The sequence below is a fragment of the Phoxinus phoxinus genome, assembly GCF_949152265.1.
Source record: "Phoxinus phoxinus genome assembly, chromosome: 13".
In the NCBI taxonomy this organism is placed as follows: domain Eukaryota; kingdom Metazoa; phylum Chordata; class Actinopteri; order Cypriniformes; family Leuciscidae; genus Phoxinus; species Phoxinus phoxinus.
This window is the reverse complement of record NC_136888.1, coordinates 24,589,787-24,661,592: the sequence shown is the minus strand read 5'-3', so window position 1 is coordinate 24,661,592 and position 71,806 is coordinate 24,589,787. Positions and strand designations below refer to the sequence as shown.

Sequence of the window (71,806 nt, the reverse complement as noted above, 5' to 3'; positions counted from 1 at the left end):
TCATTAATAATAAAACTATATAGCATGTACAAAATACAATAGTATATTGCACAATTTCCAAGTTGTGGCTCAACATGACAGACCAATTGACTGCAATATTGCAATATTTAAAAAATAAATATTATTTAATTTTGTACTGTTATGTAAAATTCTTTCTAATATGTTTTTTGTCCACTGTAAAACAATATTTTAGATACTATTAGTAAAAATGTTTGTTGCTCTTTTATGTTTTACTTCTTATTTACAACAGTTGCTTCTATCAACAATACATTATGTCTCCTTATATACTTCTATTAAAAAGTTTGGGGACAGCAAATTAATACTTTTATTCAGCAATGGTGCATTCAATATATTTTTTCATTGTTACAAAAGATTTATATTTAAAATAAATGCTGTTCTTTTTAACTTTCCATTCATCAAAGTTTATCGTGAGAAAATGTAGCAGTTTTCATACAAACAATTTGAGCAGCACAACTATTTTAATTATAGGAAATGTTTCTTTAGCAATAAATCAGCATATTTTAATGATTTCTGAAGGATCGTGTGATGCTGAAAATTCAGCTTTGCCATCACAGGGATAAATTGCATGTTAAAATATAATAACATAAAATTGTAAATTGTAATAATATTTCACAACATTACTGTTTTTACTGTATTTTTGATCAAATAACTGCAGCCTTGGAAAGTGATTTCTTTCAAAAACACACAAATTCTTACCAACCTCAAACTTTTGAATGGTGTAGTCTTTATATTATATAAGCCATGTAATGTCAGGAAATGCTAATCCAAGTTCCTTTTCAAAAGGATATTTATCTGGGCAATGAATACTGATACTAAAATGATGTGTGTGTGATGGATTGATAGCCCAGTGTGGTCAGGAATATGAGTGAGTCAGTAGGCACAATGCCGCGGTCCTTTGAGGATTTCTGGAAGGATGACTGACTCTTTATGATCAGCCCTTCCAGAACATCACTATTTGAAGTCTCATCATTTATATGATTATGGAGCAGCGACAATAGACTGAACCCCTGACCCTCATTTTAGACAGCGTTGCATTATTCGCACCATAAGGCCTTTCAAAACTACTTCACTCTTCAGCGGTGCAAAATTGATTTCCCCTCATACTATTCATGCATTTCCATGTTGCATTACCCTACGTCAAGCTCCCGCTTCCATACACACGCACTGTTTTACATAAGCCATTACTGTACGGTGTCACTTGTGTTTATTTCCAACACATGTCTGTGTTACATTGATATTTTGACACATACTTAGCGAGGGGAGAGGGGGCTCAGATTGGGACACATCCTTTTCAGCTCCACCTGAACTGTTCTGTGCCCCACTGCCAATCTAATGAAGCTGTTATGGTGTGGAGACTGACAGGTTAATTATCTTTTATGAAAGTGGGACAAATTGAACTGTGTCTTTCCATCAGTTTTTGATAGATCAGAAGGCTGCTGGAGGTCCTGAGGCAGTACTCGAGTGAATCTCAAAGCTAATCCACTCGATTCTTCCTCCCCTGCTCCAAAAGACAGGCGAGAAATTCATACACACACGCTCTGTTGCTGGACTGCAAGAATTAGCTCAGTGATTTACTCACCCTCATGTTGTTAAAAAAACTTTGTGACGAAGCAAAATACATTTTAAATTATGCTTTTGAGCTTCAAAAGGGATGCAAAAGCACCTTAAAAGTATCATAAAATAGATTGTGAATGAATTAATAGTGCACTATAAAGTTTTCTGAAGCCATACAATATATTTGTGTGAAGGACAAACTGAAATTGAATTTAAATTCACTTATAGTCTTCCCCTCTTGTGAGCTGTTAATCTTTGAGTGAACAAATCATTGAGTCAATAATGAGTCTCAGTGAGTTGAACTTCTGAACCAAATCATTCTGATTCATAAATGTTTTATTCAGACCAGTTTAGTGAATGCAATAAAACGATTCATTGACATGATCTGATTCAAAAGAATGATTCATTAAAGGATTAGTTCACCTCAAAATTAAGATATAATGTACTCACCCCAATGCCATCTAAGATGTTCATGTCTTTCTTTCTTCAGTTGAAAAGAAATTTAGGTTTTTGAGGAAAACATTCCAGGATTTTTCTACACAGAATGGACTTCAATGGCAACCAAATATTCAAATGTTCAAAGAAGGATCAAATGTCTGTCTCAATGCAGCTTCAAATGCTCGACACGATCCCAGTCGAGAAATAAGAGTCTTATCTAGTGAAACGATCGGTAATTTTCTAAAAAACAAAAAAACATTTATATACTTTTTAAGACCCTTATTTCTCGACTGGGATCGTGTCGAGCATTTGAAGCTGCATTGAGACGGACATTTGATCCTTCTTTTAACATTTGGTTGCCATTGAAGTCCATTCTGTATAGAAAAAGCCTGGAATGTTTTCCTCAAAAACCTACATTTCTTTTCCACTGAAGAACGAAAGACATGGACATCTTGGATGGCATTGGGGCGAGTAAATTATCAGCAAATTATTTTTTTTGAAAGTGAACTAATCCTTTAATGAGTCAGACACTGGTACATTTCATATGAACTCCCACAGAACTAAAGGGCAGATGATGTCAAGATATTTTGTCTTCAATAATTCTTTTTCTCAGGCAATTATTTTGAAGATTTGGAATATAATAATTTTATGACTTTTTTTGTTGTCATTTTGAAGTTTGAAAGCATTATATTGAAAGAGTAAGAAATTTCTTTCAAAAATTGGCATTCAACTGAAGAGAAGAATTGATTTACAAAAGATTTGATTTAGAGAAATGTTGATTGTAATGTTGATACAATAAGTATTGATGAGTATACTTAAATTACAATATCAAATGAATATTTTAATATTCATTTAGAATATTTATTTGCTAAATGAACAATTTTCCTTATCAAATCTGTCAACCTTACTCAAATCAGCTACAGTGAGGCAGCGCACTTGGTCTTTGAACAGAACCACTTCTTTTAAACATTGTCAATTCCTGCATTAGGTATGATTTCTTTTGCCCCCTCTCCTCTTTGCCATCTCATCCAACAGATCTGACCCCTGCATCTCACTTGGATACCCCCTCCTTTCCTCATTTCTCTCTCCCAGCTCCCTCTCTTACACAGGCTGTGCCTTGACACCCATATGTTACCTGACAGGCCTGGCCCAGTAAATGATGGCTATATCTAAATATTGATGAGAAGGAGATGCAGACAGTGGCTGTGTTTGTAAATGGAGTGTTGTTTAGACGGGGAGGCTGGGGAGTTTGGAGCTATAGCTGGCAGATGTCAAACAGTGGAGGGAAAGAGAGACACGCTCACAAGACAACTTGACAACTCTCTCAGTGGCAGGCCAGTAGATGGGCACTGTGGAAGTGGCCTTTTACCCCTTCGCTGTGTGACACCTGACAGTGGAGTCCTATCTCATCTCTCTGCACGAACAGCCCGGAGACATCACTTACGTTCATGTCCAAAATAAGGTGGGAAATAGGAATATGTTAATTAATCAGCGGTCAAGGGTCAAATAGATGAAGACACAGCCCATGCCTCAGGGCTCGCAGTATGAATTTATAGAGTGCTGGTCAAACCTTTTCAAGACAAGGTCATCAAGTGGGAATCTGAGCGGTACAATTATACAACAAAGACAGCAATTTGTGTAGGAATAAGACAACGCTATCTCAATTTGTATGAATTTGTCTAAACCCCAGTGACTGGTAGGGGCGGGTTCCCAATTCATACGAATTGGGCAACTCACGATTTAGCAAATTTCGTATGAGTGAGGTCGTATGAATTTGTACGAATTAGCCACCTCATTAAATATGAATTGCCGTTAGATCGGGTTGACTTACAAAAAGTTATTTGTGAGTACCAATGGACAGTGATCAGATAATATATATTCAGTAATATTCTGGTTTACTGATATTTAACATTGATTTCATATACATATATACAGTGTATATATATATGTATATGTGTGTGTATTCAACTTTGAATTGAATGAACTTTTATACACATTTTTAAAATTATTATCTACTAATATTGTCTAAATGAATTACATTTAATTAAATTGATTGAATTCATTATTAAAGGGTTAGTTCACCCTCATGTTGTTCCAACCCCCTAATACTTTCGTTCATCTTCGGAACACTACTGTACGTTCATCTGAGTTCACGTAGTGTAACAGCGCAGCACTTCTGTGTTGTATGTCACACGCATCACATGACCAGTGTCAGCCAATAGTGAGCTTACGTGTGACGTACAACCCAGAAGTGCTGCGCTGTTACACTATGTGAATTCACTCAGAGGCCCACACAGAAGAAAATTAAAAGTTGAATAAAGTCGTTATTTATTTATTTTTGCGCATAAAAAGTATTCTCGTCGCTTGATAAACTTATGGTTGAGCCACTGTAGTCACTACAATGTCTTTAATAACTTTCTGCGCTGGCAAGTTTAATTTACAATAGAAGCCTATGGAGGAGTGACCCAGCTCTCAGATTTAATCAAAAATATCTTAATTTGTGTTCCGAAAATGAACGAAAGTCTTACGGGGTTGGAACAACATGAGGGTGAGTAATTACTCACAGAATTTTCATTTTTAGGTGAACTAACCCTTTAACATAATTGAAGACATCTATTAAAGTTGTAATATTGCCAGAAGCATTCTTAGTTATGCTTTCAGTTTCCAATGCTGAGTTAAGCAGTTTGCAAGTACTGGACATTTATTCATAGCTATATGCATAAAGAAATTTATCTTAATACACTGTAACATTGCACAGCTGCTTGAGCTTTCTCAAACAAATTGCGCCAGGTCACAGTCCAGAAGGCAGCAGCCATACGCTTGTGCGTTCTGTACATGTGTGTGTGAGAAAGTGTGATTGACTGGAAGGCCTATCTCTCCTCACAAGGGGGCCGGCAAAGAAGCACTGCACCTCAAGCTCATCGGACGCCTGTAGGCAGTGCAGGCATTAGCACCGTCGCCCAGGTGACCGATAGCGTCGCGCTAACTGAATGAGCCGCGCTTTTTACCTCTCGGACCATCTGGTCCCGCTGTCGGAGCGGCCTCCCCGCCTTCTCCCCGGTGGGCTTCTGTCTGAAAAGAGGAAGCAGGACGAGGGTCTGATGAGCGAGGCCTTGGGGCCCTCCATCACTCCTCGCCACCAGGAAGGCACCAGCTGTCTGCACTCATTTGCATTCTCTCTTTGCTTCCCCCCCAAAAATAATGAAATTAGCCACAAGTTTCCTGAGGTGATGCAAGACACGGACTTAGGCAGGACGTGTCTGTGTTTGTGTAGATGCGGGTGTGTGCTTCAGGAACTAGTGAAGAGAAGGTCATAGAGCCTCTGATGCTAAAGACACACACAGAGAGAGAGAGAGAGTATACATGCCAGTGTGGTCTAATTTAAGAGCTTATTAAGCTGTCTTTTGACTGGAACTTCTAGATGAACACTCAAAATTCACTGTAAAAAAATCTAGATACAGTTTACACGTTGTACTTTATCTTAAGAAATGTTTGCATTTGTAAACAGTAACAGCTGGTCTATCTAACCATCTAATTACAACTTTGTACAAATTGTAACCAACAACTTTTGGTAACAGTTACAGTGACAGTTACTATTTATAGTAATAGTAAATTATGCACAAGAAACAAAGTAAGGTTACACTTATTTTAATGTGTCTTTGTTACACTGTAATTATACATTTAAGTAATATTAAGTAATAGTATATGGTAGGGTTTGGTTTGATTTAGGGTTAGTTGCATGTAATTATGCATAATGTATAGTTATTATATAGTAACTGCATGTATTATGGAGGAACAATGACACTGTAAAATAAACTGTTAACCTAAACCTTAATAAAATAAATGTAGTTAATATGACCAGTACTTATTTGTGTAATTACACTAACAATGTCACCTTAAAATAAATTTAACCAACCTATTTTTAGGGGGCACCAATGGCAGTCCTGGGAGAGATAAACACGACCAAAGGAAAAACAGCAACAACATTTGTGTAAAAACACACAGGATATCTGACATAAAATGAATTAGTCTAGTGGTAGTTTTTGTTTAGCATGCAAATACTTCATGGTTTATTTTTTTTATATACTGTATATATATATATATATATATATATATATATATATATATATATATTAAAGGTACACTGTGTAGTTAAAGTATTTTATTAGCTAAAATCAATGTCTTTATTCATAGATATGTCCTCAATGGTGTACAATTACCTCTGCCACTGATCTGACTTATCCTCGTAAGTGAAGAATTTCGTATCTTTATTTACATGAGACGGGCAAGTCCAAGGAGGCTTCCATGTCGTTCCGCCATCTTGAAAAACTATAATAGCAGAGAGGGACAAAAAGCACTAGCCTACCTCAACGTGTTTTCACAACGCGTTTTCGCTCAGAGCCAGTGTCACGTGACTGAAACCAGCAGAAGCGGACAAGGAGATCAGTGAGGCGCTTGTCACTGTCCCGGCAAATTTGAAAGGCTGCACTGCACGGTACTTCATAATGTAGGATAGTCCACAGTGATGCCAAGCCACAGGAGAAGGAATTCTCATCTCCAAAAAAAGCAAAAACAATTTTTTTAAAGGAAACGTGATCGGCAAATTAAAAAAACAAATGTTAATTTCAGGATAGCTTTTCCCAGGTGGAAAGAGCTAATGAAGGAGAAAGACTTTGAAAGGGACGCTGAAGTTGCCTGCTTTCTTCTCGACAGGTAAGTCAATGTTACTGTCTAAATTACAAGCTTTTTTTTATTGCTTGGTTGTGTAATTCATTAGGCAGCATAACAGTAGAACATGTATAGTTAAACTCGATGAAGTCATAGCTTCTTGGTCAATAATGGCTACCGTAGTTGCAACATACATTTGAAATTTGAGAGCACCATTCGTTTGAATGCAAAATACAATTTCACCGCAAGATGGGAGAAATTCCCACACAGTGTACCCTTAATGGATAACAAAAATATATAAAAACGTTATTACAACAGTTAGTTGCCGTTTCAAGTTAGTTGCTGTTCCAAGACTGCTTGTATAGTCTTGCCCATTTTTTAGTAGGACTCTTTCTGAAGGTAACATCGTTACACCAGTAGATGGCGATAATTTACTCTATTTCAGTACTTTATTTCATTGATCAACACTGATTCAAGTGACTGTCTTTATGAGTGAGTTATTGAATTATTTATTTAACCAGTTTGTTCAACAACGCAGATTCACAAAAAAGGAATATGCCTTTTAGAGCAAGTCATTGAATCATTCACTCAGACAATTAGTTCACCAACACGGATTCATTCAGGAATGAAACACCATAGCTGTTGCTGTTCTGCTAAAAACGTAGGGGTCACCATCATGATGCCTCAGGTCTTCTTGACTGGTTGTACATGAGCAAAGCTTGTTTGTTATTGCTCAAGATGATGTTTAATTTTTGCAGGCAGACTAACTTGACCAGTGTAACAATGCAGAAAATCAGCTTGAAAGTAATCAAGACATACCAGCAATACAATGGTTTTAACTAGCCATGTGTAGTGGTCACTGGCTGTTTTTCTCAGCAGAGAAAAGCTAATATAAAGTACATTTCCACTACCATGACATCCAAATGATATTTTCAGATTCGTACAGTAGGAGAAAAGGCTGGGTCGTTTTCTGTTAGGGTGGTTCTCAGTGTTGGAGCGTGTGGAGTCCCTGCGGGAGCGTCTCTCTCTACCTCTCCATAGTCCTGCTGTCTGCTCAGGTTAGTCTCTGACAGCTGGGCTGATTGATTCTCTGAGCGGAGCCAGGCAGGAGCACAGCCCTCACGGTGAGCTGTACCTGTCCACCCTGCCAGAGCCCGGGGTCACCGTCAGGGCCTGGGGTCAGTCGGTGTGGGCCACAGCTGACACGTCCCTCCATTGCCCATTAGCATCATCTTTATTTCTTGTTATGTCAGGGCAACCACCTCAGCCAACTCATGTATCCTGACCATTAGTAATCCGCCGCTGTCATGCCTGGATAACAGTGGCAGGCAGACCTCCATAGATGGTCAGTTTCTCAAGTCTGGTGCTTTGTGTGCGATCATATGGGTTTCAAAAGTCTTTCTTTCTTTGTTTTTCTCTCCCTATCTCTTCTTAAAGGCATGTCAGCACATACTATCTATCAATAATGCCTTGTCACTCAGATGGCTGACAATTGCCAGAGGTACAAACCTGTCAATACGTCTGTTTAAGACAGACACCTGTCTCTTTGTGATGCAGTGGGCAGAACAAATGCTTGTCGATACCTCTTCTGATCGGTATTCATCATCGCCTTGGCTGTTGGATTCCATTTGTATCCCGATTTGGTGTGTGGAGATTCCTATGTGTTTGGACTTCAAAGTGCAGACAAAGGGGCTTTTTGTATGTGTCCTAAAGAGACAGAAATGTACCAGTTATGCCAACCGGATCTCACGGCAATTCGTACGAATTTTACGAGGTGGCTAATTCGTACCAATTCATACGACCTCACTCGTACGAATTTGTACGTTTTTTGCTAAATCGTACATATTTTACGAGTTGCCAAAATCGTATGAATTCATACGAATGACCTACCCCTGACCCCGCCCCTAAACCTACCAATCACGTGGGTTTAGACAAATCGTACAAATTCGTACGAGTGAGGTCGTACAAATTCGTACGAATTGGCCACCTTTTAATCACTCGTACAAATTCGTACGAATTGGTCGTGAGATAGCGTTGGCTATGCCTGATAACATCACTGATGACAACATTATGTAGTTAATCTTAGTCAGTGTATTTTGGAGAACTATCATATTCAGCTCAAAGCTATGGTGCGCTAGCACATGCCATCTGTGAAACCAGCATTTTCACGCCACTTGGCCCAAGGGGTGTCATGGATCTCTTATTTTAAAGGCAGACCTGATTAACTTGGTACCGATTGAAAAATAAAAACAAAACAAAAAACTTTCACTAAATAGTAAATGCTAGTTCACACGGCTGCTACAAAAAAATAAAAATAAAAATAATAATAATATATATATATATATATATATATATATTTTTGTAATTCTTTTTTATAATAAATGATAAAATAAATTAAAGGCAGTATAGAACAAATGTATATACTTTTATTATATATTATATACTTTTAAAAAATACTTTTATTAAGGGACATATGAGAGGTATCAGTCGTTATTTTAAGGAGACATTTTTCTTTCTTTTCTGGTTTATTTAGTTGTTTATGTATATGCATTATGTAATTATATTATATGTTCATTTGTATGTAAACATTTATTGTGCTATTCTATTTTTCGCCTTTTCACCATTTAATTCTGTAACAATCTGATGCTTGTATACTGTGCTTGAGATGCTTTTCTTAATAAAAAATAAAAACGAAAAAGAAAGAAAAAAAAGAATGCAAGTCTGGTTCAAACTCTTATCACACACACACTCTAAAGTGTTTCTAACTGCTAGGCCACAGTTCCGACTACAAATCGTCATTAACCCAAAGATTCAACATTTCCATAACACAAATCAAGCTTAACCACGCTCTCGAGCTCCAATTGACCCAGCCAAACATCTGATCTAAGTTAAAACAGCACACAATCAAAACACGGATTGACAGCAGACCACAAACATCTGTTGCTGCTTGCAGCTGATGTTTTGAAAGATATAAATCAATAGGACGATCAGTAAATCACACTCGGAACTGTCACAATATTATGCATGAGTCTGAGGGAAGTCAGAGGGGCCGAGGCTTTCGTTGAAGCAGCATGAAATGCCTGCTCGTATCTGCATGCGAAATGTAATTATGGAATCACCCAAGTGAGCTGGGCCACACATCTGCCACAGCATCTGGCGGGGCTCTCATCTCGAGTCGCCCGCTCCGTTCCGTACAATTCAAATTCCATGCCTACAAGCACATTAACGCAGATTACAAAGCGCTCAATCTCTACTTAAGGTTCATTCTCCGCTCAGGGGACAATAGAGGAGATTTGTGTCTTTTAATTTTGCAGATTGCCGTGCGTTACTCTCAAATGAGACGCATTTGCATGAAAGGCTGCGAACAGTTTGCCAGGTTTCGAAAGATGGATGAAAGCCGATGTGTTACTGTAGGCGGCAACGCAGATTTTGGCATTTACCCGTGAATTGAAGCAGACAAAATTTCTTCTGAATCACAAATGCATGAAAGCTTGGTTAATTGCCGATCATTAGTTTAAACTTCAGGTTAATAAGATCACCAGTTTTGTAGGAGAGAAAAACATTAGACATCTTCCTCTACATCTGCTAATCAGAACTTTTTATCTCGAAGAATCAAATGCAAAAATAAAATAAAAGTTCACGTCACATTGCACCCCCCCCCCCCCCCCCCCACAAAAAAAGTTATACTTTGTATACTAAAAAGTGTATTTAAATCAGCATAAATTAAATTCAGTACAACAAATACTACCATGATGTATAAATACATTTAAACTTTTCAAATTAAGCAATATTTATTAATAATAATAATAAATTGTCATTTTTATTGTTATTCAAATTCAAATAACAATGAACTTTAATGATTATTATAATACAATTTTAAATGGTTTTATTTAAATTATTTCACAAGGTAATACAAAATGTGCCTTTTTTGCTTTAATGATAACTGATGGGAAAATGTGCTTAAATGTTATAAAAAAAATAATGTCATGAGGCAAAAACAAAACCTTAACCATCTTAAAATAGACTTAGTTAAAGTATAATCTCTTGCTTTCTTTTGATTTTGGGGCAAAAATGCAATAGACAGAGATTCACCTTTAATGCATCTCATGCACTCAACTTCTGAAACCTACACTTGAGTTTCATGCTTGACTTTATCTTAAAATTGTATCCCATTTGCATGTGGTGTAATCTCAGGCTAATTACAAAGAAAAAGTAGGAGAGGCAGAGAGAGAGAGAGAGTTGGTCGGGGTGGAAAGACAGGTAGGAGGCGAGCCAGTGCGGGCAGTGAGCCTGCAACTCTGACACGTCCTGCTGTGGCTCAGCAGTGAACTAAGACAGCCCATCACTTCACTGTCAGCACTCTGACCCCCCCTCTCTCTCTCTCGCACACACAAGCCATTGGCTGAGTCGGAGTAGAAGGACCCCCCACCCTCCATGCCTGGACCCCCTCTCTTCTCTGTGAGTGATGGCCTGAATGAGGACTCTGACCCTAAACCCTGGACCGACCCAGAGTCTCACCAGCCTCACATAGTCATTCTCTCAAAGCCAGAAAGAATGAATGATAGCTCATGTTCTTTAGAACGAACTGCAGACAGTTTTACAGCACACGGTCATGATGAATATCACAAGTAATATATAAACAAGACATTTTTTTGGTTAAAGGATTTGTTCACTTTAAAAGTATGTTTATTAAGCCATCGAATCACACATGGCACTTATGGTGCAGGTTTGCCATTTGAAAAATTTTGTTCTATTTTTTGAAATATAAAAAGTAAACAAAAACTAATCAGAAATAGTAATCTGACAAAACATTTTCTGCAACCTAAACTAACCTTGCCTTGCCACAAATGATCAGATATTTTTGGAATAAGTCGGGATGTAAAAACACATCTTTTCTTCTGTTTTGTGGCGTACATCTGAGTGAAGCGGATTATCGAAAAAGAAAAAAATGTAGGGCGGCGATTTGGTTTTATCCATTTGTTTGATTGGTCAAATTATACGTCACCAGATAGAAGTCTGTCATTACCCACATTCTGATTAAAAATTATGACAAATAAATAAAAATGCATGGGCGAACTGAATTTTTAGAGTTTTGGACCTTGTCACCCCTTACAAAAAATAAGTATACTTTAAGTTTAAGTTTTTTTAAGTATATCTAATACTGTAGTCTAGATTCATGCATACGGTGGCTGCTCATCTTGGCAGGTCACTTCTAAAAAAGAGATTTTTAATCACAGTGTTTTTACCTAGTTATATAAAGGACAATAAATAAGTAAAGTTCAAGTATATTTTTAATTATACTTTATGTAGTTGTATACTAATATCAATGTTCTAGTAGTATACTTCTAAGTGTACTATTTCAATACAAGGGACTAAATTAGCTTTTTAGTAGTGTAACAGTAGTAAATGTTGAGTACACTAGTTCACAACTGTTTTTCATTTGTACAGCACATATAGTACAAGTAAACATACTGTACTGTACGTATACTGATAGTTTAGTTAAATACATGTAGCACATTTTTTTAGTTAATGAAAGTACACTTATAAGTTTACTCTCGGTAAACTCTAGTTTTATATGTATACTTGTAAGTTTAACTGAACAACATACATAGTTTACATTTTTCTTTATATTAATTTTGCACTTTAGATATACTGCTATGTTCCTATTTAGGTATTAATTTTTATACTTGAAATTTACCTTTAATGATACTTTAACTCTTTCCACGCCAGCGTTTAAAAAAAAAGTTGCCAGCCACCGCCAGCATTTTTGATTATTTGAAAAAAAATGATGTTGAAAAAAGAAGAAGTAGTTTACTAAAAAACAAAAACACATTTCATATCTATTTCATCCTTCTAGCCAGGGAAAAAGCTTTCCCAAAGACAGGGTTATGAAGAAAAGGCTTTTTCATATTTTCCCTGTCTCTACTCATTAGCAAGCTTTACCGCTCTTCTTCATTCTCTCCCTCCTCAGTGGCGTATACTCTCTCTTGCATATGGCTTCACTCTGTGAAGAGGACGTCCCGCCGTCAGCGTGCCTCATTCTCTTTGGTGCATGTTGGCTGGGCTCCACGGTGGAGTTGAAGCCAAGACATGTCTAGATAGCCCATCAAAAAACACTCTATGTGAGCCCACGCTCAGAGATCTGGTGCTTCTGTGAACTTCATTACTGAAAGTCTCATTATCTAATAAAAGAATGCCAAATTAGATGTATTTACAGGTCAAGAAAATAAAGAAGAATGCCTTTGAAACTCTGTTTTTAGCCAATTGCTACATCATAATCTGAGTGAAAGCTTTTCCAAAAGCCATCACCAAGGCCAACTTTTGAGTCCTTCTCCGAGCGTGATAGCTCTGGGATGTTTTTTCATGCCCACATGTCCGGGAGCTATAAGCAGGGTGTTGCTTTTCCACCGAGGGGTCAAACTTAGTGTTAAAACAGGGAGTGATCAGATCAGCCAACTAGGGCCTTTTCTAATCGCCCTGATGGAAAAGCGTCGTTTTTTCGGAAGCAGGAGTCAGCAGCAGGGTGAGTTATTGTGAAGTGATGGACTACCTCGGACCAGGAGCAATCAAAGAGATAGCCCTTGCATCTCCAAATTACTGCTGCCCATGTCTCAGATTCATCAACAGGGTGCTGGTGGCGATGCCGGCCAGGAGGCTTTGTACAGTTGTAGCCCCCCCACCCCCCACACACAATAGAACGAAGCACTCAGAATTATTTGTGGAAATGAAACCTCTGTAGCAGACGACTGGATCAGTGCCTTCACCTTTTCCCACTCACTGAAATTAAATGACATTTATTTTCTGTGGCAACAATGCATGGGAAATGTTTCAAAACGGCTGATTCCGGGAGCGATGCGATGAGGCGGCTGCCTGCTCGGCCCGCGCGCGTTGATTGATGGAAGTGATGTAAGAATCCGCGTGTGACATCGGTAAGTGCGTAAACTAATGGAGGAATTTCATTAGTCTCTTTTCCAGAATCAAAATCGTTGCTGTTAAAGAATTTTTTTTCATCAACACAGCGGATATTAAGTGCAAAAAGCAATTGTGCGTAATACAAATAGCATGTAATTATGGTAAGAGGACGAGACGGTTTTTACTCTAAACGCGGCACCAAATGTTTTCTTCACCCCATCTCACCTTCGTACTTTCTGAACCAGACAAACAAATGATGCATAATTGGATATTTCATTTAATGTATTTATTGATTCTGTCTGTTTTCCACTCGGCTATCTCATACAATATTACCAGCGTTGGAGTACAGTCGTCCAAACTTGTCAAAGACGTGGCAGGTGGTGAAGACGGTCTTGAAGGGCTGAAATGATAAGCACATTGATTGGATGTCAGCAGTTTGAAAAAAAAAAGAAAAGTTTTACACTCAACAGAGATGGTGCAATTATTAGTTTTTCCATTTAACACACACACACACACAGACACACACACACACACACAGACACACACACACAGACACACCTTGAATGAGTACTCAGTTATGTTGAAGAATCAACTTAATCTCAAATGTGTCTCCGAAAATTCTTTCGGAATAACTTTTGGGGTCAGTAAGATTACTATACTTTTACTCAGAAAGGATACATTAAATTGATCAAACGTGACAGTAAAGACATTTATAATGCTACAAAAGGTTTCCATTTCAAATAAATGTTGTTCTTTTGAATGTTCTATTCATCAAAGAAAAAACAAATCAAGTATGGTTTCCACAAAAATGTTTCTTGGCCTACAAATCAGCATTTTAGAATGCATTCTGAAGGATCATGTGACACTGAAGACTGGAGCAATGATGCTGAAAATTCAGCTTCGCCATCACAGAAATAAATTACATTTTAGAAATATAAAATAAGACCAAAAACAGCTCATTTAAATTGTAATAGTATTTGACAATATTACTATTTTTATGGTATTTTTAATCAAAGAAATGCAGCCTTGGTGAGCATAAGAGACTTCTTTCAAAAACAAAATCTTACTACCTGTAAGTCAAAAAATTTTAATGGTAGTGTAAATAACAAATACATGTATATATTAGAGATATTAAAATAAGAGAAACAACTATAATTTTATAAGGATAGAATAGCTGAGAAAATTAGGTGAATTCATGTTAGGTGAGTTCATATTGAAATAAGACTTTTGATGGATTGTCTTTACAAATCTTAGCAGCACTATTTGAGACATAATTGAAAGATCTATTCTGAAATTCTAGAGTAGACATGTCAGATTAAGCTCTTTTACCCAGAAGAAAAATGTGGAAATTAGTCTCAATTTGTTCTCAATTGAATCTTTTTGCCATCTATGAGAAAAAAGTGAGATATTCAAGATATCCCATATGTGATTTTTTCTTTCTTATAGGCTCATTTAAGATTTAAAATGTGAGTTTTTAGCTCGAGACGTGGCCTGGCGAGTAGCGCTCATGCTCCAACGAAGAGCATATGTGAGTAAATCGCATCCAAATCATCCATGTATCCATTCACTTTCCAAACCATTTGTCCAATGTAGGGTCGCAGGGATGCTAGAGTCTGGACGGATGGCCAGTCCATCACAAGTACGCAAGTCATTTTATTTCCAAAAACATTAGCGCTAAGTTAGTGAATTCTGTTTTAAAGTTTTACAGTGTAAAAGTTTATTCAGTTCATCAACTGTGCACTAACTGTTACTACAAGTATTTTACAATGACTAACAATCATATTAGCTTTAGCATCTCCACTCAGATCTAAAATTAGGGGGTTAATAAAAAGAAACACGATCAAAATCTCTCTTCCCTGATGCCTGGATGACCACGCTAACCTCACAGTAGTTGCTGTGACTCGCAATGGTTCTTCATCACTGCTATAACACATTCTCCAAGTCATCCAGTTAATGATGAATACATGAGCCACAACAAATCCTGCCCTCTTTTTCACAGCACTGCACAAAAGATCTGCGTCAGATATTTTTAGTTGGACTGGATTCAGCTTTTGGCCTAGTTGCTGCAGCAGCTACACAGCCTGTCTCGGAGCATCTCTCAGAGCAAATTGGCTCTCAGTGACCCCCCCTAGAGGCTGACCTGGTCTAAAACACGCAACCTGAATCTCCACAGCCGCTTAATGCAAGAGCCTGTGAGAAGCACTGCTGTGTTGGAATGAAAATAACAGACTGGAGTAAGAACGGGAAGAGGAAAGGGAGATTGGAAGGAAGGAAGGCGATTTAATTATATATTTAGTTTTTTTATGACTAAAAAAAGCCGAAGTTGAGCAAGGACAAACTAATGTCATAGACTGGGGCGCTGACTGTTTCCCTCTGGCAGGCATGCATGTGATCCTTCTGTCAGTCAGCGTACGCCACCATGACAATCATCCGTGTGTCTTGGCCTCGGGAAACGCTGCAGCTAGCTGTCCTTGTAAACAGCACTCCACACTAACTCGAACAACTGCACAAGAAACGCAAAAGGACATCATCTCCAAAGTGGAAAATGGAGTAATTCACATCGGTCACTACACAACAAAAATCAAACTTCAGAAATGAGATTATTGCAAAAACTTTGATTTCTGTCCCACAACAAGGCTCAGTTTGTAGACGCATAATTAATGACCAATGACTGATGTTTGTTGGTGTAGGTAGCGGCGTACGAGCTGAACTACAACGGCTTTAAGGTTAAAACATGGTGATAATAAGGATCTTACAGTTATTTTAACGTTGATTAAAAAGTATTGAGCGTTTCAGAGTTCTAGTATCTATTTATAAACCAACCTATTTCTTTTAACGTGAACAAATGTCCTTAATTGGAATCAGCGAGACACATTTCTAAAGTGCCCTCAGTCCTTCTGAATATATAAAATGAATCTCTCCTCTAGCTGATGTTCTTATTTGTCACGTCAACCTGTTCTCTTAAAATAGCTGTAACCCATGTTCTTTGTTATCTTTCACCTCAGAGTGTGTTTCATTTAACAGCTACATAACAGCAGTGGAACAACAGCGGACTTCAGAGAAGCACTCAGGGCACTTAGACACTTTTTAGCCCATGGAACCCATATTTTAACCAAGCATTTGTTGCCTCTCTCGCCAACATTACCCAATAAAAACAGACAAGGGATAAAAAAATATGAGATTGATTTATTTGCTGCAATGTTCTTCGGAATGAAGCTTTTCTATTTTTTCCCCTCACAACTGAAACCAATTAGCACAGCTAGCACTTGTAGTGCAGAAGGTAGGTCAGCCTGGAGTAATAAAAAAGTATTGACTTTTCTCTGACTGTAAGCAGGCTGAAAGGGGTGCCGCGGCCTTGTCGTACATGAAAAGAGCTCCATTAATTTCACTTATTTCAAGAAGGGCCCCTGTCAAGTCCTAATGCGTCCAATGCACTTTTCGCATTCATACACACTGACATCTTAGCTGGGCCTCAGCCGAAATGAGTTTACATTATTTTAGCTAGTGAGAAGTTGACGGCGTAATTCCCACTGCACAGCTCTGTACAGGCCAGTAGGGAAATGGCAGAGGACTCTTTCATACGTGGCTACTCTTGATCAGGCCCGGCGCCACGAGGGGGCAAAAAGGGGCATTGCCCCTCAGATCTGATTTGTGCCCCCTCAGTTACAATTTGTCCCCCCTCCCCCCTCGAAACCCTTTGATGCGTACGATCACACCGGTGTGATTAGAACATTCAGTGCATCACATGATCAACTGCTAAATTCAAATGTGCTTTTGCGCTTCGGCTGGCGCTGAGCCAGAGATGGACACGTTCAGTGGTTTTCATATATCTCAACTATATGTTTTCAATCAGTATTTTAGGTTTCAGACATTTAAATAGTATTTAAGTTGAATCCTAGCAAAAAAACCTAAAACAAAACATTTATAGTTTGCTAAATACACATGATGTCTATGAAAGCGGCAATAATAATCCTTTCAATTATAAATTGACATTGTATTTTATTCATATCAGATTTTATTCTTCTACTAATTCACCAGCCACTTATTTTTATGTATTTTGGGAGAAATGGATGAATTTATGAGATAAATTCTCAGTCTGAATTGTGGTGCAAACTAACGTGATGGCAATGGTCCTCTCAAAATTTATGAAGGCCCCCCTCCCCCCCAGTTCATGTGTCCTGGTGCCGGCTCTGCTCTGAGGGGAGCTGCATGTACCCTTTGCATTTCTGACTGCTCAAATGCACATAATAGTATTTGTTGTTGCATGTGGACTGAGTAAAATGTTTTGTTTTTTGTTAACAAGTAAAATGCTATTAAATTTTTTAATACGAGTTTGAGTTATATACAAAAAAAAAGTTGCACTAGGATTTTAAAAGCGCTTGTGTTCTCAAAAGCACATTTGGTCTACTACGGTTATACGCTAAAAATAGTCTAAAACACCAATCAAAAACTTAATCAGTCTAAGGTAAAACAAAATCACTATTCTAATCAGCCAAATTTGACAGTGCATAATCATTTCACTTTAATCAAATGCTTGATGAAATATGCATTTCTTAAACCAACGACCAATTTTATTTTATACTGGAAAAAGTCTATCTAGCTTTAAAGACTAATTACTCCCTCATGAAAAAACAGAATACCACATGCATTAAAAAACACACACAAAAAAAACAAATGATCAGGCAATGACGACGTTGGATGAAAATTAGTATTAAAAAATTGATTTGTAGTTTAACATGGTTTCAGGCAATAAGTACATGTGCAAATATTTATCTCCCTCTGTAAAAAAAAAAAAAAATAATAATAAAAAAAAAATATATATATATATAGAATATATTTTCCATATAGAATATGATTTTTTGACAATTTAGTTGAATAAATGAATATATATATATATATATAATTTTTATTAATTTTTTTATTGGATTTAACTTTAACATCTTCCAGAGTGGATGTAAGGACTAATTAAGGCATGCAAAAAATTTGATCAGTGAAACTCCAATTTTATTTAGTGGATAATCACTGTGCTTTATCATCAGAATGCATTATCTAAATACCCAATGCCATTTTTAGAATGCTGTAGAATATGACAATTAAGTCAGAGAAAATCATAAATTTGATATAATCAAGCTATTTCAGGTGACATGACCCCAATATGGCTCTCAATCAGCTAACACACACAGACAATTTCAGTAAGATTAACTGACAATACCAGAATGATGCATTTTTTTGCGCAGTTACGCAATGTTGTGTGGCTAAAGTAATCCTTCTGTGTCTATTGAAGAGACCAAGTGCATGCCATGTAAATGAGATTCCTGCTTAGTTATTACCTGCAACAGTCTCATATAATTGGCACGTGAACACAAATCCCTGTCCTTGGAAGCTTACGTACAGTAATTCTGATTTCATTAATTCAATCACACTGTGAAGAGAAAAATAACTTCCATTCATGCTATGCAAAAAATCCAATAGCTTTCAAGTAGCTGCACGAGCCACAGCACAGATGAAATTCAGAAGGGTCTGTTTTTATTGTCAGAATGACAGAGGAAACCAGTTCATATTTGAATAAACATGCATAAAGAAAAGCACAGATGGAGGAGACGGTTTAAAGGAAATGGGGTTTAGAAAAATACATGGTACTGTGGAGTAATTTCATCTTACTCTGCCCTACAAAACAATGTTTTTTTTGCACTGTGCATTTTAGATACTTTAAGTTTAAGTGTAAAAATTACACAAAAATGAGAGCCAGAGGTGTGTTTAGTGTTTTAGTGATTTAGTTTGTTTTGTCTGGAAGCAAATCAGGCAGTGCTTCCACAAACTAAATATATATTTATTTTAAATAAAAATACTAATAAATATAACAAAATATGAAATCATTACAATGCACATTTCGTAACTTTTAGAGTCATCCAAAATTGACTGTTAAATTTGCTGCTGACGGATGGTATGAATTTTCTAAATGTTAAAGTCAAAGGCCATTTCAAATCAGTTTGCAACACATTATATTTATTTACTATTTATATGAATGACGATAAAAAAGGAAATGCTGACATAATATAAGAAGGTGTAAAGTTAATTGATACATATGTAAGAAAAAAGTGAGAGGCATGTCAGGCGAATTGTTTATTACGTGGCAAATGAAGGGGCCGAGGGATTTTATATCCCTATAAAATGGATATAGTGAATCACCCAGAGGCTCTTGGTCACTAATGTAGTCCGGTCTGGGATATGAGCATGTGTGTGTGTGTGTGTGTGTGTGTGTGTGTGTGTGTGTGCACGCACGCACGTGTGTGTGTGCATAATAGAAACACTCACATGCCATTTTCTATCCTGGAGTCAAAGTAGGTTGTCCTACTTTTATATCACTTATTTATTGCTCATTATGAATATCATTCGCATTTAAACACACCTCATATATCACACATATCATGGTGATGCATTATTCTGCCAGTGATTAACAAGAGCAGCCACTAACAAAGCATCATTTTAGGCTAAATATTCCAGTTGCCTACAACAATAATAAAAAAAAAAAAAAACTGCTCCAGTTGTGCTTAGAGGCGATATTCAAGGGGGGACAATGGAGATGGGGGTCTAGCAGAGGAAAAAGCAATTACTGAAGCAACATTAGAATAGAAGAGAGAGAAAATAAATGTATGCCTGTGTTGGTGTTCAGGCGCTAAGATATATCAGTTTGAAAACATGATTGATGAAAGTCTAATGTAAGGCGATGGAGTGGCTTTTGCACCGAGGCAATGCCACCGCCAGCACTTTATTAGCCACCGTAATTAGCCCTGGTGGTTCAATTTGTTAGAATTGGTGGTGATGATGCAAAAATCAGATCGCAGGGCTGGCTATAGTCAGGGGCCAGCGTACACCCTGATGAAGGGTCATTCTTGTCAAGGGGCTATTAACTAATGCACTAATTACAGAGGAGAGGGAACGGCGCGGAAACACCCGTGCCTCTCTGTCTGTCCGCATCACTTCTGATCCACAACTACTGGGCTGACAACACACCGCTGTGGACCGTCACTTCATATCCTAAAGAGCTCAAATCATTGTAATGCCGCCTTTCACTGATTCCTTTTAAGGGTGTTTTTTCAATTTTCTTTGCACATTGTAGACTATCATAAATTAAACTCTCTTAAAAATGGAAACACTTTTTTTGTTGTTGCTCGGACTAGTGTGTTTTATCATACCAGTGTATGTACTGTACATGCATCACAGTCATTTTTTTCCCTGAACCATCACGAATAAATGTATTTTCCTCCTCAAACTGCCATTAGTTTTTTAAGTGGAAATGACATTTTTAAGAATATTAAGGAATAAAATAGCTCACTCCCTTAAATAGCTATATTTTATCCCGAATAAAATTAAATAGTATTTTCGTACTTTCATTGCAAAATAAAAATGTGATGCAGTGCCTTGATTTTTATCACAATCACGTCAAAATCTTATAATTAATTTCAAACATGCTAAGCACACTTAACTTTTGATAAAAACTATTAAAAATATATTATTTTAAAACTTTATTATAACAAACTAGAGGTGACAAGTGAGGAACAGTCATAATATGACTGTATACTGTCATAATATACATAATATACTAATATATATGATTTCACACAATAACATTTTTAAAGTTTTACATTTATTTCAATCTTTTTTGATTTTCATAGCTTAAAATTCCAATATATTTATTAGCTAGATTTTCATATTTTAAGATTGAAAGTCTAGGTCTGGGACAAGTCTAAATCAATACTACTACTACTAATAATAATAATAATAAACAATGTAAAAGAAGAAGAAGAATAAAAGTAAAGAAATCTGTTGAGAAGTGCCTGTAAGTTGAAGAAACAGCCTTAAATGGAGGAGAAAAAAGACAAAAGGACAGACAATGCAAAGGTTTAACGTCTCTAACCATAACCAGTTAAGTTCACTTAGTTCAGGAAAACTTTTCTTTTTAATGGACTTCATTGTTCAAAGGGAAAAAAAATTAGACCTCAAAAGGGTTTTATAAAAAGGACCTAGATTCAAATATCAGAGGTAAAGTTCATTAGTTATGTATCTGAGCATGTCTGAAGCCTCTGTAATTCTTCCTGCATCACTTCCTTTTATCTCCACAATTGAGATAAATCACCAAGCACTGCTTTCAGGTTAAGACATGTTAATCTGGGAAATAACACATCTCAAGGTGTGGGTCCTATGAGGGGTGGGATGAACAAATGAATGGAGAAGAAAGGAAAAAGAGAATGGGTATAATTAAATCAGAGATGCACTTGGAAATTACCATATCCATCATTATCTTCATGCGAGTCAATGCAAGGGAAAAAAAGCGAGGGGCTTAGGAGATTTATTAAAAAAAATGGTTTGTCTGCAACGTATTTCTCATTGGTAACCGTCAAAGGTAGGCAAACGTGGAACATTTATCAAGCCACAGACAAATGACACTGGGTTACTAGTTAGACAGTGTAATAAGTGCCATCTAATTTTCTCTTTAGAATCAATTTATGTTTCCAAGCTTGGGACCGTCATCAAGGGACAAAGCTTTTCCTGTGAGAAACTAGAGTTTAAATTTTCTTTTTCACATAACGTACACTGATTTTTTTTAAGCCTTTAAGATTTATGCATTTCAATTAATAGTAAAATTCCATCAAATTGAATTGAATGATCCTTACATATTTTAATTGAAAAATCTTTACATATTATATAAGGATTATTATATATAACGAATGTACCTAAGCAAAACTACTTTATTCAGGCCTTTTACAGATTATGTTTTAATGGGGAAATATCTGAATATGAACAGTGTCATAATCGTATGTTTATTTTTTTTAAATGTTAAAATATTTTACATAAAAATCTAAAATCAAATAAAAACGTAATCATTAATATTGACTCAATGGGAGACAGTATTTTGTTATACAAGACAGAGATACATATTCCAATTGCGGTTTGCATAAATCTAATATCCGAATCAAACCCATCGAGAGTACCGTCATCTTAACATACATAATTCTCACGGGAACATCAGTGCCTCTGGCGCCAGGGTCTCGGTGTGACCCGGGTTAAATGGAGGGCATCTTTTGGAGTACATTACTCTCTTAGAAGTCTAATGCATTTTGATTAATCAAAAATAGCTCTGCAGTCGCACTCTTCAGAGAAGGACGTAAATAAATAAATAAATAAGCAAACAAAATAATTAGAAAAAGCAAAACGTACCCAGTACCCCCCAGTGATAGAGGAATGGATGGGCTCCTTGATGATGAGGTGGGAGAGAATGAGCGAGTTCTTCCAGATAACTTATCAAAGTAGTGTTGAGGGGGAAAGAATAATCCATTCAAAGCAGAAATGCAGTGCGTATGTTGCATGAGCTTGTTGCATTAATTACAGACACTGAGGCAGCTTTGCGAAGGGTTAATGAGTCTGGCATGTGCCAACAGATCAAACGCAAGAATGCCATGAACAAAATTGTAGTTGGTTACTTCTGCAAGCCTGTTCATGCTCAAGTAAAAAAAGAAAAAGGTAATGGGAACTTTAATTCTTGTAATTGTGAGTTTTTAATCTGACAACATACTCTATAAAATAATCACAAGAAATGTTTGTCTCCAAATATTAAGATATCTTATAATATAAGATTTTATATTTTACCATGCGTCTTTCTATTTCACAATATTAAGAAATAAAGTCAAATACTGTATATTTAGTGCATTTGCCATTCAAAAGGGGATTTTTAATGCTTTTGAATGAAGTCTCCTTTGCTCATTAAGCCTTTATTTATTTGATGAGAAATACAATAAAAACAGTACTAGTGTGACATATTACAATTTAAAATAACGGTTTCTTATTTTATATATATATATATATATATTTTTTTTTAAATGTGTTCCTGATGCAAAGCTGATTTTTCAGCATCATTACTCCAGTCTTCAGTGTCAAAAGATCCTTCCGAAATCATTCTAATGCTTCTGATTTGGTGCTCAATAATTTGTTATCTTAATATCAATGTTGAAAACAGTTCTGTGATTTAATATTTTCCTTAATATTACTTTTTTCAGGATCTTGATGAATAGAAAAAGTTCCAAAGAACAGCATCAACTTAAATAGAAATCTTTTGTAACATTATAAATGTATTTACAGTCACTTTTGATCAATTGAATGTGTCCTTTCTGAATAAAAAACATCTTACTGATCCCAAACTTTTGAACAGTGTGGTCTACGTGTTAGTGTGGTAAAGCTCTTCTTGATGGGGAATCACCCCTGAGGCTGAGGGTTTGCCTCCTGTTCAGCTATGGATCAGTGATAATCCTTAAAATGGTGTCCTCTGCCACATCAATTATGCTGATCATAGGCAGGCTCGTTATGCTGAGTCTTCATTACTGTCACCAGCCTAAGACCATCACGGTATAAATCAAGACATACTGGGCCACTTTCCAAAAGTATCAGAGAGAAGCATGTACCACGTCTTTTAACCTGTGACGTATTACGGAATGGCTTGGATGTAGTTAAACTAGACCAGTGTCTGATGTATTCTGGGAATGACCTGATGAATTCTGTACCCTGTAAAAAAATAAAATAAAAATCCAAAATTTTATGCCATAGAGATAACAATTAAAACACAGAGCGGAACCGAGGCGCCACATCTAGTATCAACCAAGCATACATGAGCGGTGTCAGCAGTAGGGGCTCTTATTTATTTCATTCCGGAGGAAGTATTTCTGGGCAATTGCGCTGGATGCAGAGGGTAGTGCCTGCTGGTAAGAGCCAATAAAGAACTCTCATCCATGAACGGCCTTCAGCAGAGACACAGTCAATTACCTAATGTGAGGACTTTGAGGGGGGGAGAAAGCCTTTTCTCCTCATTTACTTGTGGGTATTTATTAAATTGCTGTCAAATTTGACAAATTTGCGACGCTCAACATGGAGGTTGTTTTGGTGGGGGTGCGTGGGTTCACCCCCCCATCACCATCACAGATCCCATATCCCTTTTTCAGAGAAATGCCAGCACACAATGCGTCTTGGCAGTTCTACATGTGCATGCTAGCGAAACGTGTACCTTTTTCCCCTGGAGGTACTCCTCGTGCTCCTCTCGGAAGTGCTTGGTCCCATATGCCACCTGCTCAAACGGGGTGGAGGTGTGCATCAGGCCCTCGCACCGCTTATTTTGGCTGGTTTTTAAAAATGGAAGGAAACTGTGTGGCAAAAAACACAAAGACATAGGAATTAAAATACTCAATTAGCTAATATACTATGAATATTATTTATTTGATCAAAATACATATGAAATATTATGCAAGTTTTCTTTTGAACTAGACTTTAAAATCTAATTTAATCCTCCGATGACAAAGCTGAATTTTCAGCATCATTACTCTAGTCTTCAGTTTCACATGCTCCTGCAAAAATCTTTATTTTGCTGATTTGGTGCTCACAAAACATTTCTTATTATAATCAATGTTGAAAACAGTTATGAGGCTTGATACGTTTGTGGAAACCATGCTACAATTTTTCTTTGATAAACCATTCATTTGAAATATAAATCTTTTTTAACATCGTAAAATATTGATCAAAATATTTATCAATTTGATTCAATTTAGTGTGTCCTTGTTGGGATAAAAGTATTAATTTATAAAAAATAAATAAATAAATAAATAAATAAATAAATAATTGCACTGACCCCAAACTGTTGACAGTAGTGTATATAAATAGGAAAAAAAATGGGAACATATTTTTCAACACCAGCTTGTTGTATAGAGCATAACCTCAGTGTCGGCCCCATTACTGGTCTCTGGTCTTGGCTAACGCGACTGCTAAGAGCTAACACTCTGCTATTTTCACAGCACAGCACATGTTACTTATACATCATCACATTGCCTCATCCCTCCCTCGCAGGCACTTTTCATTCTAGTCCAGATCATTTCCAAACCCAAATCGCTTCTTAATCGTTGTGATGTCTTGTGGTTGTTTCTGCACATGCTGCGAGTTTGCTGGGCACACGTTCAGTGCAAATAGCAGTTACTTAGGAAAAATGCCAGATGTTAATTACAGCGAGGTTGATTTTGTAAATTGTACCCAAGACACTTTGCCTGGAGGAAGATTTATCCAGTGCGGTACAAGAGGTGTCTGCGCGAGGCTGGGTAAACGTCCGCTGGGCATTGGCTTGGCTTGTCACAAAACAAACAAACAACCAACAACCTTGGCACTTTCTGTGAACACAATCTGCAAAGAAAGGTTTTTTTATTCCCAATGCTTGGCGTGTTCGTTCCCTTTTATGATGATGAAACCAGAAGTGCAGGTGAACCCCTGTCCTCTTTAATGAAATCAAAACAGACAAATGTGGAAAATGTAACCATAATCGCTCCACCTGGAAAAGTTAAAAGTTTGCAATCCATTGAAAAACTGCCACATATTCAGAGTAAAAAACAAAAAAACAAATGGGATTTTCTAAACACGCATAAGATCAAAGACAGTCTCATATTTTTTAACAAATGCTATCTTAAACACCTGTTTAGGAAAAAATATATATAAATGAATACCATCTGCGCCAACTATAGTGAAACTTTCTAGCAGTTTGAGTTTGTTTGACACTCTCTTTAGTTATCTCCTCAAAGAACCATCCTGAACAAGATCATTATTTATTAGAGGACTTCCCCTGTCATGTAAGTACCACATAAGCAATAATGCTTGGTAAAGCTTTGATGGTGCAAGGTAAAAAAGGGGGTGACATCATCAAACACCACGCTGGCCCTTTAAATAATGGCCCAATCTCCCACAGACATCCTTATCCACTAGAGACACTAGCCTCCCTACAAGACAGATTACAGTGCAACCCATGCTAATGTGCACATGGGACGGACATCACAGAGCAAAAATTAATGTGGCCCCAATGTCCCAGAATACACAACGCTTCTGCTGCTTGCCGGCTGTTTCACTTACTGCTTTCATTGCCACTGAATTGCATTTTAATAGGGTAGTTTTTATTCATTGAAAGCCATTAAGGAAAGTTTGACTTCTCGCAGGGGATCTTTTGGCAGTGCAGACCAATGCCCAGTGACAACACCCTAGGAGGCCACCGAAACAGGAAAAGGGGGAGTGCAAGAGGAAGTGAAATGAAAGAACAGAGAAGAAGCAGGGGGAGAGAAAAATATGTATAGATGTATGTATTCAGTCTTCCTCTTGCACATTTGTAAACCAAACTGCAGGCTAACACTTTTTAAACAGAATCAAATAAAAGATTAAATGAATGAATGAAATAACGATATTTCATTCCAATAATTTATTTAACTTTATTAAAAAAAAATATTTACATTTATTTAAAAAAAGTTAATTTTTGTTTGTGCAACCTAATGTAGTATTTAGATTAAGTTTATTTACCACATGAAGCATATTATTAGTTTACCTGACAAAATATTTTAGTGTAATTCTCAACGGTCCTATTTTAAATATTTTTTTAAATATCAATAAACGCTTCATAGTCCAAGTACCGGTACTTAAATTCACTGTCAAACTAATTTAGTCCACTATGGAGCTATTTTTTTTCTCTAAATCATGGTAATCCATCCCAGCATTATCTGCATTGGAGGCTGAGGAGACATCACTAGGACTGAAATTAAGCTGGCGGTGAAAAAAAAAAAGGAGCAGCAACATTTTGGTGGCTCTTTGAAACATTTCAGAGGAAATTAGTGAAACGAGAGTAGGATCCTGGATCAAAAAGACTCTAATCATGCTTCGCCATGCCCTGCAGACACCACATGTATAATACGATTTACACAGTAACCACCTCTCCTATTACAGCCTGTTTGGGGTATTCTGTGTTAATGGGGTTAGCTAATTTACTGTTTAAAGTCGGAGCAAGAAGAAAAAAAAATTAAACATGATTAAAAAACATTGCACATTGAGCTTGTAATTAAAATAAAACGGAAGGGTTTTAAAACAGAGATGGCACTGAAGTAACGTAAAAAAATAATACAGTATTTATTATGGTAATCTGCTTCAATAATTATATAACAGAGAAGACTAATAATGCTAATTATGTATCAGCAGGGATGAAACGGTATAGGGCTATTATTAGTTGCTGTTGTTTGTTAACTTACCCCACTTGAGATTGTACCATCTGCTTCAAACTTTGAGAATAAAGTGTGGGGCTTCTTTAGTGTGATTAATGTGCATCTACACAATGTCACATATAGAGTTCGAGTACTCAACAGTTTGCACTATTACACTTGGAAACTTAATTTTATGTTTATATTAACATCTACAGTGGCCTCAAAAGTATTTGGACACTTAAGTTCACCCAAAAATCTAAATGAACCCTAATCCTACTTGATAATGCAGTGCAAATTTACTGTACAAAGATAAGATATACAGTGGCTCTAGAAAATATTTGGACACTTAAGCATGCAATGCTATTCATATGCTTTTATGTGTTACTTAAAGGTATAGCTCACCAAATTTTTTTTTAATTATTAATTGACCTTCATGCTGTTCCAAACCTGTATGTTCCTTGTGAGGAACACAAAAGATGATATTTTGGAGAATGTTTTTTGAAGAATGTTTTTGTCCATATAATGAACGTCAGCATTGTTTAGGACACCACTGACTTTTTTTTTGTCCCTCTAAAAAATAAAACAATGTTTGTTTTTTGTGTTTTGTGTTTTTTTTTAGTAAATGATGACAGAATTTTAATTTTCCCCTTCAAGCAACACTTACAAGTGTCAGAATACTTTTTGAATCTTATTGAGACCTTGTACAGTTAATTTACACTTCGTTATCAAGTCCTGCTACAGAATATGTTCCATTGGTATAAATCAATACATACAAGCATTTCACACAATCTCTAGTGCAGCTTCTAGGGATGTGTACATGCTAGCACTTGTGTGTGTGTAACTTACGTCTGGTCGATGACGCGAGTCCTCCACTCCTGGCGTTTGAGCTCCTCTCTGGCCTCCTCCAGGGCAGTGATGGATGTGGCCACGCGCAGGCTTGGCTCCAGGGGCCGCTGCCGCTGCTGCTGCACTTCCAGAGCTGGGCGAAAGGGCCCCTGACAGGTACGGGGGATAAGGTAAATGTTTTATTGCCCAAACCCGCCCGCCTCATTATTGATGAGGCCCCTGTGGACGGCCAGATGGACCCTCGAAAGCCCCAGTCTTTTCATCTAAGACATGAACACACCTGACCAGAGCTGATAATGATACGTTGACCATACAGTGAAGGCCCTGAAGAGGCCAAGGTGGTAGAGATTTCAAGTAAACACACTAGATTTCACTACCACATACACATGCTAACAGAATAGCCATGTCAAAATTGTCTTTTTATTAAGAAAATAAATGATACCCCAGTAGTTTATTTTCAGGGATAGTATTACTCTTATGAGGGTATTTTTTTTCTAGAGTTTGTTGTTCATTTATCTCTAACAATTTAATTGAATCAGTTAAAATTATTCAACTGAAATGCAATAAATTCTCAATCTGGACAATTATGGCTTTTATTCATAAAATTAAAATCAACATGAAATACAAATGTATGTGTAAATAATGCATATGCCATCGTACCACAATAATCAGAATATATTTTAACTGATCTATATGTCTATATGTTCTCAATTGATTACATGATGAAATCTAAAGTTTTGGTGCTGTCAAGGGTGTATTGTTTTTTTTTGCAGCTACAATATATATATATACACATGCTCTAAGTTTGGTCTAAGTTTGACTTGGCCTCTTAACCTCTTAACCGTGTCACCAAACCACTTTAACCACTATTATTGATACATTCAACAATGCTAATAAAAAGTACCACTATGGACCTTATGCGCCAGAGAAACAAGGGCGCAGCCATCTTTAGAATATTGTCTTTGAACTTCCGTTTTGCGTCGCTCTGTGTATTTCAACGGGATCACTGTCCAGGATTAACTAGCTTTTAAAGTGGATTTACTTAATGTAAAGTTAACGAAAGTTATCATGAGGATTGTAATGTTTGAAGCAGATGTCTTAACAAATGTCAGTAGACCGGGAATATTTTAAAACCATTCATTCATAAATACGCAAGATCGCTGTGAAAATACAGACCGGAAGTCAAAAGACAACGAGCGCAGCTCTAGAAAAGGGACGGGGCTACATAAGGTCTATACCTTGTAGTATAAAGTAAAAACCATGGCATATGATTATGGTAAGCAAAATTAATAGAATTACCATGGTATGGCATTGATTTTGGACCGGTATGATATTGTATCACAAACATAATTTATTTTGAACACACAAAACTGACACGTTGATACACAAGTTCTCAGATGTGTTCAGTGTCCCAAATAGAAAGTTATGCTAGAATACACTTTTTGACCTGGCGCAAAAACACTTGTGGCTCCACATGCATAACTTATTGTTTTGGTTGCTGTTAGTTTAAATGTGACCTTCAGACATTGCTGCTTTTAATTCATGCTGGCGCAACATTCCATGCCCTTGATACTATCAAGACCAGATCAGCACCTGGCACTGACCAATCCCCTTACTTCCCCTAACAATACACATAATCAATCTATCACTCGCAGATGCTTATCACACAGGGAGAGATGCCTAGGGAGGGGGCTCCACCTCAGTCCACAAATAATTGGGAGAGAGAGAGAGAGAGACTGAGAGAGAGAGAGAGAGAGAGAGAGAGAGAGATGGCATGAGGGAAGGGGAGGGGAGGAGAGGTTTGAGGGTGGGTGCTTATTCTGGGGTCTTTGTAAGGGCAAAATGTAGATAAATAATGCATCTTCGTCTATTGCACATTGTGTGAAAGATGTGGCAGTTTTTTTTTAATGAATTCAGACTAACTGGGCCCAGCTGGAGTGAAAAGCCAGCCCAGGGAGAAGAACTCGGGCTCTAATAAAAAGAAATGACTCACGCTTCATTTCTGCTCACTTATGTTTTACATTAATAGAAACCAATAATAAGAACCAGTTACCATAAAAGTCATGGACCGTAAATAACACAAATGGCAAATACGTATCATCAAATCTCCCTCACAGCTGGACAAGATGACATGGTAGATTTGGAAGTACTTAAAGATATTCTTTATCGGGGCACCTTTACATGTTGCGGTATTCCCTTGCTGAGAGTCCCTTAATGGGATCCATGGAATAAAGGGGCTTGGTTTGACAGGTGTGCTTATCACCGGTTATCTGGCTGTATAAATGCTTTGGCGGTATCCAGGCGAGTAGGGAGGCACGTTTAATGATATTATTCCATTTTTACAGCAAGTTTTTCTAAATGATCACACAGTGGCAATAAATCCTGGCTTTAATCATAGTTATCTCAGGATCTCTTTTGTTAATTGTCACCACACTCTGTGATCTTTTTGAGGCCATTTCATTGGAATAGTCAGGAGGGACATCAACAAATACTTTAAGTTGATATAATATCCTAGTAACGGGTGGTGATGAATATATGAATATAAATGAAGGTTTTAGTGTGAGTTTGCTTAAAGACAAATAAAAGTTCTATTAACAACATTACATTAAACAAACAAGTTTACATTACATATTTTACATTTACATACTTTTCCATGCAGTTACCATAAATGGGGACTGGAGCTTTCAAGTTTCGACAAAGACAAAAGCACCATAAAAGTATCCCAAAAGTGGTCCATACAATTTGTGCACTATATTCCAAGTCTTATGAAGTCATATGAGAGTTCAGTTAATTATGATCAGTTAAGTATGATTCATGAACTAATCTTTCAGAATGGTTTTATGAACTTGATCTACTGATTTATTAAAGAGATCTGACTCATAAGAACCATTTGTTCACAAATGACACATTGCTATTAATGAAAACAGCAAGGACAGCTAGGACAGAAATCAAGATTTTCAGTCACTATAACATATTTTAGTCCTTTCCACTTATTTTATGTCTTTAGGGCCTGGTTTCACAGACAGGGCTTAGGTTAAGTCAGGATTAGTTCTTAGTTCAATTAGGATATTTAAGTAACTTTTATAAAAGATATTACTGGTGTGACTCTTAAGGCAAAAAAATGGCACTGACATTTTAAGACATGTCAGTTCCAGTTGCTTTCAGTTCAAACATGCGTTTTAGACTGGGACTAGCTTAAGCCTTGTCTGTGAAACCGGGGGTAGAGGTTTTGGAATAAAGCACACAAGTCACATGGACTGCTTTTTGAATGATTTTGGACCCCTTCTGAAGCTTGAAAATCCTTTTGTGTTTTAGTGAAGAAAGAAAGTCATACATTTTTAGAATGACATGAGGGTGAGAAAAAGATTTTTCATTTTAGCGTCAACTATTTCCTATAAAGAAATCTTGGGCATGATCTCACCTGTGGCTTTTTGTGAATGGGTGGTAGACGCTCTCTGTTTGACATCAGATTGGACAGATCAGGAATTATATTAGGGGTCTTCCTTTCTTTGGGAGCCAATCGTGCCAGAAGCGGTTTTACTTTTCTCAGCCTCAGCTCCATCTCATCAGGCTCTTCTCTAAACGGTGAATTGAAAACACCTGGACACTAGGATGAGCACACAAAAGGGTGTTGTTTGAATAAGCAAGGTGAACAAAACAATGTTATGCTTCTGTTAGCATAATGAAGAGAAAATCTGTTCCTCTACATGATTGCCCTTAAACTTTGCAGAGAAAACTTCCAAACACATCCTCATGCCCCCTTTAATAACTCATTTGCTAGCAATGGACTGCTAACAGCTTCCATTGTACCTCTCATCATAAGTATCCATGCAAAACCCACAGCAAAACACATTTAGCTTTCAGGAAAAGGAACCCACTTTATTCGGTCGACCACAGCAAAACAATTATACTTGTCACCTCCCCTGAATGGACACACATCCATCACTCTGGCATGTGTCATGTCTGCTAGCGTAAATGTCTGCTAGCTAACTATGAGCTGTCTGATCTTACTGTAGCACTTCAGTGGTTTTTGGTTTGGCCTGAGGAATAACAGCTAGAATAATTAGTCTCTAATCAGACGCTTCCTCATATGTGCTTAATTAGCAGCAGATTTTTTTAAAAGCTTTGTTACTATGCTAATAGCTTTCACAGGTAGTAAGGCTCCTGCGCCGGTTTGGATAGTGTAGCTTTAGGTGTCACATGGTGGGGGGTACACCACAAAATCCCAACTTGCCTCGGACTTACAGGAAAAGAGCAATGATGTTGACCCTCGTACCGAGGAACTACATCTATGTCAGCGCAGCCACTTTTGTCCAGCGGAATTTTCTCTGGTTAACGATGAACCATGGGAGACCCATCCATTTCACGGAGACAAGGTCAGACTGTGGGAACATAAGTTGCCCAGCGTAGAGACACAGAGTGAGAGTGAGAAAATCAGGGAGGGGGAGAGCAGAGTTAGACTTGAGATAAACTGAGAGAAAGTAAGAAAACTAAGAAGAGAGTTAAACCATTCCTGCAACTGACAAGTCTGAGATTGAGGTTTGTGGTTTAAATGACTGTCCTTATTAGGATGAATAATATGCATGGTCATATGTGCTATATTTTTAACATTCACATATGCAGAGGCCCCCCTATAATATAATATAATTGAAACTATTGATAAAAAGTTTGGGTAAAAAAAATGATGAATACTTTTATTCAGCAAGGATGCATTCAATTGATCAAAACTGACATTTCAATAAATGTTGTTTATTTAGAATTTTCTATTACCGGTAATTAAGAAATCCTGAAAAAAAATTATGTAAAATAAATGTAATATTTTTATTTTTATCAAATAAATGCAGCCCTAATGAGCATAAGAGACTTCTTTCAAACACATAACAAAAACTTACTGACCCAAACTTTTAAACTGTAATATAATATAATATTTGGTCTCAGTAACAGTTCATAACTAATCATAACTTAAAGTCCCCCTGTGGGGAAAATCAAGCTTTTAATGTTGTTTATATGTCTATGTGGTGTTAATGTGCTTTAAGACAAACCATGTGCAAAGTCATCAGTCAACAGAATTGCTGAGTATTTTCTCCTTAAAACGGCAGAGAACCAAAGACGGTCTCAAAAACGCGGTTTGAAATCGCTGGTGTTTCTGACGTTACAAACTACCTTGTAACCAATCACATCAACGTGTGATCCTCACCGAGTTGATGAGACGGGACTAATTTGCATATTCATAGAACCGCGTATACTAAATGAGGCAAGGGTGTAGTTATATTTAAGCTATTTTAAAGCATGAAGAATTTTTTTCAAGGAAAAAAACTTTTAAATTTGTCTTTTTTTTATCAAAGATGATTTTTAAGGGATAAAATGATTGACTACAGGGGGACGTTTAAACATTATTTTAACATATTTCATTTAATTAAAAAAATATATTATCCAATCATCAGTTCATTTCAAATAATAATAAAAAATAAAAAAGTTTTCTTTTTTCATTCTATAAACATCCCTGGCTCTAAATTTGCTAATTAATTTGATTAAAAGACTGTATTTGACTGTATTGACAAAAGTATTTGTAAATCTGACTATTATAAATCATTTCAATCAATGGGGCACAGGAAAAAAAAAGTACACAGTAACCAGTAAAACCCCAGCCCAGAGCCCAAACACCCATATTTTACCCTTATCTCCTTTTAAAGCATATTTTAACTAGCATGTGGTCCCTCGCATCTGTTGTCCATTAGCCATTAGCTGATGTGTATTATTTCTTGATTTCCTGCCTCAGACTGCAGGCAGCTGGCGGTAATGTCCTCTTGCCCTGTTCGTGGTGTGGCTGGCACTAAGCGTCCAGTGACCAGAGCAGGAACATGGCATGAGTGGAGTGGCCACAGGAGGCTGTGATGACCATAAAAGCATGAAGGAGAGGCGGCAAAATGAAATATCTACACACCCCACACTGCTGCTGAATCAACAACGGCCAGAGCACTTCATCATAATTATCAAGACACATTATAGCCAGAGGGATTTCTGAAAAGAATATATATATCAGCAAATGATTGCAGCAGTTAGGAGCCTGGTCTTCATACTCCACACTGGCACCGTTCCTTTTGATTCTGTGACCTCAAATAAATGCAAATATACAGTATATAAGCAGGATATACGAGCATGTCCATCTCATTGATTCGGAGCTGACCTGTTTAGTGCTCAGGAGGAAGTGGAGTCTTTGAGCCTGGATGGTTTTCCCTTGCTCCTCTTTTTCCTGAATGATCCGTTCTCTCTCATTTCTCTGGAGCTCTGCAAATTCCTCAAGGTCTCTCCTGAGAAGCAGAACAGTACAAATAAACCCACAGTTTTTCTGTAAACTCTCGTCTTAGTCCCAAGACATCAGACAATGTTCAATACACTTGTGGATTGTTCAAGAGAACAGCTTTACTGACAAAATAATAGCTTGACAGTATGGATTCCTGTGAAACTTTGCAAAACAGTATTTCTGTTGTATGTATGATAATACATTAGGAATCATGACCAAAGGGTCTTGTTAGGCATGGTATGCACTATGCCTCGAAAGCCTATGTAGCAAATAAATTAATAAACAAATTCATTAAAAAAAATATAATAATGAACATGCACAAAATACTTCCTGTTAAATATTTTGCTCTGTATACTGATTACCTCACTTTTCCTGATGCATTTTTCTCTCCCATTTCCTCTCCGTAAAAGTAAATCACCAAATAAATCAAATACGCAGAGTAGTTTGAGCTGTGAGTGTGTTTTATATTGTGATCTGAGGTCACAATGTTCAAACGCTTTCTGACCAGCCTCGGTTTCTTTCGCTTGGCATCAAGCTGTCTGTGTGACCTTTGCCAACCTATATATCTCGCTTATTATTAATTGCACTGCAGTGGACAAAAGCCAAATAGATTTGTAACCGTGGAAGGGGATCTCGATCTGTGTCTAAGAGAAGGCTGGGGTAACACATAAACCTCATTAGTGTTGATGGGCCAGTAGGGAGACATGGGAGCAGCTAACACAGATGACCTTTGTGTGTCCTTACACAACACAATCGCTATAAGCACCCTGGGCCCACTGAATTGCATCCACTTACTGTAGAATCCACCAATCCACCAGGTGCTAATCACCCTTACCTAGCAACAGCTAGGCATGTAGTATGCAGTCAAAAATACAGGCCGTTTACAGCAGACTTTAGTCTATCCTTTTAGTTACCTTAAAAGTGGGAAAGCGATATTTCAAAAAACGCTGTTGGACATTGTTGATATTTGAAATCAACCCAAACAAACACACCCCTCTCTTCATTGCTCCGCCTCCAAAACTCACCCTCCAATCCTAACCGCCCTGCTCGGAGTCTCGAACCCTGATCGCGGGGACGCGAGGCGAGTGCACTAACAATGACACTAAACATCACATTCTCAAGCAATCGTCAGCACGACTCTCACTAGCTGGCCTACGTTATGCACGCGATCCAAGAGTGGATGTTTGTTTATCATAGCAAAGCACAACAAAAATAGCTCTTAGCTCTCTCCAGTGTTGGACAGCTTTTCTAATATGAATGCGGTCATAATCCTTCATTTTCCAGTGATTTCTTCTGAGCCTTTCTCTTCTGTATTGCGTCTCATCTCTATCCCTAATGCTAATTGGCTAGACATTTTTGTTGTTGTTTGTTTCTTGTGTCGGTCCGACTAACTTCCAAACAGCGTTTCAAATATCGCTTATCCCACCTTTAAACCTTTTTTTTTTTACTTGTTATTTTTTCAATATGCTAGCATATGAAGTATATGAATATGAAGCATAATTACCAGAGTGCTTTTTGACATTTGTCATAATGGAATTTCAGTATTATCTATACATTCTCAAATTTCCACTTACTGTAGTTTAATTAAAAAATATGAAAAGACCAGCAAAAGCCACCTACTATGAGTTTTAAAAAAAATGAAAACACACACAAAAAACAACAAAATATGATTAATTAGGAGAATTTAAATGCTTTTAAGGTGGAAAAAATCAAGATCAATTTGCCCATAAAATGGGATTTGGTATCCTTCTCTGTAATGAATGCAGTAATTTGTGTGATTAAGCATATGCATAGCATGGCCTGTGTATTTTGGAGTCTTGCTTTGATAAAAGACCTGCCCTAAATACTATGAAATGTTTATAAAGAAAAAAAAAAATTAATAAGGCCTGCAGTTAAGGAGTGAGTTTCACAGATGTCCTTGAAAGGGACACGAGAGCGGAAAAAGTAGCCTGAGCAATGGGAGTCCATAAATTCCCCCTGTGCTTCCAAAGAGTTAAAGATTTGCCATGCTCAAACATTACAGAGAAAAATTTATCTGATTATGGCAGTAATAATTACCCAGCTGTTTATTACAGATAGAGAAATAATTCATGCAGGCAATAGGCCATGGTGGCAATGACACTCCACATTTAGTAAATATGCAAGCCGCTCAGTTCTAATTACTCAAGCCCAGAGGAAGCCCTTATTAAGTGCTGGAACTTTAAGTGTCTTCTTGACAAGTGATAAATTGTTACATTGCACAAACTCTTGCTGTGGAATTGCCGCGGTGAACTCAGGTCTTGACTTCATTAAGGTATGCAGAGAAGGACAACTGAATGAAGATGGACACTGGAACATAGCGGGCCTTGTCGTCAGGCTAGAGCTAATGAAACGACACAGATCGTTTCGCATTGGGAGGAGGGGGATCCTTCACCGCTGGCAGGGAGAGAGAATGAGAGAGAGGGGCCGCCCTGACATGGGCAGTCGCTGGCCTCCTATCATTGGCATGCCGGGCTGGTCTGCTTGTGCTAAATGGGAACCATTAGGAAAATTTTGAATAATTTATTCAAGCGCCGGAGCTGTACGGATTAAAATCCTGGCACTGAGACCTTTGAGGGGTGACTAATCAGTCAGTGGGTGATCCTGAGCCCAACGTGGAACAGATTGTCAGAATCAGCGCAGTGATCTTTCACTTCACATCTATGACTGATTCATCATGACCTCAGAAGCATTCCATAAACAACTAATTAATGCACTAACAGACAGGGTCTACCGATGGATAGAGAGAGAGGAAGAGAATGAGAGAGAGAGAAAAAGAAAGGACAGACAATTAAAAAAATGGGATGTTGTTAGTAAAACACAGCTGGACAGATATCCAAAACTTACTGAGACAAGACTGACTATTCCTATGCTTTTTTACACAACAAGAAGCACCTCTGACTTTGTTTAATACTAAACAGGTGGATTAATCTGACAAATTTTTGGGAATTTCAGAGATTATCAAATGAGCCAATATAATTTTTTATCTGCCCTTATGAAATTAAGATAACATTTTCATTATACAAAAAGTTAAAATCTACAGTCAGAATTTTAGACTTTTGTTAATCAGTTACTGGTGGATCTTGCATTTTATGGTCTTTTTTTTCACGGCATACTAACTGCATACTGTAAAACTCATAAAGGGTTGATCATGACAATCACACTACTTTGGAAAAAAAGTTTCCAACATTTAAGACAGTGTAGTACATGGTGGTGCAGTGTTTTTATAGAGAAATGCAATGTGTTAACGTGATTCAAAGGTGAGAAACCCCATTAAAAGAGAACATTCCCACTTAAAGAGAGGCTGGAGTAGGGAGACGGAGGGAGGGTGCAGGGTGTTGGGAGTCAGTGATCCAAGGAGCACTTAACAGATTTACATTTAATTTTAGCTAAACCCTTAAGATATTGTCCCACAAAATATATTGGTCACATTAAAAAAAGTGACTTTGTTTTTATCAAAAGTAAAAGATGGCATCTTCCTTCGGCCCCCGAAGCATGATTTGTTTTAATAAATGTGGGGGCACACTCAAATCAGAGGCTAATTTTAAATTTCATAAAGTTATTCATTTTCAAGTAACCAGAGGCGATTTATGCATGACATGCTGCTAATGTATATGTCTCAAACATGCCGTTAAAGGCATGACATTCCTTTGTCTTTGCAAGAATTTCAGACAATGGTCATCTGTGAACACTAGTTTAACGTAATGCTATGAACTTTATTTGGAGCAGTGTATATAAAAAATGTATTTTAATTCTTCTTACCTGATGTGCTCATTCTTCCTTGTCAATCCCTCCAAGTATCTCTTCCGTGCATAATAATTATGTACATACTTCCTCACATAATAGCCCCGCCATCTCTGCTGTATCTGCAAAAGAAGGGTGAGTTCTGATTATGAATACATGTACCTGATTATAATTTTGTAGCCTTTACTATTCCACTGTATGGCTGATAAAAAAGTAGGACATTTAGTTTTATTTGGAATTGCAAAAAGTATTTAGAAGTTAAAAGACAAATCAAAGTCAGAGCAAATTAAAGAAGTTCCCTGTCGCTTTCGAGCTTGCAGTCATTGTCACTCCATGAAGAATGAGAGTGCTAGCTAGTGCCACCGTGATGACAGCACCACTGAGGACCCAAAACAAAAAGGACAGATGTCCTTCAGGCTAATTAGGTGCTTAAACAATAGCAGGTAAAAGAGAAAAAAATAATAAGGCAAAAACTAAACAAAACAAGAATTGCCATTGATCAGTAGTCAATAGATAATTTTAAATAAAGTAATTGCAAGCTTGGATTCGGAGTTCTTTGTGACCTCCTAGACTAGTAAAATCAATGATGCATATTGCTCAATTAGATCTAATACAAATCCGGCCTCCCTTGTAAACACTGATTTCTATTAAAAGGCTTTTGGTAAAGAGTGTGATAAACACTTTATAGGATAAAGGAAATGACTAAAAAAATGTGCAACACTGAAGCTTCAATGGTTGTTGTTTTCAGCTTTATTGGGCAAGGGTTAGGAGGAGCAATGACCTTGTTTTCTTGCATATTCTGTAAGGAGTTTGTAAACTTATGACCAGAATTGTATAAAGTGACATTCATTAGAAAACATCATGCATAGATTCCCATGAAGCCTTCCAAACTCTTAACTTTTCCATCCAACACACCCAGTCTATGCTTGAAACTGATCCTTCAGTGACTGTTTTCACAGTCGCCCTTTCTTTTTTTCCTTCAGCAGATTTTTACATTACCGGTGCTTCCCGGACATAGCACTCTATCTTTTACAAGGGCTGTAAAAGCTGTCTGTCCTGTTGAGCAACTTCTGTTTGTGTCTAAGTGGTGACAGGACCTTTAGTCTCATATTCTGTGACCCCTGAGAAGAGGTCAAGCTTCATGTTTCAAATTAGACTCACATAACCAAAGTGGTAGTGAAGAATGCAGGGTGGGCCCTAGATATGACAAAATATTTGCGTATAAATCACTTTTCTTGGTTCAAATTTCTTGTGATCACAGTATCATCACAGTAAAAATATGGAATCCTCCACAGAAATGCAACATTCTTCAATAAGCTATGAAATTTTGTAAGACTTATAAAATTCTTTAAAAGTTTCACCTCATGGAAAAACAATTGTAAAACTAAAGCTTCTATACATACCGATAGCTCTATAAAAGTGCCAATGTATCACTCAAATATAAACGTGTTTGATTTATAGGCTGTGAAACAGAACATGCAAGATTGATATTGCTACCTTTTTGCAACTTAGGGCTTATAAAATATTTTCAGATCTTTAATATTTGGATTTTACTTCAGTTAACTTGCCAGTTTGGATAAGTTAAGAATGCTCACCAAGGCTACATTTATTTGATCATCAAATATACAGTAAAAACAGAAATATTGTGTAATATTATTACAATGTAAAATAACTGTTTTCAATTTCAATATATTTTAAAATGGAATTTTCGGCATCATTACTCCTGATCTTAATGTATCATGATCCTTCAGAAATCATTTTAATATGCTGATTAGAACTCAAGAAAATGTCTTATCAATGTTAAGAACAGTTGTGCTGCATATTTTGTGTAAACCCTGATACCCCCCCCCCCCTCAGGATTCTCTGATGCATAGAAAGTTCAAAAGAACAGCATTTATTTAAAATAGAAAATGTAAAGGTCTTTACTGTCCGTTTTGAACAATTTAATGCCCATCTTTGCTGGATTACAGTATTAAAAGTACAAAATTCAATTCAAGTAAATATCGCTGTATATTATATTTATATATTGTAAATATATATAATAGCTATAGAAACATGTCACATGTTAATAAATATATAAATATTTAAAAAACCTTTAATATATTTAAGCGTATTTTGATGTTATGAACCTTGTTCACTTTAGATTTCAATGCAGTTATCAAACATCAGTAAAATCTGTTTACAGGTTTTTATTCAAATCAAATGTGTGACCCACTGACTTTTCACTGACTAAACAGCAAGAGAAATATTTACCTTGACAGCCATCTTATTGTAGAAATTCATCTTCATGATAAAATATGCTGTCTGTGAAGAGAGGGAGATAGCATTACATTGTGACTGGGCCCTCTGATGTTTTCCTAACATGCGAGGAATAAAATCCTCTTTATACATAATACATAAAAGTCATGGAGAAGCAGCAGCAGATAAGAGGGTGGACTGGCAAGTCATACTTTGTATCGAAGGGAAGTGGCTGTTCTTAATACATAATGCAGACATGGCTAGGAAAATCTATGAAAGTCAGGCTGGTAACTAATGGAGATGTATGAAGGTAAAATGCTCTTTGCTGAGTTTGATAATCAATGGAATGCAGCTGAGGATGGGCCGACTAAACATGGTGAGGAATATTCACAAGACACAAGACACAAATTATTCACTCAATGGGGACACAATAACAAAGAAAATTGATACGAACTGCTCTATATGATAGTAGACATACATATTTTTGATTACAAATGACAAGAAATCAGACTCAAAATAAGCCATGTAAAATGTTCTTCCTTTTTTAAAGAAAATATTTAATAAGAGGCCATGATTTATTGTCTCACTCCTCATATCATGTAGAATTTCCCATATTACACTTACTGGATTTCCTGGAAGTTATGTAAAAAAACTAAAACAATACTCTAACTGTACATTTTAGAAAGACAAAATATTAGGCAACCAATTGTAGGTCATGATTGAACATACAGTAAAAAAAGAAGAAGAAAAAAAGAGACAACAACATTTTCCTGTACAATTAAGTCTTATGTAAAATCTATTACCACGAAACCCTTAGGTTTTATTTAAAAATGAAGAAGGGAAAAATGAGCACTAATATGTCAGCACCTTTAAAACATGGACGAGATAAAAGCATTCCATTGGAAATCAATACGAATTGTCAAATTACAAACTTACGCCATATGTATATAAGTCATGGCATGCCTGTTAACTGCTAAATGTTAATGAGGGTTATCATAACATAATCAATATTACATGTCTCCACAACTTACCTTTACCCTTTGTCTGAAAAGCACCCGAGCGGTGAAACCACGCCATATTTTTTGTATTAATGTTGCGTTTTTATGCAGGTGACTGAAAGATAAAACAACACACAACAAGGTGTAATTATACTTTTGTACTTTCAAACTGATTAAATCAAAACTTCATTAATTTTTTAAAACTGATTTAATCAAAAAGTCCCCTTTTTTCTCTCTCTGCCTGTCCACGGTAGGTCTTTCTTGGACAACTGTACATTTGCATTCATCATTAACCACCCTCTAAATGCATGTCTATGGCAACTCTGAACTCAACATGGCCATCAATTTCCAAAAGGCCATTTATAACTCAAAAAAATCAATGCGTATAGGGACGGTGGCAACCCTGGAGCTGCACTCAAGAAGCCTAGATTGCGCTTAATTAGCCACTTAACACATTGATCAATTAACTAAAGTAATCTAAATTAACCTACTGTCTAGGAGTTTGTCTGCTCACTGCACAGAAATATGTTGAGGTTACACACTGTAGTGCCCTGTGCACTGGCTAATTCTTGCATTTAAAGACCAAATGCATTCGATTTAGGCTTCAGCAACCACTTACAGGTATATGCTGAGAATATAGAATCATACGCCTGTCCTCATTAAGACATCTGTCTACCCTATACAATATGGATCCCAAAAGTGTCACGCCTATAGAGTGCAACAGTGCCCACCAACTTTATTAGTGGCCTTGGTCCGGAAACATTTTTCCCAAAAGGGATTTTTTTTTTTCAATTCTTCACTAAAGAGTGAAGCCCACAAAACAGCTACAAGTTGAATCATAATATTACAATGAAGCTAAAGAATATTTAAAATCAGACATAATGACAAGGGTAAAAGAACTACAATCCCATAAACTACTGCAAATAACATAAAATAAAAACAATTGATAAATGTAAAATGATTGATTTAAATATGTTGATTATGTATAAAGAAACAGTATATCTTACATTTATTGTAAAATATGCATACACATACAAAAATATTTAAAGTCGGCATGAAAATGAAGTTGCAATAGTTTTATCTTCAAGGGTGGGACTTGATTTTGTCCATCAGGAATTGATTGGATGGTTGTGGTTTGCTATTGCTGTGAACTCAAGTGAGTGACAGGTTGTCCTGCCCTCGCTCCAGTAAACACATCATAAGAAAAGAGATGTCGCTGCTAGGGGGAAGGGAAGCTATTTTGATTAAAGATTACGAGGGCACATGCATTTTTAACAAATAATGCTGTGATGGGATAAATCATTTATAATACTGCATTATTCCATAAAAAATACAATTTGTTAAAATGTTTTATTTCATGATGATTGTTGATGGCATAGGGATGTTGACTTGATTTCATCATTTGCAGTGTTTCATGGGAATCGGTGGACACTAAAGAGTTGCAAGAGATGCAATTTGTTTGTTTTGATTTCCTGATTGGTGGAGATTTTCTTTGAATCATTGGTGGTTTTTCACCAAGAATTCCACTGTTAAATGTGATTATTTAAAAAAATAAGTTAAAATAATGAGGGCTGATCGCTTCAACAACAGCATTTACCATTGATTAACAACCTCATAGCTCAAACTAGTTCTGTTTTTAAAAGGTTTTTATACATTACTGTTGAAAATCAACTCCTGTGAGGAGAAAATTAATGGGAATTTTAATTCCGGACCAGGCTGTGGCACTCCATTTAAATGGACTGTCCTCAGGTTGAATAGCCAAATTTAAAAAATACATATAAATAACTTGCATACAATAGAATGAATGTATGAATTAATTAATAAATAAAGGGAATGAACTGAAACATGATTGCCACTTATTTTCCCTCTAAACAAACAAACAAACAAACATATTGTCAGATGAAAATGAGATCACAAAAGCTGTCTTACCTGAGGTATGCCCTCACCTGGCAGCCCCGGAACCAGCTCTGAATTCGGACTGCAGCCTCATTCTCTTTCTGTCTGTTTTCCTCCGCAATCCTGTAACATGAGAGGCTTTCATTGAGTTTCACCGAATTAATGTGTTATCTTATCTCCAGTATGTGTCTTTGTTATTCTTATCTAAAAAACAGCTGTGAAGAAGGAACTTCTTTCCCGCCTACATCGACTGATACATCACAACAAGACATGTTTCAAATGTAGAGAACTGAATAATTTGCTTTATTTACCTGTTTCTGATGAAATATTGCTTTTTGGCGTTATCAACTTGACTGTATAGTTTCACAAGTCTCGCCATGTTTCCGGAAGTTTAAAGGTGTCCATGACAACGGAAAGGTCCATGTGCGCGCGGGGAGAGCGAGTGCTCGTCAGTCACGCGCACTGAAGGAAGTGAAGTGTTCAAGTGCACGAGTCCATTTTAATGAGCGGGAACTGATGTGAACTGGAGGCTTTATCATGAGGAAAACAGCTCTGTTCTAATTTGGTAAACATAATTTTTCTTAATAAATTGAAAAAAATAAATGAAACCGTTCACATTTTTGCCTCAAATGACCAAACTTTATACGTAGAGCAAATTCATGTTTGTTTGGATGTAATTATTAGTGTTTTTTAGGTTATTTACTGACACCCGTTACAACTAGTTAATTTATGCAGACGGGAGTCACATTTATAATATGTATTTAATATGTCATTGAGTATATCACAAAGTACTTTACTTTTGCAGACTTTACCATAAAATGTATTTTAATGTGTATGTATTTAGTTTCTGTGAACTAACTAACGTTAGTACAAACCAAGTCTTTTTTTTTCTTTGCAAATTGAAGGCTATTTGTTTATCCTTGGTACAATATAGTAAAGAGTAAAGACATAGGCCTATACACACTTGATAAATTCTTACTGCGAGAGAACATCCTGTTTTTTCAATGTAACATGATTTTGAACAGATCCTTTGAGATAACTGACATCTCATCTGTTCACAAAACACTTCTCTCTGTTTTCAGATATTCTGTCTGGATGTGAGGCAAGATACAAGACGTCTTGTGAGTTCACGGCAATACAGATAACCGCTGACAGACGCCAGCCAATTTGCTGTCCCGCCACACCAGAGCAGAGCGTTAGAAATATGGGCAGAGGAGTGACCCTTTGGCTGTGTCGCCCATCCATCCGAACCCGGTGGTGGGCTGGCCACCATGGTAATTGCCTGCGAAACAGTGTTTTGACAAGCCAGACGGGTGTAAGCCATCATTCTAGCAGCACGGTGATGAGGTGTCACCTGGAGAGAGCTGTTGAGAGCCCACATGTTTACATGCAGCCAGGTGACCCAGTTTTGCCCTGCATCAGAGCACCACTGCATTCTTCACATTGGTATCACTTCTCTAGATCACACTTTACTGATTATGTGAATCACTTTGAATTGGTTGTCACTGCCAAAGGCAGCAAGGTTGAGGGGTTTTTTCATAGTCTGTATTGATGCTTCTCAAAATGGTGCAACATTTATTTATTTATGTTTTAATGTTGGATTTTTCATATCAGTTGACTGAAAGATTATGCGCTGGTACAAATATACTGTATGAACACTTGTAAAAACAAAAGTGTTGATTAATATGCTATAGCCTATTTGAAATGCAACACTCCTATATTATCAGTTTAGCCACATAGTGAAACCCCCCATTCAAGTACCGGTACCATATTTCTGTTGAAATTTTCACTCTAAAATGCTACACATTTTTCCTTTTACTCCGACCGTGCAATTGCAATGATGGCCGTTATTGCATTTGGATGATATCACCTTCCTCCTCTCCTTTTGTTTCCCTTAAAGGATAAAGGTGTGACTGTTCTGCTGCAAGAGAAAATCATATTTTTATTAGCTGGCCTTTATCTGGGGAATAAGGTAATGAATTGAGTATTGTGTAAGATGGTTTAATCTGCAGGTGTTCTATCATTATTTGCAGTGTGGTTCCACTGAGACAGCAGTAATCCATTAAGAAGGGGGCTGATCCTGCGAGGGGTTTGATGAAGTTGAGGCTCCTCTGCCCCATGCAGAAGGGCGTTTAGTGCTGCCGGCCCCACTGCTAGTGTGCAGGGATATATCACCTGCGTACTCACTGTTTCATCATAACTCTCCTTTCCTCTACTCTCCAAACAATCTGCATAGCTTCTGACTGGATGACCAATGGAAACGCCATCTGCGGTTTTTTTTGGTCCCCTCAAAATATAATCGAGAATAATTTTTTATTCATCGCAATTATAAAAAGCTTAAAAATCTGATGTTTCTTCAACTCTATATGACTTCATTAGAAACTTACACTACCATGCATGATGGGATTATCATGCAAGCTATAAGTACACCGTGTACGTTCGCCTGCTGCTTATTATTATAATCAGGTAATTCATGTTATTTTCCATCCTCCTCCTATTTTGCATTTCCTTTCTTCCCCCTTCATCTTCTCCTGTTTTCTCTGGCAGACATAATATCAGCTAGAGGAGTGCTCTGTTTCATGTCCTGAAGAAAGGCTTAGCTTACGTTTGATTGAGGTCTCTCCCATCTCACACGGGCGCTGTGTTTGCGGATACGGCGCCAGAGAAGCAGATGCAAGGGCCTATTTGATGGCGACAAATAATAAAACGTATCATTTGCGTTTGCAGTTTCTCCTCCACTGTATCAGGCGCACAGATGCTACCACACAGTTTTATTTGCCAAAAATCATATGGACTGTAGTTAATGGAATAGGGAGTGTTTGCCATCCAATTTTGAAAAGAGCTGAAGAGAAAATAAATCAAGTCACGTTGCTCTCTGTTATCTCGCTTTGGCTGTGAACGTCCACCGTAAGCACAAACTTGCTTCTTTTTATCGTTTTACCATTCATCTGTCGGTTACGCCTTCATCTCTCTATTGAGTCAGACTGTTTTTGTTTTGCGGCTGTTGTGTTGTTGTCATATAGATATTGCCTAGAGGCCATGAAAAAAAAACTAATTTAAATCCTCCTGGGCAATGTTACACCGTAGTTGTATTTCTGAGGTGTTTACTTCCACTCTAAAAATCCTTTTGCAAGAGAGGAACGTAGGACTTGAAACATTTGCAAAAAGTAGAATGGCTCTGTGTTGCCAAGATTAAGCAAGACTTTGATTTCTGGAGCTCGCCAGTGCCAGAATTACTGTGTTGTTGTTATTAATGGCGGTTTGAGAGTGAATGAGACTACAAGTCTCCTGGGATTTGCTTGTCACAGTTTTGTTTGGGTTTGTGAATTTTATTGTCATACAAATCCCCTTGTATGCACTTTTCCTTTGTATATAGTATAGTGTACTGTACTTACACTCACTGAAACATAAAATGACATTTCCTTCCTGCAGGGAGCATCTTTCTGATGATAAAAACATGACAGTGCATTTATTCAAACATGGCTGTGTAGTGTGATCGGTAATCAAATGTGACGACTTTGGTTGTGACTTTGGTTTTGATTATTTCAATTTCTGTAGGGCTGAGACTGTCTGAGGCAACATAGTTCAATCTACCTGACTATTATTATAGAGAAGCAGTTTCATCCATTAAAACAAGACTCACCCAGTCAATACAGAAAGAGAGATGTATATTAGATAATAATATACATGAAAATATAGATTTGTAAAATAAGGACAAAAAAAAATGTGTGTATGCAAAATTATTAATACATATTTTTGTTCCGATTTATTTTATAGATTTATATTAAATTATACATTTATGTAGTCAAAATCTATTCTAAAATCTAATGTATAGAAATGAACGAGAAAGAACAACATTGTATTTTTATACATTTATATAAAATATAGTATTATATATATTATTACCATTTATACTGTACGAGTATATATATATATATATATATATATATATATATATATAATATATATATATAAAACACATACCAGTAAATAACAAACACGACTTTGTTAGTTTTTTCCTTATTTATTTGATTATAAAATGTTTTAATGAATTGATTTAAACATGGAAGAAAAAAAAATCTTGTTTGTTACCAGCTTATTTAAAAGTGTTTGTAATTGCTGGGAATTTAGTCTTAAACCGAATAGTATACAAAGCTATCCATCTTGTGGATGGGAGAGGAGGGGCAGCTCTCGTAAAGACCTTGACCTATGAACTCTGGCCTATTTTAGTCATGGTCCAGTGTGCTCCATCCAGGGCCCGATCCCATTTCTAGCTCTTTGTTTGCTTCATTGCCCACCTGAGCCAAGCAAAGGATTTGTTGCCTGTTTACTTGCCTCTATATCAATGGCTCTGTCCACTTTTATAGGAGCTATTACTACTGAAAGATTAGTTTTCATGGGCCTGATGACATGGGACTTAAGTAAGTTGTTGGTTTAAAATACTATTTGACACTGAAAAGTTTTCTGCTTTCACTATCAAATCAAGAGAGTAAGTGGAGCACAGTGGCTGGACACAGGCACTCTTGGAGCAAAATGGATTTCTGTTCAAAGAGACCTTGGTGGACATTTTATCATTATTATGGACTGGACTAATAGAGTGTTTTTGTGGTCAGTTTTAGGAATAGTGGTCTGTTTAAAGCCCAAATGAGTATTTGTATATTCAGAAAATGTAATATTAGCTTATATTGTAAATTAGGTTTTCATTTAGTACATTTTGTAGACATTTAGGCCAGGTTTCACAGGGCTTAAATTAAGCCAGGTTTAGGCCTTAGGGCCCAATTAGGGCATGTAGCTTTTATAAACGTGCCTTTAAAAAAAACATTACTGGTGTGCATCTTGAGACAAAACAATGACACTGACATAATTTTAACTAAGATATGTCAGTGGAAGTTTCTTGCAGTTAAAACAGCTCAAATATGCATTTTAGTCTGGGACTAGCTTAATTCTTGTCTGTGAAACCAGGGGTTTTGTTTGAACATCTGAATTTGTAATGCTGCAACATTCTATTTGCATTTGCAGGAATGGAGAACAGTTGACTCTGTTGTTAATGCATGTTTATTGAATTAACGTGTGTATCCCCAGTCTAGTGGCTTTATTGACAACGACACAGATACATTTCATGAAATTTTCTTTTACTGCTTATCTCTGCATATCTAACTCTCTCTCTCTCTCTCTCTCTCTCTCTCTCTCTCTCTCTCTCTCTCTCTCTCTCTCTCTCTCTCTCTCTCTCTCTCTCTCTCTCTCTCTCTCTCTCTATCTCTATCTCTATCTGTATCTCTGTTTCACTTGATCTCTTTCCCAATCATTATTGCTACGAAATTATACTTTAAATTACCCAGCTATCATTTAAAGAGTTAACTACTGCCAAGTTATTAAGCCGCAAAGGTCAGACTTGTTTCTAAAGGATTATCCCTGTTAAGGAGTCGGAAAACACTAAATATTTCTAATCCTATGTTATTTGCCGCTTGGCTGGTTAAAAGCTACTTTAAGCCTCATAAAATTAAAACAGAGCGTTCCCTCAGCTGTGGCGGCCATTGAATTTGGAGGAAGAGGTACAGAGCCAAAATGTTGCGACAGAATTAAATGTCAAAAATCTTCTCAAGTTGTAGATATATTGTTCACACTGGGTGGTTTTGATTAATACATTTAATCTAAATCATGTGAAGGTTCCTCCTCCTTTTATCCATAAAATGCAATAGGACACAAATCAGTTTTACTGTAGCTTGATAACAATTGGAAAATAATGCATTTTCCCACCCAATAAATTGTTGCTTACACCCCTAACCAAAATCAATTCATCTCCCTCGAATTTATTAAAATCTCAGCCATAAATCTTCCACAATGTTTGTTCATCTGCTTTTGTGATACATTTCTATCACGTTTGTTCTGGTCTAATGTTTTCCCTGTCGCTCCTGCGTAAAATGGAAAAATCTATTTTGGACCAATTGAATAGTTAAAGAAGTGCGATCCTGGTGAGGTGCTGTAAATAGAATCGATAAAGATGGCAGTGTGCGGTGAAGATAGCACCTTTCCCCTTGAGTTTTTGATTAACCCATCTGACAGTGAACCTGACAGCAATATACCGGTGCTGCGCACGGGAGGTATTCCCTGAGGCCCTCTTTTTGTCTTTTCATAAACCGTTCTAGACATTTTTAAAAGAGTTTTTATTGGCCTGTGTGTGTGCGCACATGTGAGCCTGTACATGTTTTTCTGATTGTAGTTTTTCTTTTTGCCCAACAAAGATGGGCTAGAGAGACTATTTTTCAGGCCTAATAACTGCATTCAGTATATTTAGAAATCATTTACACAATTCCATGTCATCAGATTTTTACCTGAGGCAATGAATTGATTGGCCGTGTTAAGAATATGTTGCACAGCAATGCCATTTAAAATATGATGCAAACCTCATCAGATGCTGTCAACATCCTGCTAAGACTTTGGTAGTTGCTATCTCATGCCAAGATTTTATATTACAAAGAGATGGTCCTCAATCCATCTGTGCTCTCAGACTAATGATTTGGGTGTGTTTCAAATATGAGGATACAATACGCCTCATTGCTGCACATTGTCCAATTTACTCTTGATCAATTACCCATACTACACAGACAGGGTCAGTCGAGAGAAGCAGGGCTTTGTGATTTATTCTAGGTGTTAAAAAATAATTTGTTTGGATTAATTAATTATGCTAATTATATGGGACGAAAACAGATGTTTCCCCTTCTAAGACTTTAATTGCATGGTCTTGCTTTACCTAGAAAACAACATTTAAAGTAGTTGAGTTCAGTTTTAAAATCTTAAAGGCTGCCTGAGTGAACCCATAATTTTAGAATTAGTGCTGCATGAGAAATTACATTGCTTATGAAGACTTCCTTAAAGTTAATCTTTAAAAATTCAAGCCAATTAATAACACTGTAAAATAAACATTACATTTACACGGTTAAATGTATTTTTTAGCAAATCTGAAATTCACTTCTAGCAATTGATTTTAGTTTTACTGTCTTATTTTTTTTTTATTTGAACAAAATGCTTTAGAATTCAAATAGTGGACATGTTATTGCTAATTGGCCATAAAATAATTATCAGCTTATCAGTATCATCTAGAATGTTAATCTGGGTGCCTCCCTAAAAAAAGATGGCTCTATTTCTGCATACATTTAGAGTAAATGAAAGAATAAAAGTATTCTTCCTGTAGTCAGTACTGTATGTATGGCGAACACGTTTTTGGAATTTCCCCGTTCCTTTGGTGTTGTGTGTGTGATAGGGCTCTCCTCTTCCTTCAACAGGAGCTGTCATCATAATGTGCCAATCATTCTGTTCTCTTGTCTGTCAGGCTTTGATATGGTAATTCACCCCGACTGACTGCAATAATGACCAGTCTTCTGGGTGTGATTAAGTGCATAGCTCTTCTGCCTGGCCCCGCTAAACCAGAGAGAGCCACACTGACCCTTGTGTGACTGCCTGGAGGCCCCTGCTGTCAGTCCCACGACCACCTTAGCTCACTCGACTTCAACGTATCACAGAATGAGCCTTGATGCAGCAGACTTTTGCTTCTTTATTTATATATATTTATATATATTTGATTTTAATGCCATTGTAGACTGCCACCCTTTCTTGCATATACACATCTGCATATCTGCCTTCAGTATATAATGTAGTAGAGCTTTGAACAAATTGCAATATACAAATTCCTAATAAGCCTTAATTGCTTTTATGTTGCTTATGACATGCTCATGATACATAAACACCACTAATTGCTTGTGAATAATGCAGATAATGACTGCTTTTCATTATCCAACTGTGTCTTAGCAGAGGATGTTTTTAGCCAGCCTGCTTTTGTTTGTATTACAAGTACAATTCATAATGGGAAACAATGCCTTTTTGTTTATAATAACCTAAGCAATACAGCTGTTTTTTATCCAGGCATGGAGGCATCTAACGGTTTAACGTCATAATGAAATTTAACGATATAGAGGTAGATTCTGAAACTCAGAGCCAGTAACGTCCTGCATGCGGAGTATGAGAGAGCTGCTGATAAAGAGACACAAGCTGTCCGCTGTGATGTAGTTAAACTGTTATCGATAGCAAGGAGGAGACATAGATCATTCTGGAGTGTATTTTTGTGCATGCCCGTGTACATTTTGTGAGCGTGAGGCCGTTTCTCACATCGTTCAGCCTCAATGTCATTTAGCTTCAATGGCAGAGAGGTGTGGCTACAGGCAATGACTTTAACAAGACGTTTACTGTTTTAATATTTATGCTTAACATATGTGATAACTAGGACATATCTGTACATTTAGCAGTCTAATGTACTTTACAAGGATTTCCAATTTGGAAATTTTAAAGATGTTATAAACAGAAAATAAATAAATAATCTCACTAGTTTTGTAGTCAAGACCACCTTACCAAGACCAGTGTGTGTTGAGACCAAGAAAAGACCAATACTTTGAGGGATTGAGACCAAAACAAGACCAAATAAGATCTCACACATGTGCTTTTTTGCAAGCATATCTTGAAATATGTGGCAATTTGTATTAATTTTGGTGACTTTTTTAAAAAACAATCCCTCGTTGATTTCAGACTCAAAACCCGGCACAACAGTAACAAAGGAAATCAAATTAAATTGATTGCATTTGAAGCAGTAAGTTTTACATCCAATCACATCAATGATGTTAACAAATAAATCAGGCAGTTCACCACCGGCAATTTAGTGATATCCCTGCAGTTGTGGTCTTCATCTGTTTTGAAATCAAATCTCAACAACATTAGAACCACAAAATTACAACACTAATGCTTACCCAAACTGCATTTATTTGATAAAAAATACAGTAAAACAGTATTGTGTAATATTATTACAGTTTAACATAACTGTTTTGATCTTTCATGCTCTTAAAAAAAAAAAGCTAGATCTTAGTTGAGAAGCTTAGTTTTTAGCTTTGAATATGTATTAAATATAATGGACTCCTCGCAGTCAGCCAGCACAGAGTGAGGTGCTAAACAGGCCTGTGTGACTCAGTGCTGAACCGCAGGTTAAAAAGTCACTTCAGCTAGTCTATATCATCTGACAGGAAATGTCATGCTAGAGGAGGCTGATTCTGGATCTGATCTACAGCAAATTTCTATCTCATCCACCCCCTCCCTTGCCCCCTCTCACCCACTCCCACAACAGCTTAACTGCATGGATTTGCTGCTGAAGTTTGAGCAGTTTGAAATTAAAATGTATTGCTCATTCTCAATGTATTGATTCACACCTTGCTGTGTCAATATTAACTGCAGCTAGTTTTTCAATAAGAAGTAAAGATCTACGGGACGAGCAGAGTGGGACTCTCTCTCTCTCTCTCTCTCTCTCTCTTGCTCTGGTTCATTCTCTCTCTATTAAATCTGAGTTAACTTGTCTCAAGTTTAGCACAACACTTTAATTTACAATACATCAGCAGCTGAAGTCATGCTGTGTACTGATTGATATTTAATTTTAATTCTGAACATTCTGAATATCAGAGTGCAATAATGTCTCTGATCTTGGTTTTTGTCGTGTCTTCTGTGTTGGAATTATTTGTCCCAAACCCACCATCCACATTTGCACATTTGTAATTGAGCTGTTTAATTAAGTGTATTACTAGAACCGCTTCCACTTTTTGCTTTTATTTTTGTAAACACTTTTTTAATTGTAATCTACGATGCAAACCATCAACTAACCATTCAGAGATGTCCTGTTGCATTCTACATGTTGTTACTTCTTCTTGAGTCTCTCCTTTGTCTGACTCTGTTTTAACATTAAAGGCAGCAGTTTCTGTCATTTTAGTGTGTCTGCGTGAGGTAATAGTAGCTGCTAACAGACATGAGCTCTTGAAACCCCGCCCTCTGCAGCAGTTAATTTGCATTTAAAGGGCCAGGCACAAAACGGTGCATTTTTGCAAACCCTCAAAAAGTGACAACTTTAACATGCTATATAAAAATATATGTGGGGTATTTTGAGCTAAAACTTCACACACACACTCTGGGGACATCAGAGATTTATTTTACATCTTGTGAAAAGGGCATTTTACCACCCCTTTAAATCAACATATTAAAATGAGTTGCACACATGTGACTTTCTATTGCATGTGAAAAGATGGATGCTAAAGTTTGAGCTGACTCACAAATGTACTCTTATACGACAACTTTTCCTCTTCTCAACATGTTCTGCGTGTTCCCAGGGGCAGGGTTTATGTACATTTTAGGGTTGGTGATGTCACTAACCCGGGAGGAATGTCGTGTAGTCCATACCAGCCATTTGTTATAGTCCTTAAAAAACTATTTGTTGTAGTCCTTTTCTTTAAAAGCAAATATCTTCCTTTGCTTTGAACTTTGAGCATTCTAACTTTGCAGATGTTGTTTATGCTCAAACAGCAACATTTCACACTAACTAAAGTTAGAAAAGTGAAATCATACTCAACCACCCCTTTAATGCTCAAGAAACCTTTATCAACCTCATTATACTTTGAATAGAAAGTTCAAAAGAACAAAAAAAAAAAAAAAAAAATCTTATGAATTAACCTCAAACATAAAGACCCATATCTCAGATCCATTATACATTCCCAATGGAACCCATGACAGGCAAACTTTCTGAGTTGGCCTACATCACGATTAAACAACTTTATTTGTGCTCAACAAGGTTTGCTTAACTCTTAGGCTATTTTCAAAATAGTATCTCCTTGTAGAAATCAGAGATTATCGCATTATATGCAGAAACGAACAGCTACAAGTTGTTCGATTAATTTAACCAAACATAATAAAAGTAAAACATGAACCAGCCAGATGAATTTTATGACACATCCTTCAGCACTCTCTCACCTCAGTGCAGTGGCCCTGTCAGCCTAATCCTATTCCTCCTCTTATTGTCAATACCCATCTAATTCTACTTTAACAACAGTAATTGTCTGGTAGAGTAGAGGCTATAGATTTGCTTTCCTGATGACTCCTTGACTTTTTTCCATTGGTAATACTAATAGAATTCCAAATCCTCGCCACTGTGATCGTGTCATGAGTAGGTCAACAGTTATGTCAAGGTCCTATTGGAAACTACACATCTAACATCTTAATTTAGATTTAGACCCCCCCCCCCCCCAGTGCTCTCTTGACTATTCCTCTCTCATTCCATCTTTCTTCTTAAACTAGTCATGTATGAGAAATTGTGAGCGGCGCTTTCAAGCTAAGGCGCTCGTTCCATTATTACAGAATTCATTTAATTCTGCGACATTCAATTCTTGCATGTGAATTATTTGGCCTGGGCCATTATTGGATGCGTTCCTGTCGGCAGTTGAAGGATTATAGATTTGATTTCCATACAGCTGGCATCTTCTGGGAGGGACCGGGTGACTACTGCTCATTTATTTTTATTTATAGACTTTTGAATTGAATTTCTGATCAATGAGGGAGGACGGTTTGTGCTCGCACACTAAGTTTCAACTGAAACAAAGAGCGCAGGAGAGAACTCAGAGGAACACACAATTGATTGTGTCTTCGTGTGGGGCTGGGTTTCGGAGGATGATGTACACTGTATCGTCCCGATACTGAGCCACGGCTAGGCTCATGAGAGTGCAGTTACCTTGTAAGGACTGTGAAGGGCAAGAGGCCTTCTGTTTGTGACTGGAAATAGTTCACATTGTGTACTAAAAACACTGTCCCCTGGGAACCAGATTTCATATTTCTCAACAGAATAAGTCTATTTAAACAAATTACCTAACCATTACATATTTGTTCAGCTCCTTTGGTACTCCCATGTTTATCATTTCTACAGTAGGTGTTTTAGTTATTCAACACAGAGGGTTTTTGACATCACTTACTATATGAACACTCTTAGGAAGATTCCCAATTGAAAATTGTATTGCTCCAAGTTTGCTTATTCCTATCTTTGGAGATTTATTTTCTCAACACCGTTTCATTTTAATTATTGAAGAGATATGTGTGAAGTTATTTAGTCTTTATCTCATGAGTAAAATGTATGAAGCAGGAGACTACAGCGGAAATCTCGATTTACTTTCTATTCACTAAGATACTACCAGAAAACATTTATATGAAATATTTCGATTCTATCACCTGAATGCATTTTTAAAAATTCTGTCTTGTCAAGTTGAAGTTTTTAATATAGTGTTTTAAATTGTATGGAATGGATTGTGTTGTTTACCTTGTGTTTGCCATGTAAATATTCTTGATGCTAACGTTAAAAAGTTAATAAAATAACAAATATTGTCATCTGGACAGAGGTTTTCAAACTACTAAAGACAGAAAACATTCATTTTATTTTTAAATAAAATATTTTTTTAGAATTAGAAAGTACAAACTATTTTATATATACAGTTTTTACAAATTCGATTTTAGTAATCTATTTTTAGTGCAATAACAATTAATTTTAATTAATCATTCATTTTATTTTTTTAATTATATGTATTGAATTAGAATGCTTATTTTAATAATTTTTCATAATTTAAAATGGGTCTTTATTAATTAAATATATAGATCCCTTTATATTTAAGTGGGTCCCTCTAAAGAGGATTATAATATTTAAGTGTCTTTGGCAAAACATTTTTTTTAAAACCAGTTTAAAGTGATCTCATTCATGTTTTTTCCCCCTCAGAGAAGCTCTAAAATACAGTGAGCTCCACTCTACCTGCAGCTCTGAAATATTTTTCCTGTTTCCGTCCCTGATTTTAGATGCCTAAACCTCCATGTTCAGCTGCCTTCATCTCATATTATGATACATCTACTCCCTGCACGGGCCCACCACCTCAACACAAGGCCACTTCCAACCATGTACGGTAACAAGGTCAGTGATGAGAACAGGCTCCACAGACTGGGATTAATTTTCCTTTTTACAGTTGCTTTTTATGGTTGCCTCTCTTTTGTTTCATGTGCTCTGGCGGTGCGGAGCTGTTCTAAGTAGGCAGCACTTCATTAGGTCAGCCTGCAGGCGTGAAGGTTCCTCTCATTACTGAACACCGTACCTCCAGCGCCCCGGTGCTGATGGAGCTTAATGGGACTGAGTATGGACTTAAGGACCTGATTGAGGCCATTTTCCAATTCCTCAATAATTAATATAGTCAGACATTTTGAAAATATTATTGGTCTTGAGTCAGTGGGCTTAAGGAGGAACTTGTGCTGACCAAGCGTTCCCTTTCTCCGTCTTTGTCCCCTTCCGTCTGTCCGTTTGTCTCTTCCAGTATATCTCGATCAGATTTTCACCAGTGTTGGAAAGAGGAGCGAGGGAAGAGCGTATACTTGAACGGGGTGAAAAGGTAAATTAGGTTGTCATGCTAATTTAGTGTCAGGTGACTGTGTAATTGAATGCATAAGGGAGGCAGTGGAAGTAGACTGAACTTGACCCATCTAAAACGAGCTGACCTTGAACCCCCCTCCCCCTTCCGTCGCTCCTCGCAGACCCACTTGCACCGGCGGCTGCCGATTCACACTCGCGCTGCCCTCAAGATCCATGTGCTAGAGGTCAGCAAATTAAGCCAATAAATCTCTCAGCCTCTCCACGGCTGTAGACATCACTTACATTAAAACAGGACGTTTGCAAATTTTGACTCTTTTATAAATGTAAATGCAGCCGGAGTCTGCCGAATGTTGGCGTGAAATTTTTTCACGTGAAATAACTTTTGAGCATTCCTTTTCATAGCTATACTTTGGTGTCATTTTTGAGGACATCGTTCATGCATAGTCCATGTGTACGGGCAAACGGTGTTTTGCACATGCAGTACAAACAGTTTTTTGATCGAATCGGAATGAAAATGGCTTTCTAAAGCTCTTGTCTTGTTTGCTTTAGTGCTCGTGCTGGAACAGATCCTTCCCGCCGCTTCTCAGAATGTCTTTTAAATAATTCACAACACAATCACACCTGTTTCCCCTCGATCAAAAGATGGATATCACAGGTCATCCATTCTTCCAGATAAAGGTGACCTCTCCTTTCTCGCTTTAAAAGACCGTCTCAGTTAGGCTTTTTCCGAAAGCACCTTTGCTCTTAGGAAAAGACAACTTTTACCTTGTACTTGCTCTCATTATGTTTTGCATCCAAGCCCTGGTGACCTTCTCTTAACTGTGCGGGAAATTTATTGCTTGAAACGCAACTTCTTCTAAGCATGGGGAAACAATGTGCTGCCCGTATCATTAGGAGAAAGAGCAAAGGAGGAGTGTGTGGAAGGTGTGTGTGTGTGGGTGTCGAGGTATAGGATTTAATCAGAGACACAATGAGGGGACAGAAAGAAGGAGAGGACATCTAAGGGATAAGGGCACAATGAGATGCCAGAGATTGAAAGTAGCATGGAGTATTCTTGTGTGTGTGTGTGTGTGTGTGTGTGTGTGTGTGTGTGTCTGCATGTGTATATACGTGTGAGACACAGACCGAGCACAGAGAATTCATTAACATGGAAAGGCAAGATAGAAGCCTTTGAAGGACAGCCGTGATCCATCTGTCTGTGTGTAAAGTAAACTTAAGAAAATGTCCTGTAAAGACTGTGTTGTCTGTATTGGTGCAAAATAGGAGGGTTCATTAAAAATGCAAAAAATTAATTATATATATATATTTTTTTAGGACTGTTTAAGTTTTTTGACAAAATAATAAAGGATTTTACAAAGTATCCAGTTCAAAAGTCCCCACACCCTTTGGTACTTAATATGTTTCCTTCTATGAGCATCCGTGACTGTTTGTGATCTTTTGTGATAGTTGTGCATTAGGTCCTGGTTTGTCTTAATTATGACACCTCCAGGTCCTGTAAGTTTGTTGGTTTCCCGCATGCTCTGTAAATTTGAGTTCTTTCCCACAGTCACTCTTTGATTCAGCTTTGCCATATAATTGATATATACACTACCGGTCAAAAGTTTGGGGTTGGTAAGACTTTTTTGATACAATTTGTTTTGTTTTGTTTTGTTTAAGTTTATTATGCTTACTAAGGTTGCATTTGTTTGAACAAAAACTGTAATATTGTGAAAAAATATAATAATATAATATTGTGTAATATATTTTTTTATTTTAATATATTTAAAAAATGCCGATTTGATGCTCAAGAAACATTTCACGAAAATAGTTGTGTTTCTTAATATTTTGGTGGAATATTTTGGATTCTTTGATTAGAAATAACAAAAGAGCAGCATTTATTTTAAATCAAAATCTTATGGAACAAATAAACGTTTTTACTCTCACTTTAATACACCGTAATCAATACTGAATAAAAGTATTCAAAATCTTACTGACCCCAAACTTTTGAAATGTATTGTTGTTATGTATGTATTTTATTGATGTTCAAGGAGGCAAAACATTAATAACCAATGGCATGTAAATGTTTGAACAGGATACATTTGTTTAGTCTTGGAATATATGTAAATATCTGTTATGCAGCTTCTTCCTAATATTTTATGTTTTAAATGTTTTTAACGCTTTAATACTGTATTTTTAAAACTTAGGCTATTTTTCTTATTTTTTTGTTTCATCTTTTATTTATATTTCGTCTTAATTTGATTCTAAAAATGCTAAAACTCTTACAGACGTATTAAACATATGAACACAACTATATAGTATGTTCTGAACATTAGGTTTTACAAAATGTATATATTCTGAGCAATAACAGTAAATGACGAGTAAAGCTATTGGCAAGTGATTAAACTCATTGTAATGCCAGAGTATTTTTGCATAATCATCACATTCCAGAGCAGTCATGCCCGTTAGAGAATGCACTCATTTCACAGGCTAATCAAAAGGAAGATTTATTGCTTTCCTTTTATTTTGTACATTATGTCACTAGACATTTCAATGTGACAATATGGATTGCGCTGTTTTAGAGATGATGGTTCCTGAGAGCGGTTCAGTACTTGTAATGACAGGCGGTCTGTTTCCAGCACTCGCTGGTTGCTTTCTGTGACATTGTCTTTAGCTGCGGCACAGTGTGCGGAGATGGATGGAGCCATGTGGGTGAAGCCGCTTCAGTTTCCCCACTGCCGGTGCCTTCTTGTCACGCCAACTCTCACTAGACCAATTAATTATGATGGCCTACTTATGATGTTTAATTGTGATGATTTATAGAGTAAATAAATATATTTGCGAGGACAGCATCTGTTCTATCCGGATGAAAAAGGGTGCCGCTTTATTTCTGTTGTTGTTTTTGCTTTGTTTGTTTATTCCAAAGAAAAATAGGACATGAAGCAAAAACAATAAACAAAATAATGTAACTATGCTCATTAGGTGTTGCAAAGGGAGGTAGGAAGAAATATCTAAATAAAAATAATTATAAATCTTACAGATTAGTAGCTTGAGGAGTCGTATGCAATGACCTATAGCTGGTGTCATAAACCACAAATTGAAAGGTGGATCTGGATGGCTAAAGGGTATATAGCGGTAAATGTATGAAAACATTGTTTAAATTGCAAATGGAGTAAAAAAAGTTACTGTAAAATAACTATTTAAATATATAGTGTTTCCTTAAATTATTTTTTGCATCCCCAAGTTAAATACTGAAAATATAGCTGCTTTGGTTTTAACTTTTTAGTGTTGACTTGGTGGCAATGCTTTTGAAAAATATTTTGAGTCCTTGGTATGTTTTTATGTGTGTGTGTTCAGAAGTTCAGGGATGCATGAGGCGAGCGGTCCCCCTGGTGAGCAGGGCCGGCCGGGACAGGGGCTTGACCCTTCCTCTGACCCCTCATCATTTCCGCCGGCAGGTGACGCTGGCAATTACAGCCCCGACTACTGGCCGCGTCCGGCTGCTTCTGTAGGGCCGGTGATGAATTGCAAATGGCTGGCACCCAGCTCACAACTCCAAACTCAAATAAATCTTCAGCGTGTAATAATGACAGGAGCAGGGAGAAGACTGGCAGCCATAACAAGGCAGCCAGTGTCACCCACTTACGCCAGGCTTTCAAGATCCATCATTACCTGCCAGGCCCCACGCTAAGGTGAGCCGGACATGCAGGCCCAAAAGAAAGATGTGTTGTTTGCAGTGGAGCATCCAGCCAGTCCCATCTGGCATGCTGCAAATGGGATTTGCCCCCGCCTCTTCCTACCCCCTTTTCAGGCTAGTCTGACTGAATCTGTCTGTCACCTCAGGTAGGTTTCGGACGTCCAGTCACGGCGAGAAAAGACCTGGCTGTGCGCTCTGGTTATTTTTAGCATATTAGCACAATGATGTCATCAAGACCAGGGAACATAGTTTTGTCCTTTTTACTTAAATTAATTTATTTTTCTTCTCTTTTTTTATTTTTATTTTTTATTTGTTGGCCTAGATGCCACTTACCTTTTGAATAGTAGGAGGAGGACAGGAAATTATGAGGAGAAGGGAGGAAATAAGTTCGAAACAATCTCAGACTCTTGTATAAGCACCATGGCACATTTTGTCGAAGCATGTGTGCTAACCACTTAAACTTGACCCCAGCAATGGATCAGAATTCTGTCTTCTATTTTGTTTTTGTCTTTCTTTGTCTTCCTATTTATTGTCTTATATACTACCATTCAAAAGTTTAGGGTCAGTAATATTTTTTTGCTGTTGTTTTTGAAAGAAGTCTCATGCTGACCAGGGCGGATTTATTTGATCACAAATACAGTAAAATTGTATTGTTATTACAATTTAAAATAACTCTTTTCCCTTTTTAAATATTTTAAACTAATTGATTCCTATGATGGTTTTGGCAGCCGCTACTCCATTAGACACGTGCTTCAATGTCACATGATCCTTTATTTCTTATCAATGTTGAAAACAGTTGTGCTTCTTAATATTTTTGATAGTTTGTGATCAAAAATAATTATATTAATTATTAATTAATTAATAATTATTTTATATATATATATATATATATATATATATGAATTAAACATATAATTGTTGTTTATAATTTATGAAAAATATTGTAATGAGCAGTGCAATCTTTGAATAATAAATTATTTTATGAATCATAATACATTTTAATTTTTTTTATCAACCTTTAAATATAAAGTAGACAACCTGCCGGTTTTCCTTTTAATTAATCTCTCACACAGTTAGCACTAACGGATCACAAATGCCTTGAGTCAATACTTCCTGTGAGTAATAAACTCTCTGTGAGATGTAGCCGCTTGCCGTAACGCTCATGTACATGGCTCATCAGTGACCTGGGAGTCCTGGACCCAGACCCTGTGAATTCCCTCTCCTCTTTGTATTGTGTGTGGTGATAAATCTTTAGCTCCCAGAGAGGTGCGGGACTGATGCAGATGGGTGAGAGGGTGATGAAGCAGGACCTAACCATGGCCTCTCTCTCCTCCACCCTCTCTCACACACTCTCTCTCTCTCTCTCTCTGGACTATGATTGCTGTATAAACAGGGGTGTCAGGAGCTGCAGATATCACAAAGTGAAATTTAGGCAATTTGTTTCCACCCAGTCAAAGGCTGTTCTGTGGCCTATTTTTGGAGGCCCCTTTGGTGGCCTTACCATACGTTTCCACATAATTTATGGTGGCACTGTAACATATGGACTTTTCATCACTGTCCGGTCTCTCTCTCTCTTTCTCCCCCCCCCCCCCCCCTTCTTTCTTTCCTCACACTCACCTACGCACACACTCTGAATAATTTTTTTCTTCAATCAACTTGAAGATTGAAGAACTTGAAGAACTTGAAGAAGTTTCACAACTCCTTTTTTTTGTCTACTCGAGAGTAACAGAATTTGAATGGCAAATTATATAGAGCTATATCACAGTAACTGAGGTTTTGAGTCATAACTCTAATTACAAATATGTTTTTTCTAGCAATAGTTTTGTATGTTGGTTTCAAGTACGGTACCTAAGTTTTGAACTATAGCCTAGTTCAAAGCCCTCTTATTTTAAATTAATTTCTGTGAATTTGGTCCTCCGAACCAAATTGCAGTATCATTTATATTTTTGTAATCGCTGTTTGATAACAAGTGAACATCATACAAACTATGCTGGTTGAATTACGTTCTCAGACACAAGTCTCAGTTTTTTTTGTTTTTTTTTTGTGCACAATTATTATATTTTGTTTGTCTTCTGTAAAAACTGAAAATGTGTAGTGGTTTCCTAATGGAATCTTATTTTTAGCTTTATAAATTAGTTTAGTTGTTGCAGCCATAGTCAGGTTGATTCAGTAACGTTGAATATTTTCACATGAATAAGATGTAGTATACGTTAACACACTGCTAATTAAACAGCGGCCAGCACACGTTAGATTTATCACTGTAACGTGGTCTGGTAATTTGCTGGTGTTTACGTGGCTGATGTCTCTAAGAGCTCTGATGATGGTATGAGAGAATAGTGATTGATGTGTGACTGGACACCATTTCAAGGACTGCATTTTCTGTGTATGTTGAATAGAAACCGGCTCCTGACTGTGACATATTTATGTGTTATCACAGCGTTTCCTGCCATTACTGAAGCCTTGTCATACTGAATATAAATGATTGATCATTGCTATCCAGTAAAAAGTGCCTGCATCACTGAAATTAAAATGAGCAAAATGCATTTATTTAAAATAAAATTTTAAGAAGCTCTTGCAATAATGTTTTGATAATCTGTATTTCTTCCTGTGTTTATTTTATTATTTTAAAATAGATATTTTACATTTTAAGCTATTCATTAAAAATAAATACTCCAGTTTTATTGGGTATTTGTATACAATACACCTACCTCAAATGTGTAATTAATTGTGCTGGATTACTATGAAATTAAAACTAAACATTACACTGATTTAAATTGTGTTCTTCCAGTGGGAAATAATTATTTTAGTTCATTTCAGTATCACATTTGATGTGTCATTCATGCATGTGTTTGTGTAAAACACTTGCACTTATTAGACACGTGCTGTAATTTCTCACTGAGACTCTTTGAGAGATATTCAGTGATGCTTAGCACCAGTCTGGCTGTTTAGTTAATGGATGAGACGTGTTACTGATGTCTCCCTCTCTGATGTGCTGGAGCCGTAACCTTCACAGACAGCATAGCAGTTTGTTTCTGACTCATCCTCCTTACATTTATAAACATCAGCATCAAAGCTTTAGTTTTCAAGTGAAACTGGAAATCCCCTACCTTCAGATGCACACTGACGCGAATGTCTGTTTTTGTCACATGACTGCGTTCATATGAGGTCATGACTTTGTCACCTCAGCACTTGTCTTGGTCTATTCTTGTCTATATACTGTGTATATATATATATATATATATATATACAATCCTCATTTTTTATTACATTTATTTTTGGCAGACGAATGAATGATTGTGATCATCACATGAAATTGCTGACTGTTAATAATGAATTATAAATCATATGATAGCTGAATTAATTAATTTCATATAAATCTAAAAACCTAAAAGTTTGTAGATATTAATCGTCACTTAATATCTATTTGATTTTTTGATAGTAAGTACGGAAAAGTAGCACAATAAATTTTTTTATCAAAGTGGCACATCAGTAGGAGAATGATTTAATCACTAGATTTTATTATTATATTTAAACTATTAGGCTTATTATTGAATTAAACAATAGCAAAGAATGATACATAATGTTTTGGGGATTATATTCTGTTTGTTATTTTATTTTGATGCAGGCGAGTACAGTTTTGTAAAACCCCACTTTTAAAATATAAATGACAAAAAAGAAATGTGTTGTGAATTATTTCTACACATTCAGTTTGGGAAATACTTTGCCTTTTGTTATTGAGGACTGACTTCTCACTTTGAGATTAAGATGATTAAAATAGTTTAAAGTTCTCTGTGGGAATTAACTTAGTCTCCATTAAAACACTAAAACCGGTACAATTTTGTAATGCCTCACAGAAATGGAAAGAGTCAAAACTGTGCCTCTGATAAATCTTTCCTTCTGCGCTGTGCTATTGATTATTTCTGCCAAAAAGTTCCCCTGGGGACCCACTCTGTGTTTATATCGCCATTCGTTCACATCAATATATCTATCCTGTATTTTTATGACACCGTTCAAAATTGTATGCTCTGATGAAACCGCTGCATGACCACATCTCTCCTGTTGGCATGTGGAAGCCAAACTTCAGATCAATTTAAAAACAACGGCAGCACTCATACAGATCTAGCTGTGGGGGGTTTAATAAGTTGTCAGGTTGTTGCTTTACTTTTTACTAAGTGTATGGAGGGGGATGTATAGAAATGTGGATTGGTGTGGTGGTGAGTGTAATAGCATGTGACGGCCAGGGGCAACATTCGGGGGACGTGTACCCCACGCAACCTCCAAGAAACCTGCCCCTCATATTTGCATTCATTTGTTTCAGTGAACTCAAATGCAACAATAGTCTCCTAGATTTTGTGCCATAGTGCTCTGTGTATGAAAAATAGATTTTGTGTGTGTGTGTGTGTGTGTGTGTGTGTGTATGATTGCAGGGTTGCTGCTCTGTGACTCATGTTGCCCTCAGTTAGCCAGCAGAGGCCACTCACAGCATATCATACAGCTGACAGTCAGACGCTATACACAGTTCTGAGTGCGTTCACCAGCACACACACATTCCCACAATCAAACATCCACATGCATATTCATTAATATGTTTGTGTACTTAAAGCATTTCCTTTAAATAAGCTCTGCGTTACATTTGAATTCATTTAGCATTTTATTTCGCTTTCTCTCAAATTTGCATCTGTATTCTAATTATTTTAACATTCAACTTTATTTGATAATAAAAAATAGTTGCATTTCTATTACATGTTTAGAATTACAAAATTCATATTATTCTAGTCTTTTGTTCCCATTTTAGCATTTCAACAAGCCTTCTAGGCTGATCAGATGCAGACGATCATCAGTCAGTTGCTTGTAAAAGCTGATAAATGATTTATCCATGAAAAAATATTAACTGGAGTCCGGACAATTGATCGGCCGATGATAAATGCAAGGCATTTGGATTACAGGGGAGAGCCGAAAGGCAGTAAATACAGGTGTCATTTTGCTGAAGCACACCATGTTATACGCTGCCATCATGCGACTCTAAAATCACCTAAGGTGTCATCTTATAGATTCATCACACTCACATATGGCTTTTTTAACCCTTGTCCTTTATGCCATGATATCGTAGTCCTGTGAATCTTAAAAATAGTCCCTCAGCCTTTAATTGTTTATATAATCAAAATGGAAAAGTTTATAATTTTTCTTTACTGATTTATGCTCTAAAATCCATTAATTTTTGAGTTTTATAATTGTACACTGAAAAATGTAAAATAATTTTCTTTGGTAAATGAACAAATTTTAAGAATATATATTTTTTAAACTAACAGTACTTGTACTAACAATATGTACTTATGCTTAAAAACAGAGAACAGTTCTGGTTTAAAACGCACAGTGCCAGTCTTGTCTCCCCGATCAAATCAGCGGCTCATCCCGTCATACAGAAGCGTGCGGTACGCCATGATCCGCCTGAGAAATTAAAAAAAGGGAAGTGTTTCTGTCAAACTAAGCCCAGGATTCACGATCCAATCCACCACGGAGGACTAATGAAATCATCCTAATCCTTCCACCTCCCCTCACCCTCCTAATGCACATTCATTCACTATTCTATCTTTACCAGGGGAAAGGGAAGCCGAATCAATATAGTCCACAGCTTTTGAAAACCGTCAGGAAATAAAGCCTCCGAAATGAAGACATATGTGCTTGTTTCGTGCATCGCATTTCGTCTCATTCCGCATGCTTTATTCAATTGGCAGTAAGTAAAGGAAATATCTCACTGATAAAGGCATATAAGGGAATAAACCTAATCACTCTTCAGCCCTTTTTCTTTGTCGTTCTTTCTTCTCTCTCTCTCTCTCTCTCTCTCTCTCTCTCTCTCTCTCTCTCTCTCTCTCTCTCTCTCTCTCTCTCTCTCTCTCTCTCTCTCTCTCTCTCTCTCTCTCTCTCTCTCTCTCTCTCTCTCTCTCTCTCTCTCTCTCTCTCTCTCTCTCTCTCTCTCTCTCTCTCTCTGTCTGTAGGTTGAGGAAATTCCAGCCTTTGGAATGAATTCTTTCCTGTAATCGGTCCCTGAGGCTACGTCATAATTCTGTATACAGTATCACGATAATGACATTCCAATAATCATACGCATCATAAACCCAGGCTCTCGGGTTTGCAGAGTGAGAGCGATCAGACGCTCTGTGTCACGCGGCTGACCTGTAATGTTGCAATGATTTGATTGGCCATAATCCCACTGTGGATATGAGTTGCATTAACTTTTAATAATGGTTTCCCCCTCATTTACAATAATTTAATATTACTAAACGATGTTTAAATAAAATAAAAAACATTAAAATAATTGTTTCAAACTGATTTTCCAAACACTATCACTGGTCAGAAAATCCTATAGCGACACCCCAAACTCATGCCATTGGTTGAGCCACTGTTGCTATTGATAGCTGGAATAAACAAGCATAATGAGAAACTTGATTACACTTTCTGGAAAGAGTTATTTTACGCATTAAGTTGACATTGGAGAAAATATTTTAACGTTTAAAAAATATTTAAAAGAAAATGAAAAATGAAAAAAAAAAAAAAATCTTGGTTAGTCTAAATCGACATTATTAAGCTTTCATTAGAGTGTATTTATAGTGTGTATCTAGCACAGCTTCACCTAGCATACACACACACACACATCTTTTCCACTCTGTTACTCCCACTTCTCAAAAGACTACTTTCTTAAACCCACAGGTAGTAAACAACCAATTTTATTCTCAAGAATAGCCTCAGCTTCCATCAACCTCATGTTTATTTTCGAGCAGTGCGAGGGGAGAGAGCCCAGCGCAGAGTGGTATTGTGATATTTGTGCTACGATAAGTCCATAAATAAGATTAATACGGCATAGAGGAGGTTGTCGGCAGGCCGGGCTAAAGGAAATAAGTTGGCTGTGAACAGAGAATACTGTAAACTGAATGAATCAGTGGGGTCCAGGGCCAGATAATGTGATCATGAGTCCATGTAACTCAGCATGACAATGGGCGCAGGCTTCTCTGCCTCCATGCTTCACTGTTGAGAATGGATTACAGAGCTCCAGTGGCACGCCGTAGACCCATTTTCAACCTGCCACTGAGATAGCAGCCAGATTAAAGTCCACACATACACATGCGTACACACACATGTAGCCAGCCAGAACAGAACCAGACGTGACACTAACATAGACATGTGTCCATACACTCCATGAACACACATAGTCGACATACAGTACACAAGCACAAGTAGAAGTGAGTATATCTGTACATTAAAGATCCTATGAATTGGTCAGCAACTTGTGTTGATGTGTTACATATCGAATGGCTTGTCTCTTTTGTTTTATAAGGTTAATTGGCTTTAAATTAGTCAGCCACCAACCCTCATTTGCTATTTGTTAGTCATTAGAGGCTGGTAATACATGGTGTTGCTTTCTCATTCTAGAAATCATTTGATTGGATAAAAATTAGTCTTTTAAAATGTGTATATCCAGTATTTGCTAAAAGTGAATTGGCAACTACTAGGGGTACATTAGCATATAAAGTACCATTCAAAAGTTAGTTTTTTAATGTTTTTTAAAGAAGTCTATTATGCTAGCCAAGGTTGCATTTATTTGATCAAAAACAGTAATGTAACAGTAAAAACAGTAATGTTGTTGTGACATATCTTTACATTTGACTTATTTTACTTACTGATTTCTATTTTAATGTTTTAAAAAGTAATTTATTCCTGCGATGGCAAAGCTGGATTTTCAGCAGCCATTACTCCAGTCTTTAGTGTAACATTGTCCTTCTGAAATCATTGTAATATGCTCATGTAATATACGTTTTTTGGTCAAGAAAAATTATTATATTCAAAGTTGAAAACACTACATTTTTTTGTGGAAACCGTGATGCATTTTTTTTTAGGATGAATTGATAAATAGAAAGCACAGTCTTTATTTAAAGTAGAAATCTTTTGTAATATTATAAATATCTTTACTGACACTTTTGATCAATTTAATGCATCCTTGCTGAATTGAAAAGTGTTCATTTCTTTGAAGGGTAACTTTTGAAGGGTAATGTAGAGGACTTCAAATCTAACAGACAGGGACTAAAACACAAAACTCGCAGACTATACACATTATCATAATACAATATGCAAATCAATCCAGATGACACGCTTGCATGCCTGTACACTTCGATAGTCCGCAGGCCACGGGCGCATATGCACATCACACAATGTGAGAAACACTCGCACAATTCCAAAGACCACATCTGACAAGTTTTCATTGGCCTGTTGTATGGATTGGTATATTCACAGAAGTAATCCTTATTACCCACAGTCCTGGGGGACCCATTTACATCGATTTCTCTTCCTCCCTCATTTTTTCTCACTTTTTAATGCTTATTCCATGAATCATTTGCCTTTCCACACTCCCGCTCGCGGATTACACACATTCGCCTCCTCTCCCGTTCTCACAGTGCTCTCATGCTCTTTATCTCGCATCGAGCTGCCTCCTGGTGCTCGGCGGCAATTTCAATAAGTTGTGGGTTCGACGCCCTTATTTAAATCACTTAGAGTGGAATGGCACATAACAACAATAACAAATTACTATACAGTCAGTCTCTGGTGCAATTAGGTTACAGTATGATTAAATGCGAATGCCGTCTAGTTGCCGGTGTGTAATTTGGGCCTAGCAGGAGGTTGTGGGAGGCCAAGATGATAACAGTTTGTGTGCATGTGCGTGCTTGTGCTGTCTGCCGGTGGACCACTTCATTACTGGTGTGTGTACACTCGGCACGCGGTGGGAGGGAGATAGCCTCCCTGAGGAAGAGCGCACTGCATCTTCCCCCCGCTGACAGGCCCGCATACATCACCACCCTCCTTCCAGTCAGATGCACTTCTCCCTCCGCACTCTCCCTTTATTATCCATTTATTCCCCTTGCTCTTTCTGTCTCTTTGCTTCTCTCACCTTCTCTCTCTCCCTTTCTCTCATCCACCCCCTTTTTGTCACCCCTTTGATTTGTTTCTCTTGACTTTCTTGCTCAACAGTCTCATTATTATCGCTGAGTATCATTAACATTAATTATTATTCTTGAAGTTGCCCTTGTGCCGTTTTAAACACAAACATGGGTCCAAAATGAACTTGTCACTTCACACGTCAGCGAGGATCTGACTAATTCTGAAAAGTATTGTTAAATGAATATTAAGACAATTGTTCCATGCTGATTGTTTATTTTAGACTCTGTCTGTACACCTCATTTAATTGAACTATATATGCGGTCACCTGTCTCTCCTCTCATCGGATAAGCTCATTTTCTGGTGGACGCAGCCAGAGCACTTAAATTTAAAGTTGAATCAGAGCCTCTTTTCATTTCATCCTCTTTTTTTTTTTTTGCCTAATGTGTTACACCATCAAGGCAATCAATACCATCATGGCAAATATTGATATCAGATATTTCCCAGACTATGAAGCAGTATCCCATTGAATGCATAGATTACCATGCTTTGTTTTTTTCTGCTGCCTTTTGTTAAGCAGTAGCAGCAGGCATGTAATCATGCCAGAGAAGAACTTAATGATATGAAAGAGAATTGATTTTCCAGAAAGAGATTCAACTTTGATAAGGTATTAGTATAAGAGAGAAAATGCTGTGAATCTTCATTATGGCACTTTGATATGCACTGGCACCATTATTAATAGAGAAAAAGAAAGACAAATGAATCTTGAAAATAGATTCTCACATTTAAGAAGGAGATAGAATTAGGTGTCTAGTTGGAGGTGTCTGCTGCAAGTTTAATAACACATTTCTTTGAAGATAATACTGAAATTTGACAAAAATGGAGATGCAGTGAAAATTCATTGAGCTGTATTAAACACAGAGGATTTGTGTGTTCCTTGGGATCAGTTTTGACCATATTGCTAATGCAGAGCAAACAACGAGAACCCAAAAGATAGATGAAATGGTGTGAAAGCTCCAGATGAAATTTACTGACTTGACTATTCATTTTCAAGAGTATTACTGGAGATTGGAAGTATGAGTTTGAGGATCATGGGACACTGACTTTACTGGGTGATCTTTTCTTCACCTAGGGAACAATTATCTGAGAAGCAGGAGATTTAAACAAGTGTCTAAGATCATGAGAATAATAAATTTGGTAAGGTGCATCCAACATTTCTATGTCATATCTGACATATGTCCATTTTGACATGCACTGTAATGCAATAAAATGCACAGTATGTACCGGATTGCAGCAATTAATAGTTCCCCATAATGTTCCATTTTAACTTTGATAAATTTTTTCATGAATCGGTTTTTATATGGCACATTATGATATATCATTACTGCATATTGCTACTACTGCATATATGGTTTGCGACATGAATTAGGCATGTGTTATTGTGTGTATGGTTGGCCATCAGAAGTGAAGTGCTCATTAAAAACTGCCAGCAGGTAAAACCTCTTTCCTCTTCCCTGCTTCTCATCCCTCTCTCTCCCTTCATCTTTCAGCATCATAGTCTGTTCTGTTTTTCTGTGTAGAGTTGGTCACCCTTGTTGATCCTGTCCTGGCTCAGCAGTGTTTGAACTGCATTGTGTGACTGTCAATCATGAAATATACTTTCCTCAATGAAAACAGCACTTGGGGCAAAATGCTGATGGTGCACGGATGTCTGAGAGAAAACTGGCTTTAGGGTGCAATTACAGTAGAGGTTCCTCAAATCAGGTGACCAATTAAAATCATTCATAAAATTCATTCATCCAATCAAACAGAGAAGTCTTGTTTAAAAAATTAATTCAAGTGAATTTTACTTTCCTTCAAACACTTACGATTTTGCACTGATATAGGACCTCCCATATGGCCGATTTGCTTTACTACAATTAAGTAAACCTCAATATCCTAAATCTGTGTTGACTTTCTCAGACTCACTGACTTATGCTCATATAAAGGTAAGGCAAGTGCTGGTCATTGAGGGATTGTTTCATTTACAACTCTGAGGTCTTTCCTGATGTTCATCAGTGGATACAAATCACTACCTTTTATCACTCTGGTCCAACAAAGCAAATTATTCAGCTGTTATTTATCTTCAAGAACAACTTGATATACCTCACCCTGTACAATCACAGCTTTATCATCTGTTAATGAAGGTTTAGTTCATTTGTTGGCCTTTGACAAACATTTTGTTAATGATAGAGATCATTTGATTATAGAAAACGACTGTTTGCCAAATTTGTTTGTTTA

The 71,806-nt window shown here is 36.9% G+C and overlaps 1 protein-coding gene across 1 annotated transcript; it reads right to left on the bottom strand.

Moving 5' to 3' along the window:
* Positions 1 to 13,848: 13,848 nt before the first annotated feature.
* spata17 (spermatogenesis associated 17) lies at positions 13,849 to 44,184 on the bottom strand. Its single transcript, XM_079632759.1, has 10 exons — positions 43,988 to 44,184; positions 43,710 to 43,799; positions 41,814 to 41,895; positions 40,798 to 40,848; positions 38,563 to 38,666; positions 34,666 to 34,789; positions 31,900 to 32,085; positions 28,479 to 28,627; positions 24,647 to 24,782; positions 13,849 to 13,993 (listed from the first exon to the last, which is right to left on the bottom strand). The coding sequence occupies exons 1-10, from the start codon at positions 44,053 to 44,055 to the stop codon at positions 13,913 to 13,915; spliced, it is 1,071 nt and encodes a 356-aa protein (XP_079488885.1). The 5' UTR covers positions 44,056 to 44,184; the 3' UTR covers positions 13,849 to 13,912.
* Positions 44,185 to 71,806: the final 27,622 nt, after the last annotated feature.

Excerpts from the sequence above, each read along its gene's own strand:
- spata17 (XM_079632759.1), bottom strand. The coding sequence starts at position 44,055 with ATGGCGAGACTTGTGAAACTATACAGTCAAGTTGATAACGCCAAAAAG. Across the intron at positions 43,800-43,987 it reads CAATATTTCATCAGAAACAG|GATTGCGGAGGAAAACAGAC; the intron begins GTAAATAAAGCA and ends CTCATGTTACAG. Across the intron at positions 34,790-38,562 it reads AGGAAGAATGAGCACATCAG|GAGAGACCTTGAGGAATTTG; the intron begins GTAAGAAGAATT and ends TCTGCTTCTCAG.